This window comes from Hibiscus syriacus, unplaced genomic scaffold (assembly GCF_006381635.1).
Source record: "Hibiscus syriacus cultivar Baekdansim isolate YM2019G1 unplaced genomic scaffold, ASM638163v2 tig00110013_pilon, whole genome shotgun sequence".
In the NCBI taxonomy this organism is placed as follows: domain Eukaryota; kingdom Viridiplantae; phylum Streptophyta; class Magnoliopsida; order Malvales; family Malvaceae; genus Hibiscus; species Hibiscus syriacus.
This window is the reverse complement of record NW_024062563.1, coordinates 525,629-597,717: the sequence shown is the minus strand read 5'-3', so window position 1 is coordinate 597,717 and position 72,089 is coordinate 525,629. Positions and strand designations below refer to the sequence as shown.

At 34.0% G+C, this 72,089-nt stretch overlaps 3 protein-coding genes and 6 pseudogenes across 3 annotated transcripts; 2 read left to right on the top strand and 7 right to left on the bottom strand.

Annotated features, from left to right (window-relative positions):
• Positions 1-11,622: 11,622 nt before the first annotated feature.
• On the bottom strand, positions 11,623-12,629 carry LOC120212376. The gene is made up of 4 exons (XM_039210706.1): positions 12,378-12,629; positions 12,174-12,278; positions 11,933-11,995; positions 11,623-11,844 (listed from the first exon to the last, which is right to left on the bottom strand). Exons 1-4 carry the CDS (start codon positions 12,627-12,629, stop codon positions 11,623-11,625), a joined length of 642 nt encoding a protein of 213 aa, XP_039066637.1.
• A 2,819-nt stretch (positions 12,630-15,448) lies between these two features.
• On the top strand, positions 15,449-16,120 carry LOC120212453 (annotated as a pseudogene).
• A 13,289-nt stretch (positions 16,121-29,409) lies between these two features.
• On the bottom strand, positions 29,410-31,646 carry LOC120212447 (transcription factor bHLH68-like). Its single transcript, XM_039210743.1, has 8 exons — positions 31,307-31,646; positions 30,923-31,226; positions 30,760-30,840; positions 30,473-30,538; positions 30,287-30,352; positions 30,087-30,143; positions 29,964-30,005; positions 29,410-29,720 (listed from the first exon to the last, which is right to left on the bottom strand). Exons 1-8 carry the CDS (start codon positions 31,429-31,431, stop codon positions 29,619-29,621), a joined length of 843 nt encoding a protein of 280 aa, XP_039066674.1. The 5' UTR covers positions 31,432-31,646; the 3' UTR covers positions 29,410-29,618.
• Positions 31,647-40,760: 9,114 nt separating this feature from the next.
• On the bottom strand, positions 40,761-42,998 carry LOC120212448 (annotated as a pseudogene).
• Positions 42,999-43,145: 147 nt separating this feature from the next.
• Positions 43,146-43,974, bottom strand: LOC120212451 (protein THYLAKOID ASSEMBLY 8, chloroplastic-like). Its single transcript, XM_039210744.1, has one exon. It carries the CDS (start codon positions 43,939-43,941, stop codon positions 43,258-43,260), a length of 684 nt encoding a protein of 227 aa, XP_039066675.1. The 5' UTR covers positions 43,942-43,974; the 3' UTR covers positions 43,146-43,257.
• Positions 43,975-46,008: 2,034 nt separating this feature from the next.
• On the top strand, positions 46,009-48,350 carry LOC120212375 (annotated as a pseudogene).
• Positions 48,351-48,604: 254 nt separating this feature from the next.
• LOC120212452 lies at positions 48,605-50,848 on the bottom strand (annotated as a pseudogene).
• A 674-nt stretch (positions 50,849-51,522) lies between these two features.
• LOC120212450 lies at positions 51,523-52,738 on the bottom strand (annotated as a pseudogene).
• Positions 52,739-66,223: 13,485 nt separating this feature from the next.
• On the bottom strand, positions 66,224-68,786 carry LOC120212319 (annotated as a pseudogene).
• Between the last annotated feature and the right edge of the window lie 3,303 nt (positions 68,787-72,089).

Genomic DNA, 72,089 nt, shown 5'->3' with positions numbered 1-72,089 from the left:
CTTAAAATATAAAGGCCATTAAAATATTATGTTAAGCAAAATGTGTTATGCTCTAATAATTTTCAATTTAAAAAAAAAATTAAAAAATTATTATATTTATAAAACCCTATTTTTAAAAATACAAAAATTCCCAAATCCTTAAAAATTTCAAATTCCTAACCCTAACTTCCTTTTTCGGCCAAAACCATCATCATTGATGCCGCCCTTACCATCCCTCTGGTCGAGCATCGTCATTAACGTTAGATACTTAGATGATTCAAAAAAAATTAAACTCTTATTTAAAGAGAGAGACATAATTTGGGTATCTATTTTATAATTAAACCTATTTAAAAAAACAAATAGTTAATGAGTTTTTTGATCTGTTTATTATGCAGGATATAAATGGGAATTGGCATGCCGGAGCCATAGCGACTATAATCGACAGTGTTGGTGCCACCGCCATATACTCCGTCTGTCACAATGTAAAAGTCACCGTCAATTTCAACATTCAATTTCATTCTACTGCTAAGATTCAGGTTCATTTGCTTGCTTCTTTCTTACTTTTCATCATTAAAATTAAGGGTAAACTACATTATTAGCCTTCGATCTATCACCAATTTTCTAATTTAGTCCTAAATTATTTTGTTCTTTTGGATAAAATTATCACTGACGTTATTGAAGGAAGTCTATTTTAAATGATTAGGAACTCTTTAAATTTATTATACAGTAACGTTTGGTTTTGACACCTTTCATTAACAATTTTACTTTAATTTTGAATTAGTGAACAATTTAATTTAAATAATAATTTTGATAGAGATTTACAAATCTTTTGTCTAGCCTAGTAGTTAAACACTACACTTCTTTGAAAGAGTTTTTAGGTTTGAAATCTCTTCCCCTTGATTTTATTTATTCAGACGATAACATATATCATTATCATATTGATAAGATAAAAAGAATATATTGTTAATATTTTAATAATAAATAATTAAAATAAAAATATAACATTAATAATGATACTATGAAAAAAAATAATTCTGGTGTATAACAAACGTTATTAAAACATTAATTCCGGTGTTAATGAATGGTCAATAAAAATGATGCAGGAAGAAGTAGAGATAGAGGCAAAGGCAAACGGAAACAGAGGAAAGCTTTCATCTGTGTTGGTAGAGATTCGAAACAAATCCAACAATGGACGGTTGATTGCAGTTGGTACTCAATGGACGGCTGCTAATGACTATAGATCACCTCAACCTGAAGCTAGGCTTTGAGAATTAAATATGGATTGCATTTGTTCCTTGGGAATAATTTGACCGTCAAATATGTACTAAATCTTTTTTAATGAATAAAGCTTGTACTTTTATTTTAAAGTATAATGATAAAATTATCTCTTAATTTTTGTATAAATAATTATTTTAACTCTTATATTTTAGAGGATATTAATCTTAAACATTTTAAGTTTTTGTCAAAATATTTAACGTTGAAAGGAAATCATTTATTGACTAATAATTAATTAATATTATTAATGTAATAATTTTACATGTGTTTAATTTTAATACAGTATAAATCACGTCACCAAAGTTACGTTGTTTCTCCATCTTTGACTCTGTTCGTACCTCCGCTAAACCAGTCGCGTTGCCTATATTTTCTCTACCGCTGTTATCAGCTCCTTGTGTTTGTCGACTTTCAACTCATAATTGTATAATTGTTATATATTGAAATAATTAATATTGTGCCTAATGGGATAGTTTAACTTCAAATTAATATCATATTACTGTAGAGCAAACGTTATTAAAACATTAATTTTGGTGTTAATAAATAAATAATAAAAATGGTGCAGGAAGAAGTGTAGATAGAGGCAAAGGTAAATGGAAACAAAGGAAAGCTTACATCTGTGCTTGGTACAAGTTCGAAATAAATCCAACGATGGACGGTTGGTTACAGTTGCTACTCAATGGACAGCTGCTAATGACTACAGATCACCTCAACCTGAAGCTAAGGTTTGAGAACTAAATCTAGATTGCATTTTTCCATGGAATAATAACTTTTATAATGTTTCAGAAATTATTAACTTTGATATATATATATTTTTTAAATTATTATATTCTAATAACTTATATATTATATCGTATTTTCACTCCTTTATCGCATAGACAATCATTTCAAATATATTATACACTTATTTTGCTTTAAGAAATTGGAGTAAAATTTCAAACAATATAAGCTCGATACCGAGATCATAAAATGTATCTATATTAGAAGAGAGAGAAAAATATGGCCAAGGTATATGTCACATACCAAAGTCATATGAAACAAGATTGAGTTGGTTAAGTGAAGTTTATGTATAATTTTGATGTAGTGTATCTACCAATAATTAATCTCTCTAACTGTGAATTATTTTGTGTTAAGTGAATGGATAATACAAAAGACGATCAAATACAAGAATCGATCATGAAAGCTAATTAGAATAATTTAGTATTACCAATAGGAGGAAGGTTAAAAATTTAGATAATTAAATCTACAATGATCCATAACAAATGATTTGATAGTTCGATAAATAATGTCATTTATGGATTTAGAAGAATATATAAAGGTTTTATGATAAAAGAATCAAACAAAGGTGAACAAATGAGACCCTTAAAATTAAGAAAGTTTATCAATTTTTAGGGTTTGAAGATTGGCTAAGGAGGGTAAGCTTAAAGCATTTAAAAACTCAAAATCAATTGGCTTGGTTTCTTTGACCGAATGACACGCACTAATATTTTTAAAACAAATGTTCAAAATATTCGAAGGAAGGTTAGGGTTAATGGACACTCCTTCCCCCTTAATAGTCATAATTTTTCCTTTTTTTTTGGCATTTTTTCGAATTTGAAGTTGGATGATAAAAACGGTTTGAAATGATATTTAAAAATATTAAAATCACACATAAAATATTATGAAAAAGTAAAAATGCATGAAATTAAATCTTTATCACTTGAATTAAGTTAGGTTATTAGATATTGCTCTCTTCAAGTATTTTTTAGTGTGTATAGAGCTTTTTTTTATATTATTATTATTATAGCTTCAATACACCTGATACTTTGATACTAATTTTGATACTAATTATCGTAAGAAGTATAACAATCCGATACGATAAAATGAAATAATAATTAAAAAAAGAATAAGTACATTAATTTGTATCAAGGTGTCATGCCACCATCAAAGCATGCAATACCAAATAATTGGCATGTAGCGACAAAACCAAATACAACCAAGAAACATATTCGTAAATTCTTTTCATGGTGATTAAACAAATTGCGGCAAAGGACACTCAACACCTTAGTAGAATCCCATCGCAAAGTTTGTGTACATGAATCAAGAACAAAACAAAACGATTAATAACATGGAAAAATTAAATAATCGAAAGGAGTATAAAAATAAATACACAATTAGAATCGGAACAACCAATTGGAAACGAGTTAAGGATTGCAATTACACAATTTCCTTAAGACAGATTTTCAGTCACTCCTTGGTGCTCAAGATCTTTGGTCGTCCGTCTCCTAGGATACAACAACGAGATGATCAACGCACAATAGCACAACTACCGAGATCACAAACTATTCCTTGTCTTCGTCCATCACAGAAAAAAACTAGAGGAGAGAACTTTTGAATAGTTTTTGAGTTGTTTTTAATTGTTTTTAACCTAGTAGGTTTATATGGTATTTATAGGGATTTCACATTGTGAACAATTGGAAAATTTTGACCTAATGAAGCATTAATGAAATCTAACAATTTCAAAAATTAATGTATTAATTAAATGAACCTTTTAATATTTATCATTTTAATTCCAAAACAGATTTTGAAAAGATATGCTATATTTGAGGAAAATATCTCACATTTGGGTTAAAATATCCGCAAGTTCACAAAGAGTCTGACTGATTCGGACATTAATATTACTGACATCGTGCATGTCTACACATTTACGAACTAACAATTGGTTTCACACTTTCCTCAATAATATTTGGATCAATTTTTCATTCAAGACTCCAAAATTATCGATTTTTCCGACAATTACATTAATCTTTGTCCCTTAAATATTCATTGAGGTGTGATATCCTTATTTTTAGAGATCATGAGTCCTTCGGTAATAGCTTCAAAGCCACAATTCGTAATGTATAAGTGTATATGGTAGAGTAATACTGCAAATGAGGAATAAAAAGTTTTGAGACCCTCTTATGACATTGAATCTAAGCCTAGAATAAGGGTTAATCTAAAAGGAAAACAAAATTTAGAAATAACTATAAAGTCCAATGTGGTCTTTAGATACAAAAAATAATCAAAGAGCATATTAAGTACATAAACTAACTAAGGCATTCATATCCACTTTGGAGATGATTCTATGCTCCAGCACATCGCCATTGTTATGTTGGATTGTGGCGTCGGGCTACAGTGCACGCTACAATTGGCATTGCACTGTAGCTGCGCTACAACTTTTTTTCCTGATTTGAATGTTGAGGATTTTTTCTTCTTCTGATTTTGGTTTTTTTTATTATATATAGAGATAGTGTTGGAGATAGTGCTGAAGATGAATTATTGTTTCATCTTTAGAGTAGAGATAGAGATGTTGTAGAGTAGAGATGAGATGAGGGCTGGAGATGGCCTAAACATGTGAAACATGACAAATGCAGATTTTATCCATAATTATATATAATGATGTAGACATAAACTAATAAATCTCTAACTATTCAATCATCTACTAATTTCTGATTTTTTTAATAAAAAAAAACTCTAGAATAATTTTTTTATTAATCTGGGTAAGTATAAGACAATATATGTTCAAAGATAATTCTTAAACCTTTTGACATTAAAGCTCTAACCCCTTGCATCTATGGTGCTCAAACTCGAGTCCTCAAGGAATATCAACAATTTCTTTACCACAGAGACCATTGGTCCATGCTATAACATCTTATTTTTCAATAGATGTAATACGCTTTTTTTTTGGAAAAATTAATTCAAATCATAAGTAATTTGACGAGTGTTCAGAATCGTTAATCTTTGTTCGTTATTTCTTCGATTTTGTGGAGTTATTGCTGTTGATTTGGTTGTGTTATGCCTATTTTCGTACAGGTCCTTACTTTCCAGAATTAGTGATAAAACAGACGAATTCTGCATTTTTTTTATTATTTGGTCGCGGCTGGAGACATGGGCACGACTCTGGGCATGACGCGGTCTGACGTGGCAGTTTCTAGAAGGTCCAGTCAGCGACGGCTTCTAGAAGACTTCGTCCGCACGCCTTCTGGAAGATTGACGAGCAGAGTTGCAATAGGAGACTAGTTTAAGTTTGAATTTAAATTAAAAACAATTATCTTTTGTATTATTTTATTATTTTCTTTGTTTATCCTTTAGGCTTTGAGAGGCTATAAATACCCACTTGGGGTAAGCCTAAAATGATCATTCAGAATACATTCTTCTTTTCTCTCTAGTTTTTATTAAATCTTTTCTTTTTACTTTTCAAGTTTTGTTTTCATAAGCCGAGAGCTGTCGCGATGATTCAATTCCAACGGGAGAATTGAAACGATCCCTTAATATCTTCGGAATATCTCTCTCAATCTCTGCGCTTATTTTTAACAAATCAAAACAGTTTTCAAAATCAAAGATTGACTTTGGTCAAGAGGTTGACGTGTGGGAGGAAGATTCGGCTTAAAGAAAGCAATTCGACTTCCTGGGAACACACTTGGCGAGATAGCTTCGCCAAGAGGGAATTGAGATCGGAATTGATGGTTATAGAAAAAACAATCCGAGTCGGTCGCCACGAACTTAAACGGTATTTTATCTACGACAATAGATGTTGTTAGAATCAACTACCGAAGCCGGAATCAAAGATTGCCTTGGGTATTCGGTATACAAGATAGAGTCACAAGGATAGCCCTTGTAGACAAAGTAACCGACGTGAATCCCGAAGAGAAAATCTTATTCGATGATCTAAGGAAATTGAGTCAAAGCGAAGCTCGAGGCTATTTTTACAGTATTTATTTACAGTCTTTATTATCTTATTTTTACTTCAATTGTTTTTATTTATTTAATCGCTTTTATTACCTTTCTACCAAAACCCCCCTTTTTATTACTTTTCACGCCTGGCATAAATAAATCAGACAGAAATTTATAATTTTCTAAGTCCCTGTGGATTCGACCCTACTTCTCTACGCTACGAATTTTCGTTTAATTATTATCCGAGAAGAAGGAATTTATTTTGACATCGAAACGACAGTTGTCAAATTGGCGCCGTTGCCGGGGACTTCGCCAAAGTTACTAATTTTTTGTTTGTTTCTGATTTATGACCAGGACTAATCCGGGCACATTAGTGGAGTACAACCCAGAGAACGAAGCTGAAGCTAGGAGACTCCACGCACAGACACTTCTGGCCATGATTTTAAGAGATCTTTGTGAGAATTTTCGAATTTCTCATGAAGAATTTCTTAGTTGGAAAAAACGAATGAAGTTGAAGTGTTTGTCACGAAACCTGTAGTCTGAACCAGGTCGTCGAGCTAATGACGTTAAATAAAGCGCTTCATGGGAGGCAACCCATTGTTTTCAATTTCGTCATATTTTTTTATTTATCTTTACTTTTTGTTTCATTTTTTTTATTCATTCAAGCATGTTTAATTTAATTTTTATTTTTATTTTGCAGGACTCAAATATTTTTATTCAAACTTAAACGACGAGGATTTGCAAGATTATGATTCGAACAGTGCTAATTTCAGAGTTTGTTGAGCAGTAAATAGTCGAACAAAGCAAGAAAACAGGAGAAGCCCAGCTGTGCGCACCGTTCCATTAACGGTGCACGTTAGCAAAACTCATAGAAGGGACCGGCGCACGTTAGCAAAACCTCAATTTTCTCTTTTCCCTTTTTGTTATCTTCCTGCCGCCTATCACCCCAATCCCTTCTCATCCTTTTTTATTTTACTATACCATGGACCCCACCCTATCACCTTTCATCTACCTTTTTCAATTTTCAAAATACTTTATCATTAAAAACAAAACCCCATATTTCATTCCAACTCAAACACCCACCCCCAATGCACGGCAGAGCCAAACTTAACCCAACTCTCTTCATCTCCCCCATCCCCGATCGCTCCCCTCCCAAAGCACGAAACCATCGCCTTCATTCTACTCACCACCGGCGGCATCTACGCCTTGCTAACGTGTTTCATCCCCTCCATCCACGATGGTGCGCATGAGGAACTAACAACACGATGATGCCGAAGCTAGCACCAAACACTCCGACCACATCTTTCGGCGTTCGCACTCACCGCCTCTCACCATCCCGGACCTAGCATTATTCGCACTCACCGTCTCTCTCCTGTTCGATGCATTCGGCGATTTAGCAAATACTTCGGAGGTAAATTTTGATCCTATTTCTATTCAATTATTACTCATCAAGTTTATGTTTTTACAGGGGATTTAGATGTTGGTTCTCCACCAAAGACACCACCTGATGATGTTTCTAGTTCATAGAATCAACCCAGACAAACCACGTTTCTACCCCTGCGCCTCCCACCATGACCGTGGACGACATTAAATCCGGGGAGTACTTTATTCTTTCTCTTGCACTTTAATTTTTCGTTTTGAGGCAAAACGCTTTAAGTGAGGGGGAGTAGAGTGTAGGATTGAATTTCTCTTTGCTTATCTTTTGAATCTAGTGTGTGTTGGTTGAATTGGTCAGAAATTTCATTGATTGTCTTTATCTTGTTGAAAATGTTTGGAATGCTATGCTTGTTTGGGAACACATAATTGTTTAGGTTATGATATTCTTGATAATGGATAAGCATGAATTGTGATAAGTTGGTGTTTTTGTGATATTCCATGACTTCGTTAGTTGAAATATGATTAGCTCAATGCATGAAACAATTTGGTGAGATTTGAGCCTTTACGAGCATATCATTTTCGCTCTCATTTTGTTTGATTGAGTATGTCGAATTTGGCATTGGTATTCTAGAACCTGCATGTTAAATACTGTCGAGATTACACATGAACATGATGCTTAAAGATGATTTGGGCACCTTAGGATTAACCATTCCGTTTCCCCACTAAATAGCCTACCCATGCATATTTTCCCTTAGTTAACCACTTTTGAGCCTATTCCCGCTTCTTTGTGTTCACCATATTCATAAACCCGAGCCTTTTTTATTTTATCCCTCTTTTCTACCTTTTTCAGGGCAAGTGAATAATTTTACCATTGTATTCTCCATCGAAAAAAAATTAGCAGTTCGAAAAGAAAGGAAAAAACTGTTCGAAAAAAAAACAGAAAAAGACGTAAAAAATGGAAAACGAAAACAACAACAAAGAGGAAAAAAATGCATTTCAAAAAGAAATTTGTTGTTTGATATGTTGTCTTTTTATCTTGTTGTGCTTAATGTTTTGATGGAGTTGAGATTATTATTTGTTAGTTCCTTGCCTTGAATATTTATCCCTATGTTTAGCCTTTTCCCCACCTTTACCTAAGCCCCGTTACAACCAATAAAAGACCCTTTGATTTATGCATCTTGTTCTTATTAGTAGTGGAGATTTGATTTACTTGCAGGCCTATGGTAATATCGTGTCAATTCTGACATTGAGCGTTTCTTTACCCCAAACACATTAAGTGATTTGAGTGAATCCCGGTAAGGTGTTGAGTTATGAACATTGAAATTAATGAATGAATGGATATTACAATTGTACTTAACTTGTTCCAATTGGTGATGTTCAATTGATTGATTTCTTGACTTGAATAGTTACTGTGGTCTCTACCTTGCTTCCTTGAATATGAAACTTGACAAAGAATGTTTAATGAAGTTTTTGACTGATTTGGTTAATCATACTTGAGGACAAGTATGAGATAAGTGAGGGGGAATTTGATGAGTGTTCAGAATCATTAATCTTTGTTCGTTATTTCTTCGATTTTGTGGAGTTATTGCTGCTGATTTGGTTGTGTTATGCCTATTTTCGTGTAGGTCCTTACTTTCCAGAATTAGTGATAAAATAGACGAATTCTGCATTTTTTTATTATTTGGTCGCGGCTGGAGACATGGGCACGACTCTGGGCATGACGCGGTCTGACGTGGCAGTTTCTAGAAGGTCCAGTCAGCGGCGGCTTCTAGAAGACTTCGTCCGCACGCCTTCTGGAAGATTGACGAGCAGAGTTGCAATAGGAGACTAGTTTAAGTTTGAATTTAAATTAAAAACAATTATCTTTTGTATTATTTTATTATTTTCTTTGTTTATCCTTTAGGCTTTGAGAGGCTATAAATACCCACTTGGGGTAAGCCTAAAATGATCATTCAGAATACATTCTTCTTTTCTCTCTAGTTTTTATTAAATCTTTTCTTTTTACTTTTCAAGTTTTGTTTTCATAAGCCGAGAGCTGTCGCGATGATTCAATTCCAACGGGAGAATTGAAATGGTCCCTTAATATCTTCGGAATATCTCTCTCAATCTCTGCGCTTATTTTTAACAAATCAAAACAGTTTTCAAAATCAAAGATTGACTTTGGTCAAGAGGTTGTTGCGATTAAAACGTGTGGGAGGAAGATTCGGCTTATAGAAAGCAATTCGACTTCCTGGGAACACACTTGGCGAGATAGCTTCACCAAGAGGGAATTGAGATCGGAATTGATGGTTATAGAAACAACAATCCGAGTCGGTCGCCACGAACTTAAACGGTATTTGATCTACGACAATAGATGTTGTTAGAATCAACTACCGAAGCCGGAATCAAAGATTGCCTTGGGTATTCGGTATACAAGATAGAGTCACAAGGATAGCCCTTGTAGACAAAGTAACCGACGTGAATCCCGAAGAGAAAATCTTATTCGATGATCTAAGGAAATTGAGTCAAAGCGAAGCTCGAGGCTATTTTTACAATATTTATTTATAGTCTTTATTATCTTATTTTTACTTCAATTGTTTTTATTTATTTAATCGCTTTTATTACCTTTCTACCAAAACCCCCCTTTTTATTACTTTTCACGCCTGGCATAAATAAATCAGACAGAAATTTATAATTTTCTAAGTCTCTGTGGATTCGACCCTACTTCTCTACGCTACGAATTTTCCTTTAATTATTATCCGAGAAGAAGGAATTTATTTTGACATCGAAACGACAGTTGTCATAATTTTAAAAAGTGAAAGAAAATGTGCACCAGTAGTAATTCATCAAATTAAATATACATGTGGTTTGGTATTTTAGCTTTTTTTAATAATAAAGTCGGTAGAGGTCAATTATTATGATTGTATATGATATATATACTAATGTTAAAAAAAAGTGACCTACCTAAAGATGCCTTAAATCAACAACATAATGAAAAGATTAAACAAGAAGAAGTTATAACATGAATGGTACACATGGATTGTACCCTAATTGTCAAATCCCTAATTATTGCCAAATTGTAAAGTTTGTTTCAATTGTGTGAAAGACTTCCACGCCAGTGTCTAATGGTATTCATCACGTTATGTTAAAGGGATTTTTTCCTAGAGTATTTAAGCAAATATGTTTGTAGAGTATGTCTTATCAATAATTAAAATTTTTAAATAAATATTACTTTATGATCATCACAAATTATTAAATTATTTTATTGTTAATTATTTTGAATTTTATAATTTAATTTATTAATGGTTGATATTATCAATAATATATTTTTTAGTTAGGACGATTACAAGACAATATATATTTTAAAAAAAAATTAGTCATTGATGTCAAGTGTTTAAACCCATAATCTCTTGAGAAAACAACACTCCTTTTAATTACCGAAATGATTTGATAAGCATTATCAATGATATCTTGTATTGCTTTGCTGGTGGAACTGTAATGAATAATTTGGGACAATGTTATTATTATTATTGTTATTGTTAATATTTGTGGTCTAATAGGTAATAACATATTATGCAATCTATGTGGTGACCAAGAAAATACTTCAGATATATGATAATAAATTATTATTATAAAACATGTGTGGTGATCGAGAATATCTTAAACACGTTATTATTATTATTATTATTATTAGATCTACATGATGTGAAACTATTCAGATACATGATGTTCGATATTCAGATTCAGGAAAAATATTTTTTTTCTAATTTAATTTATGTAGGGAAAGTAAAAACACGTGTATTTTGAATATACTTCATTAATCAATAATTGGAAGTACAATGGTTTATATACAGATTATCTAGGCTTCAAGTAATAACAAACTAACTACCAACTATATAAGAGTAACAAAACTAGTAAACTAACTCTCTACACTCTCCCTCAAGTTGAAGGCTGGAAAATAGTTTTCATCCCCATTTTGAACACCAATTTATCATGATGTTGCACGCCAAGCCCTTTAGTCAACACATCAACCAATTGTTCAGCAAACGCCACATATTCAGTTTGTATCAACCTTTCTCGAATTTTCACCCTAATGAAGTGGCAATCAATTTCAATGTGCTTAGTTCTCTAATGAAAAACCGGATTAGCTGCTATCTGCAATGCTGATTTATTGTCGATGTACAACGTAGCAGGCTGCAGCAAGTTCATCCTAAGCTCTTGCAACACACTTTGCAGTCACTATCTCTGCCGCCGTGACCACCATACTTCTATATTCGGCCTCAGCACACGATCTCGCAACAGTAGACTGTCTTTTTTTTACTTCTAAGAAACTAAAGAATCTCCAAGTCTCACACAGAAACCGGTAACTGACCTTTGGGAGACCAGGCAAGATGCCCAATCCGAATCACAATGGGCAATCAGCTGCATTTTACTCGTACTGCTTAATGAAATACCACGACCATGGTCTTTCTTAAAGTATCTAACAACTCTCATAGCAGCCTCGAGATGTGAACGTTTAGGTTGTTGCATGAATTGACTAAGATACTGAACGGAAAATGTGATATTTGGACGAGTGTGAGTTAAATATAAATAATCTACCAATTAACCTCTGGTAAATAGTTTTGTCAATAACCATATCATCTTCAAGTTGTTGCTTTGTTCTTTCATCATACTCAACAGTGGCAAGATGCAAATTCTACTCCAAAGGTGTTGAAGCCAATTTTGCTCCCTGCATCTTTTATAAGTTCCAAAGTGCTTTGATTTAGCAATATTTCCTCCTCGGTCCGTAGAACTTCAAGACCCAATAAATATCTTAGTTATCCTATGTCTTTCATTCTAAAGTTCTGATTCAAGATTCTTTTCAACTCATTTACCAAATCAAGACAATTCCCAGTTATCAACAAATCATCAACGTAAATCAGCATAATCACCAGCTTGTCACCATGTCGTTTTGAAAAGAGCGAATAATCATTTTTACTCTGTTGATAACCAACAGCAACTAAAGCTTCAGCGAGTTTCATATTCCACTATCGGGACGCTTGTTTCAAACCATAAAGAGACTTTTGTAGTCGACACACCATGTTCTTCCCAGGACTGCAAAAACCGTCTGGCATCTTCATGTAGACTTCTTCAGGAAGGTCACCTTGAAGAAATGCGTTATGTACGTCCGTTTGAAAAATCAAACAATGAAAAATTGCAACAAGAGCGAGAACAAGCCTTAAAGTAACAAGTTTGGCCACTGAAGAAAAAATGTCCACAAAATCAACACCTTCTCGCTGATTATACTCCCTTAGCAAACAATCGTGCTTTGAAGCGCTCAACAGTACCATCACCCTTGAGCTTAACTTTGTACACTCATTTGTAACCAATGGGGACCTTTCCCGGAGGTAATGGAATGACATCCCAAGTTGCATTAGCTTCCAAAGCTGTAATTTCCTCATGTATGCCTTTAACCCAAACAGGATTATTAATGGCCTCAGAATAAGTAGATGGTTCATCAATATGAGAAACAGAAGCAAGAAAAGACTGTGTATGTGAAGCAATATGTTCATATGAAATGGTTTGAGAAATGGGATACAGACCTTGAGCAGCCGAGGATTGATAGAAGCAGAAAAAATCATGTAACCAAGAAGGTGGTTTTGAAACACGAGCAGATTGTCTTACAGAAGCAACAGGAAAAGACTGACTAGCATGACCAAGTTTACTTGTTGAAATCGAAACAGAACTTTAAGGTAATGATGGAACATAAGACTGACGGGATGATGGACTAAGGGATGATGAAGGTTGATCAGAGAGGGAAGAAGACAGGTCAGATGATGATAGAATTAAAAAATCTGAATCAGGAATAACAGGTTGTAAAGGAAAGAAAGAAAAACAATCATCGCGAGCAAAATGAAAAGGAAAAATTGTTTCACGAAACACATCTCAATTAACCAAAAAAAAAAAGTTTTGGTGTCAAGATCAAATAAAACATACCATTTTTGAGTAAGTGAGTAACCAAAGAACACTGAAGGTACAGCTTTTGGTGAAAATGTATCACGATAACTGAGTTTAGTTACATAGGCAAGGCAACCAAAAGTTCGAAGATGAGACATAACTGATTTTTTGTTATAGAGCAACTCAAAAGGAGTTTTTTCACTCAATAACCGAAGAGGGAAAACAATTAATTAAGTAGCAAGTTGTAACAACACCCTCACCCCAGAATTTCACAGGAACCTTAGAATGAAAACGCAGGGCACAAGCCACTTCAAGTAAATGTTTATGCTTTCGTTCAGCCACACTATTTTGTTGCGGTGTGTGAACACAACTACTCTGATGAATTATACCAAGGGACTGAAAAAAGACGAACATTCATTCCGAAAAAAATCTGAACAATTGTCACTTCGAATGATTTGAATAGTAGTGGAGAAGTGAGTTTGAACAAAGGGAAAAAAAGATTTAAGATGGATAATAGCATCATATTTTAATCTCAAGAAGGAACAAAAATCAAATGTAACATGATCCGTCGCGCCAGTATCCAGAATCCAAGAAGAAGGAACAACATGAGAACTAGTGGAAAAAACTCTACATGTTAGGTTCACAGCCGACTCAACAGGTGATGAAGCAATTGGCTTGTGCAAGAACTCAATCAATTGAGCATATTGAGCCTACGTAAACACCAGGGCAGAGGAAGCAGATCCCGACGCAATAGGAACAGACGATGCATCCGAAGCAGAGTTCTCAGTATCAACAAACATGGTAGCTTGAGAATCCTTCTGTTTAGTGAACCGAAATCCATAGGAAAACCAATCAAGCGATAACAACATTCCCGCTTATGCCGAAGAACCTTGCAATTTGAGCAAATGACATTAAACCTTCTTCGATCAGAACCACCAGACACCACTAAAGAATTGGAATATAAAACAGTGGATTTAGAAGGCAAAGGAGCAGAGTAAGAACGTTGAGATTCCTCTTGAACCACCATCGAGTAGGCTTGATTTACCGTAGGCAGTGGATGCATTAGGAGACCTTAACTTTGAACAGCAGCATAAGTATCGTTGAGACCCATCAAAAACTGAAATAGACACTGATGAAGATTTTTATTTATTTATTCTAGTGTTGATTATAGGTAATATATATTCAAAAGAAATTTAATTATTGATAACATATATCTTATAGATATAATTATTCGAATTTGAAATCTATAAGAAAAATAATATACTCCATTTAACCATCGAAATCACTTGATGAGTTCTGCATAATTTATTTGACTGATTAACTGAATTATTTCGAAGTAAAACACTAAAACCCCGCCATTAGAAAGATAATCTAACACTTGATTTCTTTCGTGAGCGTATTTCCAACTACAGAGATCTATAAAGGTGTTCTTCGATACCATAAACGGTGCATAAGGCAACGTGATCGAGGCACGCCTTCGTGGTACCAAGGTCATTCAAGCCGACGTCGATCTTTTACGTTGTAACTTTATCGTTAACGCTGACGTTTGCGTAATCTCTCTTCTCTTCTTCGCGGCTTTTAGGGTTTAATCGTATTTACATAATGAGATCTCTTATGTTTATTATTGTTAAAAAAATCAAATGATTAATAAGTTTTTGATTTGCTTTTAAAAAAATCAAATGAATCCTTATTTCTTTTTAAAAGTTTGAATTAAATTTGATCGTAAATTCTGTACCATAATTTTTTAAAATGAATAAAGCTTGAGTTTTTATTCTTAGCCCTATTTGAGGAGTTAAAAAAATCATTATTAAGTTTTAAATAATGTGAACATAAATACACCATCATATCAAATTTTACATAAAATCAATATTATGTTTTAAATAAATTTATAATATTTTTTGGTAACATAAATTAATTTTTAATATCAAACAAATAAACATGAAAAATTGATATTGTTTGGGACACAATTTTTTAATAATTTTGTATGATTATAAATGCAATTCTTTAAACTTAAATCCTCTGAAAAAGAATAACATTTATTTTTGTCAATAAAACTAGTCCATAAATTTATGAGAAATATAATAAGGACAGAAAAAACGTATTCAAAAGTAATTATATCCAATATTATTAAATGCTGAACTACCAAAATTGCCCAGCTTAAAAAAAATATAAATAGAAGATACCAAATGTGCCATATTGAAAGGGTGTGAGAATGGAGGAACGTGCCATCCTATAGAGAACCCTGAAATGGTTTGAAAATCTATCAAAAGGAAACCTAAGCCACCAGCTAGAGGAACTGACCCTCAAAGGACTCCAGATTGTCGACGCCCACAAGGGTTCTGTACGCTGCAGTTTCGTCGTTCCCGGCCATGCATCAGTAAACACAAATCTCAGTCTCCCTTCACTTCTGTATGTATATATATTTGCTCACTTGAGTAAGATAAACGGTTTAACTTATATTTGTAGGATCGAGATTGGAATTGGCATGTCGGAGCCATGGCGACGTTGATCGACGACGTCGCAGCTGCTGTTATTTATTCCATCGTCCACCATGTCAAAGTCTCCGTGGATTTCAGTATTTCGTTTCATTCGACGGCCAGGATTCAAGTCAGTGTTCTTGTATGATGAAATCTTAAGGTGTTTTGTTTTTTTGTTTGAAGATTGAGTGATTTTGAGTGGCGCGGGAAGAAGGGGAGATAGAGGTGAAGGTGGTGACGGAGAAGGGGAAGCTAGCGCAGCCAGTGGTGGAGATTAGAAGAAAAGGAAACGGTGAGCTTATTGCTTTGGGTAAACAATGGATGGCCACGCATAAAGCTAGTGTTAAGGCATCCGGAGCGAGTAAGCTTTGAAACTTTTTATGGCATTCAAATGGGAAAAATAGATTATTATTTTTTTATTTACAGAGATTCCGTTAGCTTTTGCAATTAAAAAGCTGCAACTAAAACGAGACAAAACTCTTGTAACTTCATTGATAATTAAATAATTGGAATCATATTATTGTCTGCTTCAAGTGTCCTTTAGTGTTCAACAATACGATTGTGTTCTTGATGGCTATGGTTTTGGGTTGAAAATTATAGATTTTAATCCAATGGCTTAAGTATACAAAAGGTGTCCAATCTATGCTCGTTTTTTCAATTTATTGTTTAATGTTTATTTCGTTTCAATTTAGTGTCTAACGTTTTATTTCATTACTCAAAATAGGTTAAGTCATGACGGACCGTTAACCCATTAAAAATGTCACCTGATATATTTTTTAATATTAAAAAATAATATCTAAAAATAAGAAATTATTTCATTCCAGTTTGATGCCTAACATTTCTTTCCCTCTCTTCCCCTTCTCCACCTTTTTTTGAAATGAATTCAAGAACCCTAAATGTACCCACTATTCTTCCACTTCTTTCTTTGTTCTACTCCTTTGATCTTAACTCAACACAATGACGACCCAACACTCAAAACCTTGCACGATTTCTCTTAAATTTCTTCTTCTTTGTCGTCTGGATTTTTTCCAACAAAGCAACTCTCGACCGAAGACTTGAATTTTTCTTTGCTTTCATCGTCCAGAAAAGAAGTTAATCTCAAGTTTAAGTCTATATCGAACCCTCTCTTCTCAAAAGGGTTTGGGGCAAATTCGCTCTGCGTGGGATTGTTGAGATTAAATGAAAAATCTTTGTGAGACTAGCTTGAGCTCTAGAACATGATCTTCCATAGTTTGCGTCAGTAGAGCAAGAGTATCTTAGCTTATATTTGCGGCATAAAGAAGTCATTCTCAGACAAGGTTTCACCATATTTTCTGAGAAAACTCAAGATAGAAAAAGAAAATGAATAATGAGTTAATGAGAGAGAGACAGTCAGGGAGCAGAAGAAATCATTTTTAATGGGTTAACGGTCAAACTTAACGGTCCTTCACGGTTTGACTTATTTTAAGTAACAATTAGGTACTAAACTGAAACGAAATAAACGTTAGACACAAAATTAAAAAATTGACATAAATTGGCACCTTTTGTATACTTAAGACTAATCTAATTTAGCGCTTGTGTGCTCTTATTTTAAAAAAGAGGTAAATGACTCTTATGGTCCTACTAGTTTCCAGAACTGTCCAATTTTACCTAATAATTAGATAAAATAACCTCAGTGACCAAAAATGCCTTATAATATACGATTTTAACCAACATTTTTTGGATTTGCCAAAATGACCAACTAAATCGCAATGCGATCGATAATTCGCAATGCGATCTCCGGTATCACAAATCAGTTTCCAGATTCGCAATGCGATTCTGACTATCGCATTGCGATTTCCCAAATTCGCATTGCGATTTCCCAAATTCGCATTGCGATTTTCCTAATTCGCAATGCGAATACGTAAATCGCAATGCGAATCTGACTATCGCAATGCGATTTACATAGCGCCCGTCGTATTAAAACGTATTTTTTTTTCAAATTCCAAACACGAATATATTAATATCTCGGAACACTGAACCGTCCACAGTATATCCCGTAATTGCAACTCATAACCTAAAACCCTAAATCACAACTCAGTCTCATATCCATCTCTCACTCTCTAAGGCGACATCCGTCCCCATCTCCGACGAAATCAGTCCCCACGACGATAACATTCTCCATCTCCGGCGAAATCATTCACGGTCAGAAATGGAAAATCAACCAAATCAACCACCGAGGGTTAGTTTTTTTAATTATTTTTATTTTGAAATTTTTGCATTATTATTATGTTTTTATATTGAAATTGATGATAAGTTTACTGGTGTTTTCAATAATAGATTAACCATTTCACTTAGATTGCTTATTATATTCATTTGATTGCTGCCAATACTGCTAAACTGTTTAGTCTTTAACCCTGTGAAGTTAGTATTTGTCTTTGTTTTGTCTTTTGGTTGAAGTAATGCAACCCATTCAAGTTTCTTTCAATTTTAGTATTTGAAACCGAGAATGACTATCGCAACGAGTGAATCGCAATGCGAAAATGACTATCGCAATGCGAATTTGACTATCGCAACGAGAGAATCGCAATGCGATTTTCATTTCGCGTTGCGATTCTTGCGTTGCGATAGTCATTTTCGTGTTGCAATTTTCATTTTCGTTTTGCGATTTAAAGTTTCAGAAACTATTCTTCTTCTGCAAATTGAAACTTGAATGAATTGCATTACTTCAACCAAAAAACAAATACTAAATTCACAGTGTTGCAAATTTAAGTTTGAAGAATAAACTACTACTCTTTATGTTTATTGTTCATATCTTCACAGTGTAGTTTTTGGTATATCTAAATTGGTATGTTTATTGTTTTTGCAGAACTTTTATTCGGCTCAATTGACCTTAAGAAATAAAGTAAGCCTGGCCAAAACAATTGCGTCGAAGCTTTCACCTGCACAAAGAAAAATATTTGAGGATACTTGCTTCGAGCCATGGCTGAAAGTACAACATCCGGGTGGAGATGCTATGTTGACCCATCTGTTTCTTCAAACCATGACTAGCGATCTACCAGAGACTATACAACGTCGTGATGAAGAGATATGGTTTGATTTTCCACCGGCTTATACGTGTTTTGGGCGGGAGGAGTTTTGCTTAATCATCGGTCTACGCTTCGGACACGATGATGTAGATCGGTACACTAGACATATTACCCGCCTATCATGGTTTTCCCGGGTTTTTCCTGAGCAGTAAACGGAGAAGTCGAATTTACACGTGGAAGACTTGACGAGATTATTGAATAAGAAAGATGGTTTTACTCGGATGGATGACGTCGATGTTGTCCGAGTATGCCTTCTAATACTTTTGCAAGCCGGCTTTTTAGGTATAGAGGCCCGACAACCTATTCCTAATGATCTAATTAAATTGGTAGATGACCTAAATGCATGGAACCTGTTTCCATGGGGTTCGTATCTATAGAGAGCTATATGGAATAAGTTGTCGTCTGCCTTTAATGATCGGAAAAGTTTGCGTGGCGATGGTTCCAAATACACTTTGTCATGCTTTATTTGGGCCTTTAAGGTAATAATTTTTATATAATGTTTCCAAAATTATAATTAATTCTTTAACAATTACTAATGTTTGTTATTATATTGTTTGTAGATTTGGATATTTGAGGCCTTTCCCGCCATGCAGACATATGCATTAAAAACTTCTAATGATATTCCTAGGGCTATTTCCTGGAAGAGGAAACGGTCCTTGCAGCAATAGGAAGATTTACTACCGTATACTATATAAATAATGTAAGTTAACACAAATACTACCATATGTTTATAAACAAGTTATTACTAGTACACGTTTAACTTTGTTTGAGCTTTTATATTGTTAGGAGGCCAACACTCCATTACAGAGGCTGACACCCACGGAAGCTGAGCTTGCCACTGATTGGTTGCAAGCTAGTAAGCTTTTTTTTTTATGGCACGGATGATGAGCAGTCACCACTTCGAGAGCCATCACCTCAGCCAGAGCCATCACATGATCGACCCGAATATACACCTCCACAACGAGAGTCATCACCTATTTTGTCACATCATCGAGCCTCTTCTCCACCATCACCTCATGATAGGCGATCGGCAAAGATGCCACGACGTTTATCTCCATGTTCTCTACCTTCACCTCCATGGGATGAGTTAGGGGAGTTACGTAATGAGGTCAATGCCTTGCGTGAGGAGGTCGGTACTTTACGCGATGACAATGGTGCATGGCGTGTTGAGGTGTCTACTTTACGTGGTGAGGTAGCAGCTCTACGTGAGATTATAGTATCGTTGTAGAACGAGGTTCATACTCTACGCAACAAGGTAAGTTAAATATTTTTCATATTTAACTTGATGATAAATTTACTCGTAATTTCACTTAGATTGCTTAGTAAATTCATTCGGTTGCTGCCAATACTGTTTAACTGTTTATTCTTTAACCCTGTGAAGTTAGTATTTGTTTTTGGTTGTCTTTTGGTTGAAGTAATGCAATCCATTCAAGTTTCAATTTGCAGAAGAAGAATAGTTTACTATCGTAATGCAAAAATGACTATCGCAACGTGAAAATGACTATCGCAACGAGAGAATCGCAATGTGAAAATGACTATCGCAATGCGAAAATGACTATCGCAATACGAAAATGACTATCGCAACGAAAGAATCGCAATGCGAAATGAAAATCGCATTGCGATTCTCTCGTTGCGATAGTCAAATTCGTATTGCGATAGTCATTTTCGCATTGCGATAGTCATTTTCGCGTTGTGATTTTAAGTTTCAGATTCTATTCTTCTTCTGCAAATTGAAACTTGAATGAATTGCATTACTTCAACCAAAAGACAAATACTAACTTCACAATGTTGAAAATTTAAGTTTCAAGAATAAACTACTACTCTTTATGTTGTCATTGAACCTGCACTAAACCTATATGTTGTCATTTTAAATGTTTATATAAGTGCTTACTTCTGGAATGTTATCTGATGCATTTTGTGAACAAAAATATAATAATGACTTGGGTGAATACCGTGCAAGTTTGAAATATATTTGTCTTTGTTCTCACTGTTTAATATCATGTCTGTTTATTTACTGATTTATGTATTAATTTATTTTTAGCGGCCCGCTAAGGTGGATGCTCTACATCGGGTTTTTCTTGTAAGACAGAGTTCACGCATCAGACGGCGTGCACGTGCCATTACGTCTCCGTTCACCCCAATAGTGCGAAGAATCCGTAAGAAAAAGCCCGACTCACCTGTCATCGTTCAAGAGGCATCCCCTATCGTTCAAGAGGCCCCTATCATCCCTCAAGAGTCCCCTCCCACCGTTCAAGAGGCCACTTTCATCGTTGAAGAGGTCCCTCTCAACATTCTAGAGCCCGATTCATACGGCGTAATATATCGAATTATTGAGAAGCCCCCTCACGTGCCGGACATGATGGATGACTGTTGGCTTTCGTATAAGTTATCGGCCAGTACCATTCCGGCAGATGAAGTGGAGAGGAAACAACTATCGGAAACAATTCTGGATAATACCCTTTGGGCTAAGACCGCAGTTGATTTTTATCTACATGAGCGGAGCCAAGGGTGTTACGCTGACATATACAAACTCAACGATGATATGCATTTGTTGATTGAACGGTCTTGGTGGGGTGTATTATTAAAGGTTGAAGACAACGCCAATTGGGATGGGGGGTAAGTCTTATATTTCTTATATTTCTTATATTTCAGTTTGATTAATTTTTTTTTAAATTTATGTAATTCACTAATATATGTCTTTTTTTTGTAAAACAACATATTGATGCATGGGTGACACGTCTTCTAATTGTAAGGAAAATGAAGAAAAATATTAAAAAAAACGCGATATACAATTATGTCGACGTCTTTTCACGTAGTTCACTTGAAGAATCAACGACAGGAATCATATGTGTTGGCTAATGGGCAAGCTAAACTTTATCCTGCATGGTGGGAGGTCGATAAGGTTAGTATATTTGTTTAAATATTTTAAAGGTGTTCATAAATAAGTGCGCAAGTTGAATTATTACATTTCGATGCAGGTGTTTATCCCTGTTTTGGACCGTACTCATTGGCTTCTCGTCGAGCTTCAGCTCCTATCCCTAAAGACAATAGTATATGACAGCATGATAAATTACATATCATTGTCTGATTTGAGAGATATGATTAAGGGATGGAGCTCTCATTTGGTTAAATTCTTGGATGCAATTGATTATTGGACTAAGTCTGGAAACAAGAAGCCAAAGAAGTTCAATGTTACAGTTATCAGAGATGAGGCCGCGCCATAACAAACGAAGGAAGCCAGAGGGGATTGTGGTCCTCTCGTATGCATGTGCTTGGAGCATTTGACGATAGGAAGTACACATTTTCTACCTCCCACCGATAGAGATAGAGGTGTAGTAGGCTTGTGGTTTCGGTATTTTATGGCTAGAGCGATATATGCGAGACGCTGCCTACCTGCATCCGCGTTATGAAAGTGTCCATAAACAATTTGTAAGTCAAATGCAAGTGTTGTTAAACATATTTACTCTTTTTGGTTTGAAAATGTTTGGTTAAGTAGCTAAAATTCAATAATTTGCTGTTTGTAGGTTTTAGATGTGTAGAAAGTGTTGTTGATTCAATGTTTGGTTTCTGCAGGTTAATCCTGAAGTGAGCTGCGTGAAATGGATGTATGGGTGCAAAAGTTGATTTCATTATTATTTTTTGATTGTTTAATTGATTTGTAAAAGATGATTTGTAAATGTTGATTTGTTTAATTGATGTGTACATAATATTTGTGCTTGTTTAATTGATTGAAATGTAATAGCTGATTTGTTGATTTCAATCTGCATTATGTTGAATGCAAAATAGACTATCGCAACGCGGAAATGACTATCGCAACGAGAGAATCGCAATGCGAAATGAAAACCGCAATGCGAAATGAAAATCGCAATGCGAAATGAAAATAACAATGCGAAATGAAAATCGCAACGAGTGAATCGCAATGCGAAAATGAAAATCGCAATGCGAAACTAATTTCGCGTTGCGATTTTCATTTTCGCATTGCGATTCACTCGTTGCGATTTTCATTTCGCATTGCGATTCTCTCGTTGCGATAGTCATTTCCGCGTTGCGATAGTCAATTCTGCATTGCGATAGTCATTTCCGTGTTGCGATAGTCATATTCGCGTTGCGATTTCCGCATTGCGATAGTCAAATGAATGTCTAATAAGTGATAACAACTGAAAATATCATAGCAATTTTCAAACTCAAGTTACTAATACATGTCTAACTGAAAATGTTAAAAGTTCATACATAATATACACATAATACAACGTTTGCATTTAAAAATCACCTAAGTTAACAGTCCCAAAAGGTGAAGCCGGTTTTGATTGGGATTTTGATGAGGATCCATATTTTGGTAGAGGAAAAGATGATTGTGATGGCACTGGTGATCCACATGTCAACCTTGTATGACCACTTTCTTTGCACCGACTACATGTCGATCTCTTCTTCTCTTCACCCTTAGACGGTATACGATCGTGACTTTTTGGTCGCCCAGGTAGCCTTCTGTCCATGGCTGGTGGCAAAACTGTTTGTAAGTCATCTGGTATGTCCCACTCAGAAGGATGTAGAATAGGGTAGACAATCTCGCCATAAGTCTGTCGATATACTTCTGTAGTGTAGCAATCCATAGCGTATGCGCTTGAATCATCTTGGTTTAGATGAAGAGAAACTTTTATAACATGGCCACACGGATAACCAGATGTTTGCCATTTCATACAACTACACGTCTTTGCATTTAGATCGACAAGCCCATTTAAGTTATTATCCAATACTTCAAACAAAGTGTTTGAACATGGTTCAACTCTCCATGACGTTGACTTCACAACACGTTTCGTTATCTTTTTTTCTGTCCATGGTGTAACACGATGTTCCAATGTTCCTGTAAATTTAAATAAATAATACTTAGTAAAATATATGATAAGTTACGAATTTAAAGAAATAATATCTGCATGGTTTCTTTTCTTGTAGTACCACTGTTGAATAGAGGCTCGAAAAAAACTCCATTAACATAGTAATGGGTAATTTCCGGGAATGACGACTTGTAGCGTTGATTGATTCTACACTATTAGACGTCATGAAACCATATCTTGCTCCAAGTTGATGTACTATTGACCATCTTTCAAACCCGACATCTTCTAGTGTTTGAGCACACTGAGGCAAAACACGTCTTAAACAGTTTATATGCTTATTAAAATCCACTTCCCGATAAGCTTTTACAGCCTTCCAGTATGTCCATTTGTGATTTTTTATGCCAACAGACCTTGATTTTAGATTTCTATACAAATGAACACCACAAAGTCCATGAAAAGCATCTGGGAAACACCTTCTAACAGCGTTGTCAATTGAGTTTGCCCTATCGGATATGATTGTCAGATTGCTAATAAGACCTATGCAATCCCTAAGATACCCCATAAACCATGTCCATGAATCAGAGGTTTCAGATTTGCCAACCCCGTAAGCTATTGGCAGTATCCCATTGTTAGCATCCATGGCTACTGCTAATAAGTTTACTCCAAGGTATCGACCTTTTAAATGTGCTCCGTCAACTATAATAATTGGGCGCATGCAATTAATAAACGAACGAATCTACAAAATCATATACACAAGAAATATAATCATTTAAATGTGAAATGCATGTAACTAACAAAAATGAGTCAACAAAATTATATTGATTTACTAACCGCAGCACCAATGGCGATAAACAACAACTCAAAGCGTCCATCTCTATCTGTTTTGATATGAATTACCGACCCATGATTTTTCAGCTTTAAATTGTTACAATAAGCCGGCAGTTGGGCAAACGATGCTTCTGGCGACCCCCTCAACAATTCCAAGGCATAACATTTGGCTCTCCAAGCTTGAGAATATGAGATACTAATCTTGAACCGAGCATTCATGTCAGTCATAATTTCATGTCCCCGATATACCCTACCATTCAAAAACATTAACTCAGCCAGAAAACCACCCAACACCTTTTTGTTTGCCTGTCTATGGTGAGGAAAAACTTGGGTTCTTGAACATGTATGTTTATCAATAAAAGTCCTAACTTGAAACATTTCGCAATCTTTTTATCCTCTTTGCAATCATACGCCACATACAGTTTTTGTCAATCATACACCTTGTTTCGAAACGATATTTGCTTGATTTGTTAACTTTTAGTTGATAGCCATATTCCACACATTTTGTATACAAAGCTATCTTCAAGTCTTCCTTTGTATCAAAACAATCATCTTTCTTGATACGAATAATTTTTGTGTAACAATCAACTGCTATCTTTACCAACTCTTCTTCCGGTATCTGAAGTAATTCTGGCATATTCCAGTTATACTCCCGTGGCATTTTCTTCGGGGACTTTTCTTTGGGGATTTCTTCTTCTTCTTTTTCTTCTTCAGTGTTATATGAATTACAGAATGGATGTTCAACATGTTCATTTACAGTCGTAACTTCCTCCTCGTTATCATCAACAACATCTTCCTAGGCAACGGCTGTTTCATCATCAAAATTCGGGTATTGACCAATATCAAAATCATTACACGCAGGGTCTGTTTCTTCTTCTGAAAAATCATCAAAATCCGAGTATTGACCAAGATCAAAGTCCGGGTATTGACCAAGATCAAATTTTGAATACTGACTAGTACTCACAATTTTTTCTGTTGGCTCATCATCGTCTAACTGGTCAATACGAAAATCGAAATTTGGTGCTGAAAGTTGATTGGGATTTGGATTAGGGAAAGGCTGTGGGTTTTTGAGATTGTGTTTGGTATTGGAAATGTGGTGAAACAATATTTGCTTGGTGATGAAATTGTGGTGGAACCATTAAATTTTGAGCACTATAAACTGTGGTTGAAAAACTTAGTTGATTACTACCCGCTACTGACCCAACTTCACTACTTCTAGGTTCAACAACATACAATGTAACATCATCACTTGAAACACTAATGTAAGCAATGAATCGATCAACATCTTCATTGTCGGTTAACAAATAAACTTTACCATTTCTCTGATAAGATAGCCTAAATCCACTTAGGGGCTCTAAATTCAAGTTATTTGCAACACGTAACATTAGAGTTTCATAAGTTAACTTTTTTAATGACAGTTTTAGTTGAAGATTCATGGGTAAAGGTATATATTGTAAAACACCATGAACATTCTCCCATGACCCTCCAAAACACAAATCTATCCAAACATGATCAACATTAGATGATTTCATTATTGTAAATTAATTTACTAAACAAAACGAGTTGCGAAACTAAAACCTGTTGCCGGATGGGGAAGGATGTCGTTGGATATAGGAACGGATGTCGCCGGAGAGAGTGATAGATGGAGATTGAATGAGTTGCGATTTAGGGATTTAGGTTATGAGTTGCTGCTGCTGCGTAGTTATATACCCAAAACATTTGTGTTGCGAAATTAAAACTTGTTGCGAATTCAGAAATCGAGTTGCGAATTTGAAATTCAGTATTGCGATAGTCAGAATCTCGTTGCGATTTACAGATTCGCATTGCGATTTACGTAAATCGCATTGCGATTTACGTATTCGCATTGCGAATTAGGAAAATCGCAACGTAAATTTGGGAAATCGCAATGCGATAGTCAGAATCGCGTTGCGAATCTGGAAACTGATTTGCGATACCGGAGATCGCGTTGCGAATTATCGATCGCATTGCGATTTAGTTGGTCATTTTGGCAAATCCAAAAAAAATTGGTTAAAATCGTATATTATAAGGCATTTTTTGTCACTAAGATTATTTTCTCTAATAATTATTAGAGTCGAATCGAATTAGAGATTTTTTTTATCTTAAACCTGACTATGCCTTAACCCTTACTCTTTTACCATGCAATACTTGCAAGTCCAACATGCTTATTTGACCAAACAATTTAAAATTTAAATTAAAAAATTCGAATCATTCATCAAAACGACCTCCATTTATTACAGCATAACTGTGAGAAAAAAATGCAACGCAAGTAAAAATTGTAAATGGCATTTACACATGTACACCTTGATGCAGAAAACATGCCATAGGTTAAAACAAAACATCCCAATTAAACTTAACTCAATTAACCTGAATGTTATTACACTGCCTATAGGTTGCAAGTCAGAAAAAGAAACCATATATTATTCTCGAAAGTAAAATGATAAAAGCAAATAAACCCTTTACCCTCAGTTTCGGAGCAAGAAATAGCTATACATGTAGCCTTTGGTGGTTGCTGACGGACAAGTGATTAGACCCAACAGGGCCGGGGCCGGGGCCGGTCAACTCAAATTTATTTTCGCTTCATCATAACAAAAGCTTTGTATCAAACCCCCAAATTACAATTCCGTCCCCTAAGGTTGATACAGTTAGGGTTGTGACTTATTCGAGTTTGACTCGATCAAAGATCGATCGATATTCAAATTGAATTTATTCGATTTGACTCAAGTTCTTAACGAACCGAAATAACCTATTTGGTACCCGACTCGAAAATATCAAGAGCAACTCAAAAAAAATTAAAAAAATTTAATTTATTAATATATTAACATTTATATGTTGTTTTTTATGAAAAAAATGCAATATAATATTTTCATGTACTTAAAGTTCAGGTTTCAACTCAAATTCTAGCTCGAGTTTGAGCTTCAGTTGAGCTAAGTATGAGAATATTTCGAGTTCAAGTTTTTTCGAGTTTTAGTCGAGGTTCAATTTTTTATTTCGAGTTGAACTTGAAAATTTTAAGCTCACGAGTTTTCGAGTCAAGCTTCAGTTTTTAGTTTCGAGTTCGAATTAAGCTTGATAATTTTAAGATAGCGAGCTTTCGAGTCGAGCTCAACAATACTCAAATTTAGGGATAGGCATGGTCGGGTTTCTGTTCATTCAACCCGAACCAAAAATTATACACCCTCCACTCAACCCGCCCTTTGAGATAAAACTCGATCCTAACCTAACTCAACACAAAATAATATATTTATAAAAAAATATTTTTTTTTGATGACATAGGACCTCCTAAGTCCAGACTGAAGAACCCGACCCTACAAGGCAACCTCCGGAGGGGCTCGAATTTAATTGAAAAAAAATAATATAAAGATGAGTCTTATTGTAAGTATTCTTAAATATATAAAATAAAATTACATTTTTTTTATGTCGGGTATTTTTCACCTAAATTTAAATATGACCAAACATAATCTAAAAAACTTAATTCAACCCTAAACCCGATTAAACCTAATTCGACCCTAAACCCGGTTTAAAAAAACGACCCGATAAGATGAGGTCACGTCGGAATCCATTTGGGTTCAGTGTCCATTCCTACTAAAATTCGAGTCAGTAGTGAGTCGGTGGTGGCGGTGATGTAAGAAACAACGTCAGGCTGACGGAGGCAGGCAGAGGTGGAAAGAGGGTTGGCCCGCTCAGCCCGGTTCATATGGTCACAACGGATTGAGTGCAATCTGAAAAGGTGGCCTAGGATGACCCCCCCAAAGCCATGGGGTCATCTTAGCATATTCGATCGACTGGAAACTGCTGCCGGTTGCTCCTATTTCAAGCATTCCCTTTCCAGTTAGATATGGCTAAGAAACAAATAAGGATCGCTAATGACTACTCATGGAAACTTCCCCTTTCCACCCATAAATAATTCAAGGAAACCAATTTGTACATAATCTGAATGAATTTATCCATATCTCCTAAAACTTTTAAATTTTTATATAATTTAAATCATATTTTCACTCTAGAATTTTATAAATAATCCTTTTTTAAATTTTATACAGTTATCACATAACATAAAGTCTTATTTGTCTCTATGTACAATGTAATATTAATTTATTTTCCCACAAAAATTATTCATGTTATATGGATACGATTTTTTTGAATTAATCACTGGTATCCGATCTATTGACTGACTAATCCAGTTCATGTACTGCAGAGGCGAGAGCGACCCTCCCAACCTAGTTTGCTTCATTCGCAAAAACCAGAATTCAAACATCTGACCTTGCTTAAGGGACCTAATGACTCATCCCACTAGACCACCTGGTTTTTAATAATAAAGTCGGTAGAGGTCAATTATTAGGATTATATGACATATATAGTAATGATAATAACAAAATTGATTTGATCCAGCTAAAGATGCCTTAAATCAAAAACATAATGAAAAGATGAAAAGAAGAGGAAAAAGCTATAACATGAATGGTATACATGGATTGTACTCCCATTGTCAAATGCCTAATTATTGTCAAATTGTAAAGTTTGTTTTAAGTGTGTGAAAGAGTTCCATGCCTTTTCTTTTTCATCATAATCATTGCATTTGCAACATTACTTTTCCCATTCAATGAAAGATTATTGGATGCTTTTCATATTTCAAATCGCAAAAGATTATTGCTTTGGATGAGGATACATGGATAGAGTTCTCTTCATGTAATTTGTAAATAAAGTAGACCCTTAAAAGCACTCTCCTAAAGGAAATTATCATTTAGCAAATTACAAAATTTCTCACAGTAATTAAGTTTTTGGAAAAATAAACTCACTCAAAAATTCTAAAATACTCTTTGATGCTGATATATCTTTTTAATGATGGTTTCGTGTTTAATTGATTTTTTTTTACAAAGGAAAATAGAAGTGAACTTGTTACATAGATGAAGCAATGTCAGAGCAAAGGAGAACTAAAACTACATCATTAATAATAATAATAATAAAGGGGGCAAATAGAAGAAGAATTAATATTAGCTACTTTGGAATGCAACAGCATCATGAGCAATCAGCCTTATGATTTTCAGCAGAGTGACTGCTCATGATGTTATATCATTCCATCCCCTTCCATGGCCCATCAAACCATACTCTAATCTTGATTAGCTACCAAATGGGCAAATACATAACATCTCCTTAAAAGCCGCCGCCGAAAGCCGCGGCGCCCATTAATCGCCACCATAGTCGATTCCAACTTGTTGAGTGCAAGATACAGGAACTAAGAACAGCCCTCTACTCCTCAAGTCCTTTGCCTTTTGCCCTTGCTTCTCCTGTTATTATTATCATTATCAAACGGATAAACAATTTTAGAATTTAAATAAAGTTATAATAATAGCAGTAATGATGATGATGATGATTCATGCTTATGAACACTTTTTCTTAATTTTTTCCTCTTTTTAGATTACTTATGCAGTTCTAAATTATTCTTTTGATAATAATCTATTCACTAAAATTTGTTTTAAACTATTCCTACTTTGCCTTTTGTGAGTTGATTGATCCAATAAAGTTTTTACCTGTTCTTCATCTTCAACAAATGTGGAACTTTCTCCATGAATCTTCAATTATAAAAAATGCCAATTAATTAATTACACATAATTGCATTGGGAAATGGGGTGTATGTATATATGGGTACTTACAGATTGTTGGTTTCTCATATTTGGAGTTGCAGAACCCAAGTAAGGGGAGCTGAGAGCCTGCATTTTTTTTATGACTTCCATAACTAAAGATGTGTATATATATATATATGCATGCTTGCTTTTCTTCACACTGATTTCTATAGAGAGCATGCAGAGAATATAAAAAAAAAATAAACATGGCGATGTTGAAGAAACGTCACCTCAATTTGACCCTGAAGGAATCTTATATGTCCAATAGCTTCTAACAACACAGATGCTGTGTCAGTCTGCAAAAAAAAAAAAACCTCAAATCATCTTCCTCAGGTACCCTTTAAATCTTTAATGTTAAAAGCCAATAATCTTATACTAGGCTGATGAAGAAGGTTTAAGGGAATATTTGAGTTTACCTTTCCATATGGGGAAATTAACTGGTGGAGGGCTGTTATTCTATCACCTAGCTTCTCCTTTCTCACCTGGATTTATATTATACCATACAAAATACACTGATTAATGTTGTTTATTATTTGAATTCATTATTTGGCAAAATGGGTCTGAAAAAGAATAAGACATGGTCGAAAACAGACAACCAAGAACGACATATATATGCCATTAACGTTGTTACGCAGACAACACAGAAAAGAACAAGGACCCAGAACTAAAAGAGAAAGCGAGAAAGATACTGTGTGTTTTATACTTTTAAAGGCGGTTGGCTTGAAGACGACTGAACCCTAGCCTTCTTCCACGCCCCACCTGTGCTGCTGCCTTTGCTATTACACTGCCAAAACACAGAGATGAAAGAATACAGCTTTAAGATTATATATATATTTGATTAATGCATTGAAAATGATCAATTTTACCTCAGAAGTATTAGACTTGGATCCATCAGCCGCCGCCGCCGTGTTGTTATAAGAGAAGTCCAGCATATTGCTGCTTGAACTGGTTATACAAGACCTGGGGCTTGGGGAAGAAGAAACTGCCATGATTTGAGACCAAGCGGCTGCTGCAAGCGGCGGCGGCGGCGGCGTAGGTGGTTGGAATTGTTCATTGGCATGATGACCGTAAAAGTTGCTATGTTGAGTAATAACCTCTTGCTTTACTTCAACAACGGGCTGAAAATGACTAGGACCGCCGTACCTTTCTTCTTCACCGGTGAATCCACCACTACCAACCACAAAAACCCCATGACTAACAAAAGCATATAATACAGAAAAAACGAGTTAAGAGATTAAAACAAAGCTCACAGGAGTAGCTGGCTCCATGACTGAGGAAGCTCTTGGTTGTCAGGTAAAGAAGGAGATCCAACAACATATTGAGGGAAGATAGATGGTGGTGGAGGCAAATGCATGCTAGGGTTTCCTGCCATCATTTGTTAACAAAAATCATTGAAAAAAATACACTCTACTTCAATTTCATGTGACTTATCCTTCAAAACAAGAAAAATCAAGATCTTTCTCTCTTCACTATGCTGAGTTTCCTTGTTTATTGTACACAACCAAACCGGCCTTCGTTGAAAAAAAAGCTTTGTCAACAGTCCCCTCGGCTCTTTTGTTTGCTTTCTCAGATGAGGGTTGAGGCGCCTTTGCTCCTTTTTCCATTCATTCTTTCATTTGTTTAGTATTCCTTTTTATTCTTTGCTTTTGCTTTATTATAAAGTGGGGGTGTAGGTAAAAAAGGTAGTGGACAGTATTTTCAGTCCTTAAACTATTGAGGCATCTACCACCTTATTTCCTTGATTTGGGGTGCCCTCTACCTTGGGATTGTTTTGATTTTTTGGGGTCTTTTAGTCCTAGGGTTAGGGTATATAATGATGGGTTTCCTATTTTGTTAAAATAATAATTGCAATATGAGTCATGACAACATGGAAATTGGTGCTTAAATATCAATATTTGTATTTATGTGATAAATGATCTATATTGGCAAAAAATTAAGATACTATTGTGAATAGAAATAATTTCCCATATAATGTCATGTTAATATTATTATTTTTAAATAAGGAAAAGTGAACGATACACTGGACAAGACGAATGAAAGATTGGATGTCTTTGTAAAGATTCATGGATAATTAGGTGTATTTTAATTAGTTTGTGGGCATGCATACATCCTGAGCGAGTTATCGAATGATCCATACATCTCTCCAAAATATCTAAGTAGTCCAGACGTCTTTCTTAAAGTACTGTAATAATCATCCTTTAAAAAATAATTTTTTCAATCTCTTATATGAGATAAATAAATTTAAATTTAAATTTAAAGAATATAAAATTATAAAATTTCATAAGATGTAAAACTAAATTATCAATAAAATATTTAATTTAATACTATAATACTCTAACACTCACTTAACTTTAAACCTAAACATCCACCTTTTCCTTACCTAGGTTTCATACCTTGCTAATAGTTATTGGTTTCTAATCATTATGCAATTATTAGTTCAATTCACCATACAAATCAAAGCTTTTAATATATGCATACATACTTTTATATAGGGAGAATCTAAGTACTCCAAACATCCTTAGAAGGATAATCATAATAAAATTATCAAAGTAAACATTATTGGAGGAAATTTTGGAACAGTCAAACCAATTGCTGCACTAGTTTTATCTTATTTTATTTTCTGGCATAGCTAGGTTGCACTTTATACACATGCTTCCAAGAAGAAAGTGGGGCTATTGGTATTTATTAAATATCAATTTAATCAACACATTTCCAACATTTGACCATTTAGTCCTCACATGATTGACTATCTCATCTTCGCCAACTCTATTTAGTTTATTTATTTGATAAGTGCAAATTAGCCAAGTGATTATGAGTCCAATTTATATGAAAATAAATATCACTTACATCATTAATTTAGACCATAAGCATCTTTAAAATAGTTGAAAGGATAATATTTTTATTCAGTTTATTTAATTTAACGTGGAAACAAAGAAATATACGTAAATGTATATGCAATTGACCATTTTTGAGAATTTTAGTGAAACAACATTTGCAATGCCTTGGACTGGGTTTTTTTTGGCCCAATACCCCAATCGGGTTAATTATTTAGGGTATTGGGCCTCCAACAACTTTATTTTTGAAACTATTATTTTTAAATTGACCCTGAGAAGTGGGTCTTATGTAGGCTATTATTTTATTTTTATTAGTAGGACTCGTCACCTCGGCGTGACGAGTCTATTAAAAAATATTTTTTTAATTACGAAAATAAAATAAAAATAAAACTATAAATTAAAAAAATTAGATGGAACTCGTCACGTCGAATTCAAAAAACTAGTCGTTGGTCAACGGATATATGGCCAATGGTCACTTGGAACTCGTCACCTCGAGATGACGAGTTCGACCGGATTTTTCTCCCAACTAGTCGTTTATAGACGTTGGATGCAAGGCTATAAATATGGGTTTGGGTTTTTTATTTTACCAAACCTTGAATCTGAAATAAGTAAAAAACCATACATTCTATCAAAATCTCAAAAAATGGCAACCAGAGAATATATGTTGCACTTGGATAACGTTAATGTTTCGTCGATCGTAAGCCGACCGAATGATGAATAGAATGTTCGGAAGCGCGAGATGACATACGGAGAGCCGCATCAGCTGATTGTGATATATCTACAGTAATCCGGTCTATTTTCGGCCATATTTGTGTGTGGCTTCAAGTTACCCGTCGTTGATCTAGGCTCTGGTTAAATGTTGACGGCCCAAGACCCACACGTTCCACTTCCCGAGTGGTGAAGCGACAATTAATTTGGAAGATGTTACTTACCAAGTCGGTGTTCCTGTGAATGAAGCCCTCGTGGTGTAGTAGAACCTTTACGACCCCGCATCGTTGGTCTACCAAGTTTTGGGAAAATGGCCACCATCCGACATCATCGAGGGCTTTCGAGTACGGATAACATGGTTGGAATCGAAATTCCAAGTAACAGCCGAGTCTATAGAGGAGGAGGTTATTTTTGCGTCCCGCACATATATTCTCCAACTGATCGGAGAGGTATTATTACCGGATAAATTCAGTAATTTGGTGTACACTCAATATCTGCTATATTTTTGAAGACTTCATTGTGTGCCGTAATACTAGTTGGGACTCGACGATTTTGGCCTTTATGTATTGGGAGCTTTGGAAGGTTGTAATTATCCAGTCGGGTCGAAAAGTCGATGTCGCAGGCTATCTAATATTGCTACAGTCATGGGTTTGGTACCAATTCTCGTTTTTAACGCCAATTACAACAACCCCGATCGAGTTTCCTCTGGTTGCAAGGTAATTATTTGTTTTTTTAACTTCATAAATTTAATTATTTTTTATTTTTTATAATATTTTTTATTTTTAAAAAATTTTAGATGGCGTCATAAAATATTCGAGACGAAGTTGACATGTATCACTGCACTAGATATACGGATGAGGATCAACATCGTCGGTCGATATGCGGTATGACATACGATTTTTTTATTTTTTTTATTTTTGAATCTTTTTAACTTTATATATAATAAATTTGATTGTTAACTCTTATAGTTCTCTTGGCTTCTATAAGTTGACGAGGAGATCAATCAGTTATTGCTTATGGGATTTTTGAGGGGTCTCACTTATGGTGTGTAGTGACGCCGTTATTGCATTATGCGATTGTTAAGTGGCACGCTGCTAATAGAGTGATGTGACAGTTGCGTGGCATCAACCAATTCCTATGTTGATGGTTGATATGAACACGCTCCATAGAATTGATACGCGTGGGAAACATACCAAAAATTGGTCGGTGAAACACGCTTACTACATCTAGCAATGGAATCAGCATGAACAATCGCTCCCCTCGCGTCTCGACATTACATCGTTGGACCTAGATTTCGACTATTTTCCATGTCTCTGAAATTATGAAGCAAATGAGAAACCATATCTCACGACACCGGAAGAGAGGGGAGAATTGGAATATCATAAGGCCACATGCGCCAAGTCCAAGTCTAAGAATAAAGCGTCGTCGTCGTCATCTTCTGCTTCAGTATCAGCAGCTTAAGAGTACTACTATGCATCTCGGGCTAGTTTCAGTTTCTATCCTCTATTTCATACTTCAGCCGAGACTCGATCGAATTAGGTTGGAGGTTCATGGGATGCACCGTAATTTACTCAAGCATCTTCGACAGAAAATACGATTGTGGGTGAGTGGGACCATATCCTATATGGTCAATAAAGTATAAGCCAAATCGAAGCAGTTACGGCAAAGATGACTTCGAATGTTATAAATCCATCACCGTATTTCAAAGGTGGATCGAGTGTGTTAAGTACACCTTCTCGGCAAGAAGATGATGACAACGACGGTGATCAAGGCCTACGATCCCGGAGTACTCGACGAGCCCCGCGGCATTATCATTCCACTACTCCGCAACATCGTCAAAAACTTAGGAAATATAAATAATATTTATTTTTTAAATTATTTAATTACTTTGTATTTTTAAATATATATATAAAAATTCATTTTTCTAATTTTAATTTTTTTTTAATTTTATCTGATCGAACTGGTCACCTCGAGGTGATGAGTTCCAAATGGTCGTTGGCCATATATCCGTTGACCAATGACTAGTTTTTTAATTTGAAGGAACTCATCACATCTATTTTTTTAATTTATATTTTTTTATCTTTATTTTATTTTCGTAATTAAAAAATATTTTTAATGAACTCGTCACGCCGAGGTGACGAGTCCTATTAATAATAATAAAATAATAGCACTTCTCCGGGTCAATTTAAAAATAATATCTTAGGTGACGAGTTTCGTGTGAACTCCAAAATAAAGTTGTTGGAGGCCCAATACCCAAAATAATTAACTCGCTTACGATATTGGGACAAAAAAACCCTGTACATAATCAAGAAGGCTCATTTCAAACCAAATTATTAAAAAAATATATAAAACTTAATTCGATTGATTCAATTAACATAAAAATAGGGTAAATTATGCATTTAGTGCATAAACTATCAGTTTTGATCTATTTTAGTACCTAAACTTTCAAAAAAAATCAAAATCATACCTAACGTTAGTTTTTGTTTCATTTTAGCACCCCGGCGTTAAAAACATAACAGACGGGATGACGACGTATAGCTCTAGTGGACGGACGATGATCCAAATGGTGGATCACAAGAGAATGACGAGTCAACCAACATAGTCCAGTTTCAGGCCGAAATCATGTTTAAGGGGTCGAAAAGGTGCGAGGTGGAAAATTTGGGCTTCATTGAGTGAGGGATGCGACGGTTGACGACTATAGACATGGCGGACGGCGAGCCCGATCGTTAAGTTTTTAATAGCGGGGACTAAAATGAAACAAAAATTAAACATTATGTATGATTTTTAAAAAATTAGAATTTTATGTACTAAAACATATCAAAATGAATAATTTAGATGCTAAACGTATAATTTATCCTAAACTTCGGTATTAAGCACAGGAAACTGATACAAACAACTGTCTAACAATAAAACGAATGTCTCGAAAAAAAAACCAAACCTAAACAAAAGGAAATTGAAAACCTAGAAACCTCTCTGAAAAAGAAAAAACTAGTTCAGCCAACCAAACGATGATCATCTCCCGGAGGAGAAAGGTCAACGGCTGGTATTAAAATATAGTTGTAACATATAACAAACATATCTAACATGAAAAGAAAAAAGAAAAACCAAACTCAGCTGAATGCGGTTGAATTGTTAAACCGACGGTCTAAATATAATGTTCTTAAACCAGTTGATAAAGCTTGTAAGGCTTAAACTGCCCGATAAATCGATTAAAGTGTGTAATTAGTGAGCAGGGTTGAATGACGATGATAGGCAAGTGGCATGGAGAGAAGCTGGGTATTTTTGTAGCAAAGAAAGCCAGAGTTTCCCCAGTAATTCTCAGTAATGTAATAATGTATGGTCTTTTGCCTTTACTCCCATGCTTGATCACTTTTCAATGCCGTTAACGTACGACCAGTTAGCAGCATTGCAGATGTGTACACAATATTATAGACCCCCAAAAAAAGCACATAAAAACAAGGAATTAATGGTCAAAAAGTGATGATAAACCTATGATCCTTTGAATCTTAAGCTAAGCTTTGCCTACCTGGCTACGATGATTATGTTTGTCCACATTGATAAATGGATTGGACCGCCTACTATTTCTACATTATTTTTATTATTATTATCATCATCATCTAAGAATTTTGGTATCCGATAATTATAAAAAATCTGATTATATTTGAAGTCGAATAGTACTTAAATTCTTAAATAAATTTTTTTGTACCCAGAAAATTTCTTAAATAAGATTTAATTGTTTTTTTTTCATATTTTTTATTTACATGATTCGAATTTAAAATCTTACTTTAAAATCATGAAATTCCTTACAACCCAACATGTATCAAAAGTCTTCCTGTTCAATTCATGGTAGCTAGCTTATCTGAAAAAACATGACATGTATTGTTTCTTTTTTCAATTTTAAGAATATAAAGTCTCCATAATTGTGTCTTTTGATTTGGTTTTCGGATTAAAATCTATAATTATTGACACATATTAATAATATATATTAATATCATAAATTATGATTTAAATTAAGTGATCAATTATGTTATAAAGTCATAAGGTATTGGAAGTGTCTTAGAAATAAAAGTATAGATACTATTAAAGTTGTATTTATAATTCAATGAAGGACATAGTTATAAGTATAAACAATAACTAATTCTTAAATCAGCTATATAAATGGGTTATAATCCTCGACAAATAGATAATCTCGTATTTACTTTTATCCGGTCAGAGAGTTTATACTTAAGGGAACAAGAAAAATTTAAGGATTTTAACATATCAACTAATTTAGATACGCTTCCACATCTAATATTTTATTCTTGATGATTTGACATGATTAGATCTTTAGTTGTTTGTGTTCTTAATTTTATATCAATTATGTTTTCGTTCTAACACTCCACCCTTAATTAAGTAGTGCATAAAATGTTGTTTTGTGAGTGATAATGTAAATGAAATGATGGAAATGTTATATACAAAACTGTGATGGGCTTGAATTATGAGCAGAAGCAGAGTCGATATTTGTTGAATCAAAAGTCAATAATTGACCCAAAGAAATTCCAAGCTTGGGGTAGATAATGGAGGTCTCTGCCTACTATGAAGTTAGATGGGAGCAAAGTGTTGGGTGAAGAAGAGAAATGGTCGTAGAGGCGGGGGGGCTGTTATGCTTGTGAACCCTTTACCTTTAGGCTCAATGCCTGGCAGCTGCTGCCTTTTCCGTGAAGCTAACTCTATCCTCTACAAGGACCTACCCTCTTCATCTTTTTTACTTACCATATATAATTGATTTTATATTATTATTATTATATGTTTGAATTTTTCCTGTCAAAGCTGGCCATCTTACTCTTCCATAAATCTATTTATTTTTAACATAATATCAACTATGACGTGGATATAGGAACGAATCCATGATCTTTTATTAAGAAGTATCAAGGAAAAGGTGAATTTATAAATTTTAAGAGGTGAAAATAAATTATTAATTGAAAATAAAAAAAATTAAAATATATATTATTATAAAAAATTTAAAAAAACTATTGCGCCAACTCATCTCCTATTTAATCTATCTCTGCATGAACATATATTTGTAATGAAAATGAAAATAATATAAATATATAATATAATACCCCAACACAGTACAACATATTTAAACACATTATCCATTTTTTTAATCCGTAAAAATCTCATCAATTTTTACTTTTAATACTTATTTACATTCATCAAATGTTTTAAATTAATATTTAATTAAAATTAAATAATTTTACATAATATAATTAGATCCTTTGCAATATATATATGGATTAAGATCCGTTTACACTTAGTATAAAATTTTTAGTTTTACATTCTTTTAAGATCGTTGAATGAGAAAAAAATCAAAAACTGAAATCAACAGTAAGAAATAAGAAGATATTCGATGAAAAAAATATAAGAATTTTAGTATTTGATTTCCCCTTAGCCAACGATCTTAACTCTTCTCTCTATCGATATATATATATATGGAAAAATAGAGGAAAAATCATATTCCAGCTTGAAGAGAGAGTCATTTGATTTACTTGAACAAAGATTCATAACAATAATATGGAATGAAAGGAAAAACAAGCCTCTGAAGAATCTCCCTTCCTCTAGCTGAAAAAGATAATTTCGTTATTAATCTTACAGTTGACAAAAGAATCATTAATCTCCCCCACCCACTGAATTAGGCTACAGTTTTATTTTTTAAAATAGTTTGTATGCCACATTGAGCGTTTCTGTTATACAGGTTTCTAAAAGGTATACAGCGCTCTTATCCACTTTTTTTTTTCTTTTCCTATGAAAGCTACTGACTGAGGGGTTTATGCTCAACAACACTGCCGTGCTGCTGCATCGCCACGACGGGCTCGCAGCATCTGGAATACCAGAATGAGGGAAACGCGGCACATCGTGTTCTAAGGCAGTAGTAGCAATACCTGTGAATATCAAACTGCATCCAATTATAAGCAAGCGATATAAGAAAATTGTTCTTAAAACACCGGAGCTGATCAAAATTCAAATGCATTTCATGGAAACTGCTGTCAAGAGTAGTATTCAAATGATGTACCAAGATTCACAGTGGCAACATGAACATGTCAGTGTTTGAAGCTCCGAATCATAAAGCGCATTTAAAGCCAATTTGTTCATAACTTCCTACAATACGGGGCCTCATTTCTTTTCAAAATTAGGTCCCATAAAGTGGCAGGCTATGAAAAATCGACACAAAGTTCAAATGTTCATGGCATCACCGTGATATAGCAGACGAAAAACTAGAAGGTTATGAGAGGGGTAGGAGGGAATTTATTTCACCTACCGATGCTGGCATGGGAGAGCGAGATAAGGGAGTGTTGGACTTGCCCGACAAATGGGACAAATAGAGTCATCCTCTTTAGAGCTTGAAGATTTGTCCTTTGAGAAAGGGTGAAGAAAACTTTTAACAGTTGATGTGTTAAGAAAAGGGAGAAGCAGCAACAGCATCTCCTGCATAATAGCCATGTAAATATAAGTACTAAAGTACATTCACTACAGAAGAAAATAAAAGTCACTTGGTAATCCATGTCAATCCAACCAGTCACAAATAGATGGTAAAAGCTCGATCTTAGCCAAAATGCTGGGAAGGTACAACATGTTAAAAAAAAAAAACTTCTATGCTAATTAGCAACATTGACATGGAAAGGGCAAAAGAAGGATCGCATCACGTGCCATTGCTGAGGTAGTCCCAAAATAGTAAACAATTGGGTTACTCTCCCGTTTTTTCTTTTTACACAGGCTATTATCCTATAAGATAAAGGCATTGAAGTTTAAAAGCTTCATGAGAAAATTACATGCTTTCGGCATCTCCCTAACCAAATTTGCTAAGTTAATAATAAAAGGTTGACTTTATTATTCTAAGTTAAATGGAGACATGCTAGACACATTAGCATACTTGTGAAGTTTTTAAACCCGGCTGTCGGGACAAAGGTTTCAGTCTAAAAAGATATTTTCCGGTTTTCCTTATTAGAACTCTGTAGATATTCATTTACTTGGAATAGTATCTCCCATCTCTTCCTAGTAATTTTTGTCAATTTCTCCACAATATGCACCTCACTTGATATCTTTTACTGCCTACAGACAAATATTAATGTCCATCTTAAAGTTTATGTACAAATCTACAAATTGAGCATTTGAATATACAAGGATTGAGATGCAGGCTTTAACAAGGAAAGATTACCGAGAATTCATTCCAAACTAACTGGCGATTCATGTACTCAAAACTAACAGCTCGATTCATAACAGGGATTACATAGACAAGCCTCACTCTTAATGCACTTTCAATAAGGTTTCTATACCTTCATTAAAACAAGAGGTGGAAATGGAATTAGATCAACCCTGCCAAAAGGCAATCAGAGAAGACCAAGGTTTACGAACCAGCTGAAAGTTCCCTAACCGTCAAGCTTTCATGCATAACTGAATAAGGTAATATATATCAAAACAAAAAACGGATGAAAAGATCAGTTTCACACAGTGAAGATGACAAACGGAAAACTTGGGAATAGCAAATTAAATTACTGTGCTTGCTAAAAGTGCTTCAACTCTCTGATGAGTTTATTTTCCTACACTATTAATGTGATTCAAATAATATGAGCTTCAACATCTATAAGGCTACCTCTTACGAGAAACAACCCTTCAAGGCCTACCTTCCAGTGAAAAGAAACACGAGTAGGTTCCCAAATGATGCAGCCTTGTAAAGCCCTTCTATGCGTTGCATCAAACCCCAAACTCGCTGTGCTAATGGCCTCTGAAGAAAAGAAAATTCAGTGTTGACTCTAAACAGAGTCCAAATTCTTCCTAGAGGAAGAACACAAAGAAAAAATGACACTTAAATCAGCAACTGCTCAGAATCACCCCATCTGCGGAAAGCAGAGAATGACTGTTACGTTCCCAAATGTACTGACCACCCACTGCAGCAATGAAATACAACATCTTCTGAGCAGCAATTAACCCAGCCCTTCCAGACCTGTTCTTACTGCAGAAGGACAACTCGGTTATCAATCCATACGATTTATACGTAGACAAAGTGGGTTACTAACAATGCTTATACAAGAGCAAGACTCTGCTAGCTCAAAAAACATAACATAAAAATTTTCAAAGATCTATGTATTTCATCTACATGATAACAAGTAAAAAATAACAAAGAATTGAAAGCCAACTCTTATCTTATGTAGTAGAATACAAAAGAGAAGTCCAGACCTTCTTACCATTTCGTCGTAATGCCACAGCACGTTCATCTCTATACCTCAGATTCATAAGTGCAATTCCTGGAGTTGGCTTATCTACCCAAATTGAAAACCTCCAAATGAGGAACTCAAGGAAAGCATCGAGTTCTGGTTCATACTGAAATAACATTCCTAACTAACCCTCAACAAAAAAGAGAAACAAGATCAGACAACTGCAAAGTGCAATTTCATTCTCTATACACCATGAAATATGAATGCATTCAATAGCCAAAAAACCTTCACCAAGGAAAACTTAACCAGCTGTTCTTTCAACATGGCTGACATCTCAATATCCAATCTAGCAGCATCAAATTGATTAACTCTAGATATTGATATCGGTAAAGCGGGATGCTGCAGTAATTTACCAAAAGATGTTAATAAGATAACTAACAAAAGCTCAAATAACAGCAAAATGGAGCAACCATGAAAAATTCCCAGCTTGCAATTGGATATTGATCTTAGTCTATACGCCAATGAACATAAAGACTAAAAATTTACCATTAAAGCCTTCCATATATATAACTAGAGAACTAAAAGTTCATATTCTTTTCATCATGATAATGCAATTCCATTCAGCTTTAGAAATTTTGTTTCTTGATACCCAAAAACCATTCCCCTTACCTAAAAGGAAAATAAAAAGTTACCCAGAAATTTTCCAGATACCATTTCAGTAAAAACAAGTTCCCCGTGGATTTTAAAGGGAAATTAGGGTGCCCTAAACATAATATTTGCAGAATGGTTTTAGGAAATCATCATTTAATCAAACAGATGAAAGCAGAATAAGAAAAGGGGAATATCTTCTTTTGTTGAACTTTCAACTAAATTAACAAAAAAAAATTACCTGGTGGGAAAGAGAAACAGAGTGCCAGTGAGGAAGCAGCCTTTGGTGAGAAGTAATCCAAGCATCTTCTTGTGGTGGTGGTGCAGCTGGGAATGGATTGCTTCTGACACTCATCGTTAGATGAGATTATAAACTGGATTTCTTTCAATTTTTGCAATTTGATTCGATGAGATTTATCATTAATGTGTTGCTGGAATCTTGAAGATGTTGTCCCCCCCCCCCAAACACCTTTTCTGGGTTTCTTCCCTGTCTCGGAAACTGCAGGTAAAATGCCTTGAGAGGTGGCCTTCAGTCGCACCTTGCTTGTTGACTTGATACACACCTTAAAATCAAAAGTTACACTGGGCATAATATTAAAATACTCAAATTTGGCAAAATAGTTGTTTAGTTTTTTTTTTCTTAATATTTTGATCTCATCCTTTTATTTAAGATAAAAATTATTTTATGAATGAAAAAGTTAAAGACAAAAAAGAACGAAATAATAATTTTATAGCTCACCCTAAGTTTATACCATATGATAAATATGAATTAATATGGTAAAATAAAAAAATACAAGACAAATACAAAAGTTATCAAATCTAATAAATTCTAGTTTTGTCCAAATTGACCCTAGGTAACTCACTAAATTCCCTCTCAACCTCCAAAGCCAAATCCACTTCCCCAAACCTTCTCAACCCTTTACTCAAAACTTTGACCACATACTCCCCAACTTTTCTCCTGGACCCGATCCCATTTTCCTTCATCAGCCCACAAATCCTGACCGTTGATTCCTTCCTTCCAGCCCCTATCACACCCTTGATCAGCCTCACAAGGGCCTTCTCGTCATCACACTCGATAATCCCCAGCTCCTCGATCAACATATCAATCTCCTCCATGAGCTGGTTCCTGGCCAGCGCGGCGACGACGTCGGCATACAAAGCCAAGTCGGGAGGCGGGTATTCTGATCGGACGGCGGAGAAGACATGGAGGGCGAGGGTGCATTGATCTTGCCTTAGGAGCTCACGTAGGGCGGCGATGAGGTCGGATTTGATGAGGCGGGAGAGGGAAGGGAGAGGAGTGAGTGTTGTTGCCGTCGATGAGGAGTTGCGATGGGCGCGTTTGAGAACTTGAATGGCTTGGATGGCTTCGATGCTTAAGATACGGCCTTTGACGAGAGGTCCACGTTTGTCGCGTGGCCCGCAGCGTATCGGAGTGAAGCTCTTGTGAGCGGGGAGTGGGTGGAGAGAAGGGATTGAAGTACTGAACCGGAGAGAGGAAGCCATGAAATTGGAGAAGATTTTGCTGTAAGCAAAAATGAAAAAAAAAATGGATAAAAGAGTTTTAGATTCAGTCTCTCTTCTACGATGCCGTTTTGAGTTCAATGAAACGATGTCGTATTTGCAGCAGTGGCAGCCTCTTTTGAATTCAGCGATGTTCGGTGCGCTTGGTAAACAGAATATAAGATTATCAAGAAATAGGATTACTGAAAATATTATATTTTGTATTTAGATGATTTAGTAAGATTGTAAGATTACCGTGTTTGGTTAAAGGAATAAAAAAAATATTAGAATGTATATTTAACTAAATTATTCTTATTATATATTTATTTTTTTAACAAGTTACAAAATATTTATATATATTTTTTTAAAAATTTAAATTCATAAAATTTATATAATTTTTTTTTACAAAATTTAAAATATAAAAAGGTTTAATGAAAGGGTAAAATATTATTTTAACTCTTAAACTTCATATAAAATTTAATTATAATTTTTTTTTATAAATCTAAAATAGTTTAAGGATAAATTTGTAATTTAACCTTCGTATAATTTTTATTATTCAATGACATAATAAAATATTTTCAAAAAAAAATTTTAAGGACATTTTAGTCCAAACGCCGTAATCCAACAATACCCAGTAAAGGGAGGTAATGACATTCCCGATAATATACCCCAAAATCCACTATTGATAATGTAAGATTATCGGAATGACATTCCCGGTTAATCAAACGGAGAATGTGTTTTCATTCCATGGGAATCTCACATTCCCCCACCAACACACCTTAAAGTAAGCTACCTATCTAGTCATCCGTACCAATAGTTGTTGGCATCATTGGCGAATCTATATAAAATTTAGATTGTTTTATTAATTATGTGTATCATAGAATTTATTTAAAGAGTAATTATTATTAATATTTAAATTAAATAATATATTTAATTTACAACGATCAAAATAAATTTATATTACAATTCAAACTTAAATATATATTATTTAATTAAAATATACACAAGTATAATTATTTTTAATATTTAAAATTAAAAAATATAATACCTTTTTAAATTGATTTATTAAAAAAATAATTATTCTACTAATATTCAAATTAAAATTTATCTTTTAATTTATAATAGTCAAAAGGACTATAAATTTAATATAAATATTAAATTCATCAATTAAATTCACCATTTTCCCAACAAAAAAAAATGCCCTATAAGCCTAACTGCAGAGAATTGAAGGGGAAAAAACCCGCATGCATCTCAACTCTAGAAATACCAGCTCCCTAGTAAATCAAAATCCCTCTAATTAGGCTAAATCTCTGGGATTCTCTTTGTTTATGATTTACTTCTTACAAACAAATATATTATAGATTCAAACTTTAAAGCACCTTTTAGTGTCTGCTTGAATCTAATTAAGCTAAACCAATGTTCGTACTTTCACCCATTGATTGAAGGATTTACTTGCATGCAACCAATAATTGAATTCTATACATTGTGTAGAGAAAATGAAATCAAAGCACATGGTTCATGAACTATAATAATAAAATCTTGTAGGCTTGAGGGTTGTATGTCCTCTGAGAGGGAAAAAACCCAGCAAAAATCTGAAGAGCCTGCCAAATTTTTCCTGTTTGTTGTTTGGTAAAGATAGCACCTTTAATGTCTTGATTCACTTCTTTTCCATGAAATTCAAGCTCTTCCCATGGCCTAACCAGACAGTTTTCTTCACCTTAGTCTTCTTCATTTTGATTGTTGTTAAGACTTACAGTTCTTCGAGTGTTTCAAACTCTGATGTCTACACCTTTGGAAAGAAGCTTTGGGAAGATATCTTCTTCCTCCTCTTCAGTTGTGTCCGTCGAAGAAAAAACCAGAAAAACAACCTATAATACTTGTCTCAATCTCAAAGAAACTGAGCTGAGGCTTGGCTTACCAGGTTCTCACTCTCCTGAAAGAAAAGTCTGTCTTTTTGGCAAACATTTACAAAGAAATGATAAAAGTAATGGTTTTGCTGCTACCCCTTTCAAGAACTTGGCGTTTGGAGCTAAAAGGGGTTTTCTCATGCCATTGATGGCCCAATGATAAATGGGTTTCTCCATGAATGGTAAATATGATGTTGAGTTGCCTAAAGGTGCTGCCATTAATGAGTTGACCGGTGTTTCTGTTAAAGGATGTTCAAAGATAAATAATATTTTTATTTATCGATTTTATTGAATAAATGCATTGCCGCTATTATTTTCAGTTATATATATATATATATATGTGTTTAATATAAACTAGAAGATAATAAAGTCTATGTAATGACATAATTGTTATTATTAAAAAGATCCCTAGTCAAATATTATTATGGGCATGAACAATAATAATACGCTTAAGACTAACATGTTATTGATTGATTATTATGAGTTGTCATTGACATAGAAATGTCAGAATTGATACATGATTATATGTTAGAGAACAATGTATTAGATTGACCCACCATGATATCTTGGATTATTATGTGAGAGTCATAACATTGCTCATGGTGATAACTAATGTATGATCCTCAGACTTGAGATCAATTATCCCAACATATTGTTGTATGTTTTGATGCAGTTAAACAAGCTCCGTAACTGGTTGCTCTATAAAGACTGTTATTGAATATATCTCAATATATGTAGTGGGTGTGTATGATTAAGATAGGATTTGTCCTTCCTACATAATAAGAAATATATCACAGGCTACTTGATTGAGTGAGACTAGAAACGCATGGCCATGCTCGAATAAGTTTATATGAGATATCACAAACTATTCGTTAATTAAAATTTACTCTAGATATCAAGAAACAATAGATGGACTATACAAGTGTGACTATTCCAAGACTTGTGCCTATTCTAGATATAAAAGACATAAGGATGTAATACATAAAAGAGTTAATTACCAAGATGATATGTCGAATCATATTTTCTTGTAACTTAGGTAACAATGATATATTGCTAGATGTCATTCATTGTATGAAATTTTAGAAATGTTCTAATAATTATTACTAACGTTACAATAACCTACAGGGTCGCACTCTATGATTGAAATGAGCAAAAATGTACAATTTGTTGTACGTTACTAAAATATATCTAAAATTAAGATATGTATATTTGATATACATATGAATTTAATTATCCCGAATATATTAAGTAAACATTAAAATAATGTAATTTATATTATAACTCTTTTAATTGATATATATATATATAATTCAGAATAATTAAATAAATGTTTTAAGTAAACATTAAAGATTGTAATTCTAATTATAAATCTTTGATGCATATTTAAGTTGAATTAATTAAATAATATTTTATTTATTAATTCAAAACAACTTTAAAAACCCTAAGATGTTAAGGTAATGGATATAAAAGGGTGTGTTAGGTCTAACAGCTGTTTTTGCAACACACACAAACCCTTCAGTCGTTTTCTCTCAAAACAGTTTTGGGGAAAACAAATATTGCTCTCAATCGGGTGAACTGAGTAGAGACCGAGAAGTGATTTCGTGGAGGCTTTCGATTCGAATCGATCTACACCATCAGTATTCACTGCTGTTCTTGTTTTTTTTCAAGGAACCCACAGTAAGTATTCGCATCATTTCCTTCCGATTTCGGTTTTTCGTACTTGGATCGTTGGTGAGACCGTCGAATTTTATTTTCGCTGCGCCATGGGATGCGCCGACGGTCCTAACAGTTCCTCCTGGAAATGACCATGCTAGTGCTCCAGCTGCAAAGTATGTTAATCTTTTTCTTCATTTTTGGGTGTTACTTTTCAACTAACGGAGCATGATTTCTGAAACAGGGCACTGGTGGTAGGATGGCCACCTGTTAGATCATTCAGGAAGAATAAAATGGCCTCTAATTCAGCAAAGAACAACGACGAGGCCGCCAGCGGCTGCGGTTACTACGTAAAGGTGAGCATGGATGTAGCACCATACCTGAGAAAGATGGACCTCAAGACCTGCAAAAGCTACATGGAACTCTCTTCAGCTTTGGAAAAGATATTCAGCTGTTTCACCATATCTGAATATGCGGTCACATATGAAGACAATGAGGGTGATTGGGTGCTGGTCGGCGATGTTCCATGGCAGTACATGTTGCTCGAACCCACGTCTTTTTATATGTTACAACTGTAATTATGTCAACCGAGTAATTTCATGTGTTTGTTACTCAGGATGTTCTCAATTCATGTAGGAGACTAAGGATTATGAAAGGTTACAGCTCCAAGGACCATGGAGGAATGCAGGAACCAGAGTAAGGAACAACACCAATCTTCAAAGCCCCTAATTTCTATAGATATTTGTTGCGAGATATCTTACGTTTAATGTATTTAGTGTTTTTTAACATAAAAGTAAATGAAGAAGCATATTATTAGACAAACTAAAAATATTTTAAATTGTCAATCTATGGCTAAAGTTTGGGTCACAATTGCAGGGAATGAGATTCTTGTTTGAGAGAAAAAGCCACATAAATTCAAACTTTGCTCTCATTAGGACAAATTAACATTGTTCTCTCATCAGTAAATTACATTGGAAAGATCTTAGGGTATGATCCTAAAAGATTTGGACACAACACTTCAAAAAAATTAGCAAGAAAATTCTCATAACTTGCTATGAGAAATGAAGATATTGGCACATGTTGCATCTACTGAAGTGAATCAGATTTGATCCAGGAGACTTTCAAGATTCGGGTTTGGAAATTTGCAGATATACCATCTGTGTATCCATTAAATTCAGATCTCTCTAGCCTATCTAAAACCGATCCGCTGAAACAAGCGATACCAGCCATCTTCAACAATAGGACGTGGTGCACGGCCAGGATCATATCGAGTTTGGTGGGTGAGAGATGGACCAGCTGTTGGTGGTAGCTCCCAGTAAACATCAAGAATCGATTCGACAAACCTGCTGTTTTGAAAATGTTCGCCATAAGAGATTATGGTCTTACTGTGGTTAAAATTATCCCGCATCTCCCCTCTACCACCCCACCAAGCTTCATGTGGCCCACAAAGTTCATTTACATCCACAGCCTTCTCCCAGAATTTCTTTCTTTTCGATCGAATCCTGGCTTCATCACTGTCCCTAAAGCAGCTATGGCCACCACCTGAATAAATAAAGCTCATAATCAGGTACAGAACAAAAACGATTTCCGAAAGCAAAGATTCAAAGACATCGGAAAATGGAGCAGCATGTGAATGGAAGTCAAGGATTTAAATTACAGACAAAATGAAAGAAGATAGAAGTAGACATGGTCAAAAGCATAGCAAAAGAGAAGACACCCATAAACTAAGGAATTAAAGGAATAAAGTGTGTGGAAGGAGCAACAACCTCTTATATAGAACTGGTCACAAATCTGCCTCAATGAGTAATGATCTCCAGTCCCGGTATCATAATTGTCTTCGAAACAAGAAGAAAGCCAGCTTTCAACGCCTGCTTAAGCCTGTAAAACGAAATCACAACCCAACAGAATAAGCACAACAACTCGAAAGTCAAAACTATTAAAGATAGAAACCAAGGCATTAAGTAAACTCAATCAGCTCAAGCAAAACCTTTTCAGCAATGTATAGATGCATTAAGTACCTTTTCAGTTCATTTTGATGGTCATCAAAGAAGACAAGAACTCGGCTGAAATCTGAAATTCCACGAACCTTTAGCACCTCCTCCCAATTAACGCTTCCAAAATACAGTCTTTTCCAGCAAAGTATGTGCAATTTTCGTCAACATAAGCAGGCCCCTTTTTCAAGTACTTCTCAGGATGTCGTGGTGTGACCCAGATAACTGGTGTGTCGGGCATTGCTTGCCGCAGCACCCAAGTGGAATGTCCCTTGAACGCACCACTTTCAATCATTATATCTGGTTTTAGCCACCGAGCAATGAACCAAAGCCCAAAGCTGTGGTCAAAACCCATCCCATACATATTGTTTTTGATTGGCCGTGTTTCATATATTGGTACAAACTCCTCCAGGCCACTGATTAAATCTTTGGATGTCCATTCAACAGTTTTACCATGTTTCGATCTGCCTTTTGACAAGGATACAAATTAATGGGTGCAAACCATGAGAGCTAAGAATTAAGAATCTAACATGAAATCGGGTCTTTAGCATGAAATAAAATAGTTAAATAAAAAACCAAATCAAGATTGACCTTAAAAGAAAAAAAATCCTTTAACAACATAAAAAGCTTCCACAAAACAAGCAAACAAGGATAACCAAGATTGAAAATTTTAGAGATGAAATGTTGATAAAAGTAAGCAAATGGCACATTTAGCATGAAATAAATAGTTAAATAAAAAACCAAATCAGATTGACCTTAAAAGAAAAAATCCTTTAACAACAAAAAGCTTCCACAAAACAAGCAAACAAGGATAACCAAGATTGAAATTTTAGAGATGAATGTTGATAAAGTAAGCAAATGGCACATCTTTATACAGTCGGATGAATGTTTCATCAAGAAGTCAAATACACTTAAGAGATATTTGCATGGAAAATTAATCGAGAAGCTTAAGGTTTTAGAAAAAGACCTAATCTTCATGTTTAAGCCTCTAATAAATGCATTAATGATAAGATTTGATAGTAGGATCAGAATGTTATCTAAAAAGAATTATCTTTATATAATTAATAATGCATCAATAACAAAAGATTTAGTAGAATGAAAATGTTCAGCTATACAATTACAGTCGAGAGGAATTTCTGAACATATTAATGAACACCAAGGAAAAATGGAAAAAGCAATGCGACCCTACCGCATTCACTAATGCAAAATGACAACATAGAAACAATAAAGAAAGTTCACAGATCCGATCCAAAACCCATAATTACATCGAAGTAAAGCAAAACTTACACCAAGGAACGCCAAGGGATCCGAAATCGGAGTCAACCCCATCGAAACCGAGGAGACTGACCGAGAGATCGGGTCATAAGACGAGACGCAAAGTTAGGAGCGAGAGAGCAGCAAAGAGAAAAGCGCGAGAACGGTGAAGAGAAGGCAGAGGCAGGGGGATTTGACGAGTCCGACGCGGAAATGTAATGGGCAATAGATAGAGGTAGGCTTCTTGGTTTTGGACTCGTCATCGAGAAAGGTGGGGGATCCGGGGATGGGAGATACGGCGGCGACGGAGGAGAGGGAAAATCGAGGTCGGAGTGGGGCTGAGAGCGGCTAGTACTGTGGCTACCTTCGGTGGATTTTCACCCTTTCTTCTTCTTGAAATATGCAGCATAGATTATCACGATGTTAATGGGCCGATACAACAATTTTTATACGTAGAAATGTAATTCAACTCTTCATAAATTATTCGTATAAAATTTTATTATTAAATTAAAATAAAGTATATGATTAAATTGTATTTTCAATTAATATATAATCGAACATAAAAAAGTATTAGATTCATTTGTATTATAAAATTTTATTTGAAAGCTTATTTACAACTCATTTATAAGTTTGAGTTTCTTTTTTTTTACTTTTTATATTTCTTAAAAGATGTTAGTGAAGTTATGGACTGCACCGAATATATGAGAATTTTAGAGTTTAAACCGTGAACATATAAATGATATTTGATGAATGTTGTATATAAATTCGCGAACGTTAATGAACCAATGCATACAAAACACACATTATCATCTCTTTCATAAATTTAGCTATCAGTGGACATCTTGTGCAGTCATTGCAGACACAAAAATGGTGCTGCTTAAGGGTCTCCTCAGAAGGCAAATTTTGTCGTAAGTCCATTCATGCTTTCCACTCGGGCAGTTGTTGAATCACCAGCTGCATTGTTTATGTCCATATCATTTTAATGCCACATTTCACAAAAATAAAAGCCTGAGAAAGATTACAAACCATGCCCCTTGAATCTGGTTTACCAACAGTTGTTTGGCACGCAAGTCTCCAGCTTTTTGGTTTCTGCAATAACTCATCATCAACATATTATCCGCATTCACTAGAGTCCCGATAACATAGTTCGATACGATGAGTTACCCTCTTCATCTTTTCCTTCTCTTTCTCTGTTCGAGGGCTGAGCAGCTCCATTCCTTCCACAACCTTACAACAGAAGAAAAATTTTAGAGGAAAAAAAAAAACTCGATTCGAACCATATTGTGACGATTCCGATTCAAAGCATATTGTTTGGTGGTAGCATTCACCTCAACCATACAAGTTCCAGTCCCTCCTGCACAGTTGAGCAGAGGTCTACCCTGAAAAATCAGCACCAACCCTCAAAATCATTTTCTTCAACAATGGAATTTACATAAACACAGATTGTGCAAATCAGTAATGAACTTACATATGGTCCATACAACTCAATGTTATTATCCAGCATTATATCCCTAAGTTTCTGCCCACCACATGCCCTACGAAAATGTACATCCGGGTACCATCTGGCAGCAAAACAGACTAAACAAGAACCACACAAAAAAAGCAAAATTTCCCATAAATTTTGCAAATCCATATTGAGATTTACATGCACTAAGCACTTTGAACTCACATGAACAAATGCAAAGTCAACAGGTGGTTCGTTTGGCTCTTTTTCCTCCTCCGTGGCCGCAGATTCGCTTCCGGGGACGGTGCTAATGGCTCGGATTTTGCATCTAGAGAAGCCGAGGTGGGCTAGGGTCGTGCCGAGGTGCGGTTGAAGTTGAATTTACGATGAACAGAGATGTGGCTAAGCCATGAATGCTAAGGTGGAGAGTGGACATTTTCAGATATTTGTCAAGATAATATAAAGGTCTTTCTTCTGTTAGTTCTAGTATTGGATATAGGCAATGTAGCAATGAATTTGATGTGTCATGCATGGCTTTTTGTTTTGTGTTATGTGTAGGCATGGTGTGTGTGGTTCTTTTCTATCTTATCCAAGATCTAATGTGGGGCGAAGGTTATCATGGGCTCTATTTTAGGCTCAATAAATGAAAGCCCGATTTGAACAAATGTCATAGATTAGAATTTAGGGTAAACTACATATTAGTCATCAATTTATTCTGCAATTCCCTTTTAGTCACCCAATTTTTTAAAATTATATCTAACGTTATATTTTGATTATGTTTCGTTCAACTGCCATTAAAAATTAAACAGAACTATTGACGTGATAATTTTTTCAATGATGATGTGGTATTACTTATGGTGACACATCAACATCACCCTTAATTTTTAACGGTGGTGATCAAAACAGAATCAAAAAATAATGTTAATTATGATTTGAAAAAAAAATTGAGTGACAAACAAACCACGAATAGGTGGGTGGGTAAATGTAGGTTAATCAAGAATTTTCTTTGTCTCATTTGAGAGTACTATCTTAATCTTTTGAAAAAGTTCCAGGTACGAACAAATGTTTACAGTGTGTGTGTGCATTGTTAATCGATTAATAAAATTCTAAACAAATATTATTTTAAGTTAGACTCTAATAATTTAGATAACACTGTTATTCGAATAATGGATCAAATAATAATGATGTTATTTTAGGTTAGGGTCTCCCAATCTTACCAGATATAGTGGGTGGGAGAAAATAATTTACAAGCAATCTAAAAAGAACAGAGTTAGACATTGTATAAGCTAATTCTTGTACCATTAGCATTTCTTAAAATGGTTCCATAAGCTGATTTCTAGTACAATTTTCATGTTATTAGCTAGTGGTGGAATCCCTTGAAACATCAAGTTTAAAAGAGTTGTTCTAATACATGGAGAAGGTTTTGGAGCTTGGTGTTAGTATAAAACCTTTGCTAGGTTGGAGGAAGTGGGCCTTTTAACTACTGCATTGGATCTCACCGGTTCCGGTATCGATCGACGATATGAACACTGTCACTATATTAGCTTAAGGAAAGCTTAAGTTATCTTAAAATCAAAAGATGATGAAATTAGAAGAGATTAAAGATTGTGAGTTTTTGAATGAAATCTTAGAATAAAGTTCATATCTAGAATTGGAAGTTAAATTTGACTTGTCATCAATATAGTTAAGACAAACAAAGTGTTAAAAGAGGAATTTAATCATGTTGCAAAGTTGGTATAATCTTGAATTTCATGAGGAATATAGGATTTGAGGTTTAAGATGATATATATGGTTTAAGTATGTGTACTGGAGTTAAGAATATAAAGGGGATGAAAGATGAAGGATTTAAGCCAAAATGGATAAGTTTTCGGGTTCAAAGTGAATTCTGGGCAGAGTGCATCGATACACGTTTATCGTGTACCGATGCACATGAGTAAATCCCAGAAATTGTTCAAGGTGTATCGATGCACATGAAGTGTATCGATGCACTCCTTTAAAATAAAAACATTGAATGCCATCAGTGTATCGATGCACAAGTAATGCATCGATGCACCCCCCTTAAATACAACATCGAATGGAATTTATGCACCGATGCATAGATAGTGCATCGATGCACCGTCAAGGGATGCATCGATACATGGTGTAGTGCATCGATACATACTTTCATTAAGAGATGAAATTAGCCTTTCTTTTAGCCTAAGAAGTGATAGTTAATTAGTATACTGATAAGTATCAATGTATTACTATGTAGATATATAAGGAAAGCTTGTTCCGAAACAATCGAAGGATTATGATTGATTCAAAGTAAACAAGGCTAAGGTGAGTGCATTTTAGTGAAGTATGAATGGAAACAAGACTCACGATGAGTCTATTTTCTATGGTAGATGCATGAATCATGAGTATGATCATGAGTGTAAGATGAGTATATATTATTTGTGATTATATGTATTACATGATTTGTATGTGTGCATGACTATAATGGTAAACGAACCTATAGGATAAGACTATAGAACTATGATATATGAATTATAAAATGAAGAACTGTAGAATCCCTATGAGAAGGATTAGGAGGTATATGGAACTGAATCAAATAAATAGATCTAGTATGTAAATATTGTGAGATAAGTGATATAAGTCATATGTTATTGTAAAGGTTTATAAATCATGTAAATTGGTAAAAGGGAAATGAGAAAATAAGTAGCAATTACCTATAAGACTCAAATAAGATTATTTGAATATGTAGCGTAAACTATATATATATATATATATAGGTAAATTAGATATTATATGATTTAAGTATGAAATGAACATAAGATATAGTCAGATGAAATTATTATGTAATATGAGTATATGAATATGTCAGATAAGTAATATAGGAAGGTCGATGTTAAATGAACTATGATCTAAAACTGTTAGGTTTTTTATGATATGAAGTATAGTATCAAAATACTTAAAATCATGTGAGGATGTTATAGAAATCAGAAATAAAAATATATGACATTAATGTGTCAATTATAGGAAAAGGAGTACATGAGGTTGTAATAAATTTTAGAAATTGGGATAATGAAATTATATGAATAAGTGAAAGAGAAAAATAAGTTAAACGACATTGACCTAAACTATATTATGAATTAGTGGTATAAGAATATGATAAAATATACAATAAGAATCGATGTGTTAAATGATAAATATGAACTTATTAGAATAAGATAAGATATGCGATTATGAGTATTGAATATATCTATGTGATATGACTATGTGATTATATGAAAAGAATACAATTATGTAATAAACTCTGTAATATGTGAATCATATGAATATGTTCTACGCGTAAGTGAACCATGTGTTTATATGTATATGTGATATGTGATTTATATGAATGAGCTATGTGAAGAACTATGAGAATATGTATATGTGAATGTATGATACATAAATATGCCCATGTTGTGTAACATGAGAGCTGGAGGTATAGTCATGCCAATAGTCAAGGGTCTACGCGTCCTTCGAGACATATATGTATTCTTTGGAATATGTGAGGAATTTTGAGACACATACTTTCCTTGGTATGTATATGGTTCTTAAGGAATTTTCTACGTCCTTAGGGACAAACTTATATGGCACTTCGGTGCATTTCTACGCGGCATTACGGTGCAATTCTACGTAGCACTTCGGTATTTATACGAGCTGTGGTGACAACATTAGTGCACAACCTCATAACTCAATATCTATAGTTCTCACAGTGTACATGGGAATCAAGAGATAATAACAAATACACTATATGTGATATGTATGTTTGGTAATGTTAAGTGTGTTACAACAATCTTATGATGATACGATTATTAATTGGTATAGTTATATGATGCGTATGCATGGTGAGTAAAAGGTAATATGATTAAGAAATCAATGATAAGTATAAGAATTATAATAAATATAAAGAATTGATATGCATATTTGTAGTTATGTTTGATACATAATGCATTCCATAGTTTATGAAGTCTATATGAAGTATGCATAATAGCAATTAGATATGGTATGTTATAGTAAATTTAATTATGCCTCACTAAGCATAGACTTAGCGTGTGATTGTTTCACACGTAGGTTAAAGAAGCGAGAAGAGAAGCGAAGAAGAGCAAGACAGGTAACATCTCCCTTACAAATTTCAGATCAGAAAATAGATGATTTAAATGTGTTTGGTTAATGTGAATATAGTTACATGTTCTAATTGATTGAGTTGAATATGCTCTGATCGATTTTGATTATTTTGGGTCAATTTATGTAAATAAACCGCTTTTTTTAATGAAAGTTTTAAATTTTCTTTGAATATTGTCAAGAGTCAAAGTTTGAAAAGTCAATGTGACACCTCAGACGTATTTGGGTCGGGTACGGGTTGGGGTATTATATTTAATGGTATCAGAGCTAAGGTTTAGCCGATTCTAGGCTTAAACCGAAGTTAAATGAGTTTTAAAAATGTGTACATGCCAACATAAAGTGAAAATTTCTGATCTGATAGTGTAAGGAGTGTTGTCTTGCTAATAGAATTAGATTGCTAAGTTATAATAGAAGTATGATTGATAATTCCGAAATAAAGAAAGGTGATATTCCTGATTGTTATAGCTATATCTGCCCTGGTCAGGCAGGATGAGGAGTGGACACATCAGGAAATGCCTCGTAAGCTCAAATGATGATTTCAGGAATTTGAAATCATATCAGAATAGTGATATAAGGTATTCATTGTTTTGAATTGGAAAAGTGATATGTATTTTGTGGATAAGATAGAATATGGTGAACAAGTGTCACCATAAGAGCGTTAAAGATCAAGTGAGGTGGTTATCATTTGTAGAAGATTTTAAGAATAAGTGCATCAGTGATATGTTTATAAATGAATGAAATTGGAGTTATGGATTTGAACAAAGGGGTAGTATTGAGTATAAGCAAGAGTGTGAATATGATAAGGGTTGGTACTTTAGAAGAAAGTTAGCGTTGGCTAACAAGATTACATGATGAAAATTGTGTGATTATATGAATATATATAGTGAAGGAAATAATGATTCTTATGTTGAGGGAAAGTAAGGTAGTATGAAAAAAGACATGACGTTATAGGATATTTTGATTTATGGAAAGTAATGAAATAAGGAAAGAAAGTATAGAGTTACAACATTAGATATGATAAGAGTTATAAGAAGTATCGATTATAAGTTTGATATAGAAATGAGAAAAATACGTAAAGTAATATGAAAAGATCATGTGTATTGAAGTACAAACAAGGATTAAGAAATGGAAAGGTCGGATGTATATGATTGGTTAATTAGGGCTTGTGAAATATATAGATTGAATGATTTGGTAAGTATTCTGAGTATGTAAAAGAAGATAAGGATTTTGTATAAGAACAAGAATTTGGGCAATTCATATGGATTATAAGAGTTACGAAGATGCATGAAGATCGATAATCAGATAAGTATAAGCGATATGAAAGAGTATGAGAGTCTGAAAAAAGATATGATATATGTTACAAGGAGGTTTGATTTGTGAATGAGTAAAGGGATAAGGAAATTAAATGAAAAGGAAATTAAAGGGGTAAGTATGATAAAGGTATATATATAGAAGTGTAGATGATAGTTCGATGTAGAATACGACAAGTGTGCAAGGAGATGTGAGAAATTGTTTGTTATATAAAGTACGTTTAATCAAATTTGAAGATTTAAAGTTTGGTATTGTTATAAGTAATTTGAGGATATGAAGAAATAGATTGATTAATGATATGGAGTGATGAAATAGAGGTTATTGATTATATGATAAGTGACAGTGGACGAATATAAGGGAAAAGGTAGTTGAAGAACTAAAAGAATGAAAGAGCAAGTAATGGAGACAACATCAGAACATTAGAAGATATGTTATTATCATGTGTGCAATGAAATTTGAGGACGAATTTTCTTAAAGGATGGGAGATTTGTAACATCCCAATCTATGAGTTAGTGATTAAATTAAAATTTCAGAACTTGGTGACTATAGTAGAAGAATGGAATAGTTCAATGATTCATTTAGAATATTACCTGAAAGAGGTGAGTATTATTATGAAGTGAAGGGAAAAAGGGTCTTTTGTAAGGGAAATAATTAAATTAAAGAAGTTATATTAACCGCGTGGAAGGGAAGAGAAATCTATAAGCTTTGAGAGTTCTCTTTCTCTTATTCTTCCTTCATGCGTGGGAACCCAAACAAAGGTGAGTTTCTGGTTAGTTAGTTTCTTGTTAATTTAGATTGGTTTATGATTATTAGATGATAACTAATTAAGGAAAGCTTAAGTTATCTTAAAATCAAAAGATGATGGAATTAGAAGAGATTAAGATTGTGAGTTTTTTAATGAATCTTGGAATAAAGTTCATATCTAGAATTGGAAGTTAAATTTGACTTGTCATCAATCTACTTAAGACAACAAAGTGTTAAAAGTGGAATTTAATCATGTTGCAAATATAATTCTTGAATTTCATGAGGAAGATAGGATTTTGAGGTTTAAGATGAAATAAATAAGATATATTGGTTTAAGTATGTGTACTAGAGTTAAGAATATAAAGGGGATGAAGATGAAGGATTTAAGCCAAAATGGATAAGTTTTCGGGTTCAAGATGAATTCTGGGCAGAGTGCATCGATATACGTTCATCGTGTACCGATGCATCATGAGTAAATCCCAGAAATTGTTCAAGGTGTATCGATGCACATAAGTGTATCGATGCACCCCCTTAATACAAACATCGAATGGAATTTATGCATCGATGCATAGATAGTGCATCGATGCACCCGTCAAGGGATGCATCGATACATGGTGTAGTGCATCGATACATACTTTCATTAAGAGATGAAATTAGCCTTTCTTTTAGCCTAAGAAGTGATAGTTAATTAGTATACCGATAGTATCAATGTATTACTATGTAGATATAGAAGGAAAGCTTGTTCTGAAACAATCGAATGATTAGGATTGATTCAAAGTAAACAAGGCTAAGATGAGTGCATTTAGTGAAGTATGATGAATGGAAAGACTCGCAATGAGTCTATTTCTATGGTAGTATGCAGGAAATCATGAGCATGATCATGAGTGTAAGATGAGTATATGTGTTATTTGTGATTATGTATTACATGATTTGTGTGCATGACTATATAATGTAAAGAACTATATAAGCACTATAGAAACTATGATATATGAATTATAAAATGAAGAACTATAGAATCCCTATGAGAAGGATTATAGGAGGTATATGGAACTGAATCAAATAAATAGAATAATCTAGTATGTAAATATTGTGAGATAAGTGATATAAGTCATATGTTATTGTAAAGGTTAGTGTTATAAATCATGTAAATTGGTAAAAGGGAAATGGGATAATAAGTAGCAATTACCTATAAGACTCAAAAAGATTATTTGAATGTAGTGTAACTATATATATATATATATATATATATGGGTAAATTAGATATTATATGATTAAGCACGAAATGAAATAAGATATAGTCAGATGAAATTATTATGTAATATGAGTATATGAATATGTCAGATAAGTAATATAGGAAGGTCGATATGTTAAATGAAACTATGATCTAAAACTATTAGGTTTTATATGATATGAAGTATAGTATTAAAATACTTAAAATCATGTGAGTATGTTATAGAAATCAGAAATAAAATTATATGACATTAATGTGTCAATTATAGGAAAAGAGTACGAGGTTGTAATAAATTTTAGAAATTGGGATAATGAAATTATATGAATAAGTGAAAGAGAAAATAAGTTAAGCGATTGACCTAAACTATATTATGAATTATTGGTATAAGAATATATAAAATATGCAATAAGAATCGATGTGTTAATGATAAATATGAACTTATTAAACAAAAGATAAGATACAATTATGAGTATTGAATACGTATCTATGCGATATGACTATGTGATTATATGAAAAAAATACAATTATATGTGATAAGCTCTGTGATATGTGAATCATATGAATATGTTCTACGGTAGTGACCATGTCTTTATATGTATATGTATATGTGATTATATACAATGAGCTATGTGAAAGAACTATGAGAATATATGTATATGTGAATGTATGATAACAAATATTAATGCCCATGTTGTGTGACTTAAGAGCTAGAGGTATAGTTGCATGTCAAGAGTCGAGGGTCTACGCGGTCTTCGGGACATATGTATTCTTTGAATATGTGCGAGGTCTTTTGAGACACATACTTGATCCTTGGTATATGTATATGGTTCTTAAGGAATTTTCTACGCGGTCCTTAGGGACAAACTTATATGGCACTTCGGTGTATTTCTACGCGGCATACGGTGTAATTCTACGTGGCACTTCAGTGCATTTATACGAGTGGTGACATAATTAGTGCACAACCTCAATAGACTCACATATCTATAGTTCTCACAGTGTACATGGCTAATAAGAGATAATAACAAATACACTATATGTATGTATTTTGGTAATGTTAAGTGTGTACAGCAATCTCATGATGATACGATTGTTAAATGGTATAGTTATATATGATGTGTATGCATGGTGAGTAAAAAGTAATATGACTAAGAAATCAATGATAAGGATAAGAATTATAATAAAATAAAGAATTGATATGCATATTTTGTAGTTATGTTTGATACATAATGCATTCCATAGTTTATTAAGTCTACATGAAGTATGCATAATAGCAATTAGATATGTATGTTATAGTAAATTTAATTATGCCTCACTAAGTCAGACTTAGCGTGTGATTGTTTCACACGTAGGTTAAAGAAGCGAGAAGAGAAGCGAAGAAGAGCAAGACAGTCAGCATCTCCCGTACAAAATTTAGATCAGAAAATAGATGATTTAAATGTGTTGGTTAATGTGAATATAGTTGGCATGTACTAATTGATTGAGTTGAATATGCTCTGATCGATTTTGATTATTTTGGGTCAATTTATGTAAATAAGCCTTTTATTTAATAAAGTTTTAAATTTTCTTTGAATTGTCAAGAGTCAAAGTTTGAAAAGTCAATGTGACACCTCAAACTCGTATTCGGGTCGGGTAGGGTGGGGGTGTTACACAGTATACTCCTTAACTATCAGATCAGAAATTTCCATTATGTTTGGCATGTACATATTTTAAAAACTCTTTTACTTTCAGTTTAAGCCTATAATCGATAAACCTTAGCTCTGATACCATTAAATGTACCCCAACCGTATCTGACCCAGATTGAGTCCGAGATGTCACATTGACTTTTCAAAGCATTTTCCTTTACAAACTGATTAAAATTTAAATTCACATTTTAAGAAAATGAATATTTTACATTAATTAAATAATTGGTTTACAAAATATCAGAGCATATTCAACACAATTAATTACATGTCAACTATATTCCAATAAACAAATATATCTAATCATCTCTTTAATTTCTGATCTGAAATTGTAAGGGAGATTTGACCTGTCTTGCTCTTCTTCGATTCTCTTCTCGCTTTCTGGAACCTACGTGTGAAACACTCACACGCTAAGTCTATGACTTAGTGAGGATAATAAAGCATATATTGTAAACTTAATCACTTAAAAATACAAACATTTTATATGCTCATATCATACCACTCATATATATTACATATAACAAAATACATACATACACATATATACTTATCTTATCAATAAACTTATCATATTTCTTATTACTACTAACATCATTATCATATCATATCATATATATAACCTTATCATTAATCCCTTTAGCATTAAACTTATACTTATTTATGCACAACATATAACACATTTTGCAAAAGCAAATACATCACACAAGATATATTTTTGTTATCTCTTTTACTAGCCCATGTATATCATGAGAACTAAAGATATGTGAGTACATTGAGGTGTGCACATATGCTGTCACCACAGCTCGTATAAGTCCCACTGAGTGGCATGTGAAAAATATCCCAATGACCTATGCATATGTCCCGAATGACCACTATCCATATGTTCCGAAGAACATAGGTAGCTGTATATGTCCCGAAGGACATAGGTAATCCTGTCCATATGTCCCGAAGTACATAGGTACCCTCGACTCTTTACATGCCAACTATACCTCTAGCTCTCCTTTCACATAACATGGGCATATCTTTCATATTTTCCCATATTCATATAAACATATGATCACTTTCACGTATCACATACTTTCTCTTCATATATCTCATAGCTTGTGACATGTAAGAACCTTACTTATTTTCATATGATTTCATTCATATATCACTATACTTATACTCATAGGGTTCACTATCATTGAACTTAGTTCACTTTTCCATATTATCACACATGTATAAATCTTCCTTATATCTTTATATGATTTTGGTATCATCATTTATACTCTAGTCTCTTCATATATTGTTATTATTTTATAGTCTAATCTTATTAACTCGTCTCACTTCTCATTTAGTCATATAATTCTATTATGTTGATTCTTATAATTGATCACATATATGTAACATGTATGGTCACCTATCATATGTTCATACAACTCCTTATGTCCCTATCATATAACTTATTTCATATTCTTATATAATCATATAAATCTTTTGTACTATTTCAGATGACTTATCACACTAACATATATTTGTACATATATCAGGTAACATACATAACATGTCAACACATATATTCATGTACACATATAAATCATAACAAATACATTCTTCTATTTATGAATTCATGCATTTTACTATCGAAATAGACTTGTCGCAAGTCTTATTTCCATTAAACATCATATACTAATATTCACTGCCTCACTAGTCAATATAGTCAATATCGTTCTCTTATCTTTTCTTCAATGCCCAATACTAGTCGACTGATCTGGACTTGCTTTCGATTGATATCTACAAAATCATACATTATACATATCAGTATTCCGCTTGGCGAACTCAAATCTTTCATTTCTTAAACTAAAAGAAATATTATTTCCATTTCCTTTATAAGTGTATCAGTACACACTATAGTGTATCGGTACATTCCTTAACGTGTGTATCGATACACTACCTATGTATAGATACACAAATTACATTCGAAAGTTTTCTTTTTCAAGGGGGTATCGATACACTCCTTAATGTATCGGTACACTTTGAACGTCTTCCCAGATTTTACTCTTGATGTATCGATACCTGTTGAATGTGTATCGATACACATTGCCCATATTTTACTCAAAGCTACTTAATTCTCACTTAACCTTCTTTTAACCCTTGAGACTTAACTATACTTATACAAATCAACTTATTTCACTTTAGCTCATTATAACATCCCATATCCCACAAACATGCTTGGATTCAAAAATTAAAACGAGAAATCAATATGTTCCAAATTTTTATATCATTCCGAATTTCTTAGTTTAGCTGGTGACAAGTCAATTTTCACTTCAAAACTTATTTACTAACCCAATCTCAATAATTCCTTTAAAAACTCTTTTCCTTCAATCTCACATAACTTAATCCTCTTTAACTTTTAAACAATCTTAAGCTTTCCTATCATCCCAAGAATCAAAACCAACTTAAAACGAAATAATTAACCAACTTGAGATTAAAGGTTCCAGATCTCTTTTCTTTTCCCTCATTCCCACGTGATTTTCCTTTATAAAGGGAAAAAAAAATATTTCTTATCAAATGACCATTATACCTTTATTACTTTTAAACTTTACTATTAAATCTTCACAAACTATTTCCCAATTAAGTCCCTGAACTTTTAAATCTTTCAAATTAGATCTCAAAATTTCAAAACTTCATTTTAGTCACTAACCATTATTTGGGATGTTACGGGTAAAATCGTAAAAATTAAAATAGTGATGAATCACTAATTTAATTTCGGAATAAATGTCAATTTAATTGTTGTAATTTATTTGATATAGTGGATGAACCTGGCCCAAATCTGTCCAGGTTCGTCCACAAAATAGTTGTTGAGACAAATTTTAAATCATCAAAGCAATTGTTGAAATTAATCTCCGAAAATAAAGATGTTGTCTGATGTAATTAAGATTCGAACCTTATTCAAAGTTGTCCAAGTTCAATCTTTAGAAAATCAAATTAGTATTAACAGCGGCACAGGTTTAAGGAAACTCTTTGTATTTTCTCTAAAAATATAAGCCATGATTACAAAGCCAACTGAACAACTGTGGCAGCATGTGTGTGAAAGAGTTATTTTACCAAATCAACAAAAGATAGTAGAGTGATCCTTTAAATACCCTTCCTAAAAGATTTACCTCTTAATGTGGGATATAACCAACAAGAATTACTTTTTACTTTAGTCTGCTTATGGTTAAGAAATTCATGAGGCAATTAGATTGCATGTACAATGTACTATGATGTACGTCAGGACTCGACATATCGTACTCTGTGATGACATCTATCAGGTTTAATAACGAATGTTATGTTACACCAAACATATAGATGTATAAAATATGATTGATCACATTTATGAAAGTGAGAAGCTTGAGAATCACTTGATTCTTTGCTATATTCACAGAATCATATTATTCAACACTATGTTTGGTTCCTTTTCCAGGATGTTTCTTTGGCCATGGTACCCGTGAGACTCACTCCACTCGGTTCGATCATGGAGAAACTGTCGTTGTCCCCGAAAGTACGGAATGGCCGGCGGTTCTACGTTTAGACATTAGACGATCGCTCTTTCATCGGAATGCAAAAAGAACTGTAAGAAAGAATCTACCAGGAGTTTTCAAGACTAAAGGAGTGATCACAGTCCATTCTTCTCAAAGTCACGGTATTATTCTCTTTTTTCTTTACAGTAAGGGAATAGACTGTTATACTCTTTTCATTTGCTTTTTCTTCAAGCAGAGTCCTGTAGGATCTCAGCTTCATCAATCAATTATGATGTACACAGAAACATATATGAGATTTTATGTTAGGATGACAAAAATAAATTACCTAATTGTTTTTTACATCATTGGTAGGAAATATGAATTTAAGTTTTACATATGAATCGATTGTTTCCAAGTTTCAAACCATTCATGGTGAAAACGATACAAAAAATATTTAGACCGTTAAACCTATTGATTCTTGATTTAATTAGTTCGATTTTGATAACACTAATTATTGTATAAAATGATTGGTTAAGATAGTTAGATTCATAAAAGATGATGATCAGTTAAGGTATTTTTATTATTCATTTTATTTCCATGAGATGTTTTCTAAAAATATTGTTCTTGAAATCATATTTTTTATATTATAACTTTCATGTTTTCAAACCAATACTTGTATTACAAATAAAGTAAAAATTGATGTTTCATGGAGTAAAGTTAAAGAAACAACAACGGCTACTAAAGTTATCCTTGCCCTCAAGTTTCAGATTCATATCTTTCCCCTTAATGCAAAAGATAAACGGCCTTTAGTACCTATAGAAACGCTTTAATACCAAATCTTTCGTTATTGGCATGTTTTCTTCAACACAGCAATGGCGGTGTTTTCCAAAGGAGATAAAGTCGAAGTGTCAATCAAAGAAGGATTCTTGGGTTCATACTAGGAAGCCATGGTGTTATCTCCATTGAACAACAATGCTCTTTACAAAGTGCAGTACAAGAACCTGGTGGAAGAAGAAGATCAGACTCAGCCATTGGTCGAGATAGTTTCATCGACCAGGTTCGACCTATGCCACCCCCAACACCCCAAAAGGGTGGATGCTTTTGACATGATGGGTGGGTCGGGACTACCAGCGGAAAACAAGGGTCGAAGTATTGGGTATTTTTGAAAACAAAGGATGAGCTTACCCCGTTTCTCAGTTAAGGAATCATCTCGAATGGCACAATGGAAAAATGGGTTTCTTGCACCAAAGTTTCTTTTGAAGATGTATGTATTTAGGGTTTCGTTTATTTTCTGTTCTGTTCAGACGAGCATGTATAATTCGACAGAACGTGCAGTGATTGCCTGTTCATGGCTTTTTTTTTACATGTATATATGTACAGTAGAACTAAAACTGCATCACTTTCATTGTAAGAGAAATTGCTCTTTCAAGTGGGATCATATTGAAACTCTTTAGTTTATTAAAAATATATTCCACGGAATACGGTCACACACTCCGCGAAACATAATGAACCCTAAAGAAATAGCTCAAGGCAGGGGGTGGAGATGATTCTAGTATCCGAACAAGTACTCCATGACTTTGTTCCCCAATGATCTTGTAGGGTTTGCCAAAGGCCCTCCTGACTGTCGTGCATTGGCATTGCTGTTTAGAAGATGGTATACACGAGGTGGTTGGAAGTTGTTCGGCTCTGATGTTCTACTTGATGTTGAGGATAAAGTCATAAAACCCTGATTATTCATCTTTCATTTAAAGTTCCCGTTGCATCGGATCCACCGGCTTCACACCAACGATTAGTACTCCATTTATTTGCATTCCGTTCTTGCCGAGTGCCCTCTGAGCATCGGATCGTTTCTGCACAATGGAAAGCAGTCATTGCCATGTATCGGTTTTAACATCAAAAATACGATTTCATCACGAACTAAATATACCATACATCTCCTTTTATTTCAGCTAATCCATAGGAGTCAGATTTCACATACAAAACTGCAAATATCTCAGTAAAGGTACACAAAAGAAACCAGTTCTTGGCCTCAAAATGGATAGCACAAGACAAGATGTCAATATAACCCACAGTTTAGAAGCCAAACTGAACATATGGATCCGATCGAAAGATCACAGCTCATCCTCGACAAACATTTGACCAAGTCCCGGTTTCACAAGGAAAAATTAAGTTACTATGTAATGGTTACGAAACAGAAATCTAATTTTGAACTATTTTCTTCAGTAACAACATTTTATCAACTATTTTATCAAGTTCGGCTTCAGAAAAAGAATGCATTAAACATTTAGCTTAGAATTAGAATCCTTTGAAAAGTAAATGTACCTTGAAATTGGTTTTCCTTACAATAAAGAAAACATCAAGAACTTGCCAAAAAGAATCAAAAGAGAGACAACCAGTGCACAGAATACTCATCAGTCATCACAGAAGAACATTACAGATATCAGTGATATCACTAATACATATCACACAAAACATTACAGATATTACAAAAGAACATTAGTGGATAGGAATAGGATCAGGGAGAGAGAGTCACCGAGTAAAGAATGTGCATCCAGTTAGCATCCCTTGGACCAGGAACATGTCTCAATATTACACCACACTTCTCAAATTCTCGCAAACTAAATTTGTATCAGCGGGAGAAAATCTGGAAAGGAAGCAAATAGTGAAGTATAGGTCTTGCATACAACATATAACAGCAAATTAGACCATGAGACTTGAACCTAACATTTAGGTTCCACCCTCTAATTAACTAAAACAAACATGGATAGATATTCATAACCACCAAGAAGGAAAATGTAAATGCTGAATTACTAGAAGGTTAGATTGTAGTTAGTGTATCAGACAAAATATACAAAGGTAAAATTTTGGCAAACATTAGACGAAACAAATTAGTAATTATCTAAAACGTGTAAGCATATTACGTTCAAAATAATGTATTAACCTGATAACAGGTAAATTTTGGAGAATCGAATGAGGATAAATGGAACTGCAGATAAATGACAGAAATAATAAAAGCAGATGTTACTCCCAGAAAAATGAGGCCACATTACAGATAAAACACAACAGATTGCAAGAAGACAGCAAGACCATATATCAACAAGTAGACCATGAAAGCATGGAGCATACCCAAATACAGTAACCCAATCTTCCCCATCCAGATTTCCAGCAGGTACTGAATTTTCTGTATCTCTGGCCTGGCAACTTGCTTCAGAGGCGGAAGTGTGATCATAGCACCAGGAGCCATGCCCCAGCGGGAGAGCTCTTCCCTTGTCATCCTGCCCACTGCCATTTGTCTCGGGTGACCACCAACTCGAACTCGCTGCACTCTGCTGCCCATTAAGTATAGCAAATGTACTATGCCCCTGACTTGCTCTTTGCAGGAGTAGAGAAGTCGTGTCCAGAGCTTTGGACCTGGTTTCTTGGATCCGACTTGATTTCAGGAGAAATAGGATAATCCAATCCCCCAGATTCAGGTGAAAAATCTGCACGGTCCTCCAAGGTGTACATAGGAGGAGGTGGAAGATCCGAGCCACCACGATTCTCACCGTAAAGCCGAAACTGCTGCTGCTTGACCTGGACTTAAGAATTTCCCTCTCCGGGCAGAGACTGGTGATGCCAAGTCTTGGAAAAATAACGATTGTCTCCCCAATTTCGGAGTTCTATTAACTACAGTGCTCATTTCTTGGCTTATTAAAGATTCCTACATATAATTATAGATCATGCCATTAGCTTTACCTAGCCTACACACCATTAAATTACAACAAGCTAAAAAAAACCACCAATTTTAAGATTATCAACAGAGTTGCTAACAACAAATAATAATTTTAATAGTTTACAGCTCCACCCATATATGTATATGCATGATCAAACAAATTACCAGAACATCAATACCTTAACCTTCTCTACTTTAGTTTCACACAAACCATTATCGCAGTTCAATCCCCTGGACAAACCATCCATTGACGTTATAAATATATAAACAGAATTAAACAAGCTAAATAGAGAGAAAGAACCTTCGAGTTGAGCTCCGTTTGGGCTTTCCCTCCAAATTGAAAAGCTGGAGAACGGAGCTTTTCTCAACGACCGTGAAGAAATTAAAACGATTTTAATTGTTTAGAAACCCTAAACTTCAGATCAAAAATTCCAAACTCGTGTTCTGATTACGATTGATTCTGCTTAAATCACACAAAAAGCCTTCATTTTCCCACTGTTTTCGCATTGGAATCAAATTATGAAAATTCTAATATATCTATAAAATAAGAATGGATCAATAGAAGCTACTTTTGCATTATGTTTGTGCTTTGAGTAATTAGTGATTAATTTAATTATAATTTGAAATTAAGTTAATCTTTGGTTGCATACCTCAACAATATGTTTCCTTTGAGCTAAGCAACCAATTCTGGCTCATGCTTATTAGTGATCTTAATTAAATCTAGTTAAGTTATATGACGCCGGACAGAATAGCGATTATCCTGTAGGCTAGTTCCAACAGATGATTCACAGGAGAAAATTCACCTAAAAACCAGAGAAAAAGTCTCTAGGTTTAATAATATAAAATCAAACAATCCGAAAATCAGTCCACAAGCTGGACTGTTATAGCCAAAAATCGTCTTTATCCAAATTTTTCCAAAAATAACAAAATCTCGGAAATTACTCTAAATTGAAATTCGAAATAAATTAAGCAATATGCAAAAAATCCGGCCCAAATCGGATTTAAAATGACTTTCTGGCTGACAAGCGAAATATTACCATAAATAATAAAAATAAATAAAACTAGTGATTCGGATGGGAAAACGGCAGAACTTGAGGTCGAAAAAGTCACATGGAGTTATGCTCGATCAGGACAGCGTGCGCGTCGAAAGGGGTTTTCCAAATTGGAGTCTTATATGCGATTCCGACACCCTTAGCCAAAGTTATGGTCAAAAGACTGAAACACACTCAAAACGCCCAATGAGTAACATATCACACTCAACTCCCACCTTTGTGTTGATCTGTCAACTCATGGTATCTCAACGCCATCAATGTGCAATCTGACAGCTCAACATCATCGTCTCGGATATCCTATATCATTATACCAAAATATCTCCTTATCCTAAATTTAAAAGTCCCTAAAACTATTAAAATCTATTATAATTAATACAAGTGGGATGGTATTTAAGATAATTAATGGATTGATAACAGCAGATTAATGAATCGATCGTAGTTTTTCTCCCGATACAGATAGAGTATCACATTTCAACAACAATAATTACAGATATGATTTTGATAAGGATAGAAATTATGAAAGAGTACTCGTCAAGTCGAATCGAGTAAAAAATTTTGAATTAGTCAAATTGACGAGTCTTTTTTGATTCAAACGTTAGTTGAAATTTTTTCGAGTTGAAACGAGTTTATGAAATTCAATTCAATTGCTCAAATTTCTCTTTAAATTTAATTGTTATTTTTCATAAAATTATGGTACATGTTGGTTTCAATTTAAATGACTTTTTAACAATAAATAAATACATATATTTCTTCATTATTTTCACATGTATAAGTAAGATTTAATATTGTTTAATAAATCATATAGCATTTGGAATTATAAAATATATTTAAACATTATTTTTAAATAATATATTTATTAGAATAAATATTAATGGGAGTATAAAGAAGTCAACATAATTGATGGGAAGAAAAATTTATAAAATATCAATAAAAGATTAAATTGAATAAAATATGACTATAGTGCAAAAAGAATACATTTATTGTTAAAAATAGAAATCGAAGTTACACATGAATTATATAGTTAGTCGAGTATGAGGTTTAAATTAGGTCAAAAACTTAAAATAGAGGAATAATTGAAGAAATAAGAAAATCATGCAAAGTACAACAACAACAACAACAACAACAAACCCTTCCCATATGTATGGGGTAAGGGGGAGGTAGGGTAGTAGGCTACCCCCAACGCCAGGTTGAGATTAGCTTCCGTGGAAGACCTCCGGCAGTCAGAAAATTAAAAATTTAGATAAATGCAATGCATGTATAAATAAATACATAAATACATAGCTAAACAGTATTCATATGCAGTCATTAAAATCATGTGCGTCTGTAACGGGAATTAATCCCTGCATAATAATCCCTGCGAAAGAATCTCTGCATATAGACAGAAACATAAGATCCGGCTAAATTAAAATCATGCAAGTAGAATGACTAAATTAAAAGAAAAAGAAATTAATATTCTAAAAGAGGAATAAGTCAAAAAAATTGTAGTTGACGAGTAAGTCAAAAAATCGAGTAACTGGAGTTGACGAGTCGTATTTATAACTTAAAATTTTTTCGAGTTGAATTTAAGAAATTTGAGTCGAGTTATTCGAGTTTATATGCTAATTTTATTATAATTGTTTGTATTATATGGTAAGGATTTGTTCCAATTTTTCAACTCTCTCTTCTATAAAAGAGATATATATATATATATATATATATATATTATTTTCACGTTATAATTAAGGATGACAATTTCACTTGCATCTGACGGGTTCCAGCCCGATTGGGTCAAATTTTTTTAACGAGTTCAGGTCGGGTCGAGTAGAGGGTGAAAAAACTCCGACTCGACCCGACTTAAGGATAATAATATAATTTCTTTAAATTTTTATCATTATTTTAATTAAATCTTTAATTTATACTGGGCCGGGTCGATCCAGATTATACACTAAAAATTGGGTCGGGTCGATTTGACCAAAAATCCAACCCTAACCCCCTATTGTCAGCACTAATTACAATGTTATTTAATATAGAAAAATATAAATTTATAAAATATTCAAATTTATATGTTTCTTATTTTGAGTATAAAATTGATGACGGTATAAAATTCAAACAATTGATGGGAATAAAAATTTATAAATAATTACAGTCAAATATCAAATTGAGTAAATGTAATGTTAAGGGTTTTACTAAAATAATATATTTTAGTAAAAAAAAATAAGAATTGAAGTTACATAGGTATTCTATAGTGGTGAAGACATCAAATTCGTCCTTAGATATTTTATATAATATATTTGTTTATTGCAAAAATATTATATAATATATTATATATATGTTCATTATTACGTTACATTTTACAGGTGACCTAATGGCCCGGTGGCCCAGCACCCAAACCTAAACAACAGTGACCCAAACAGAACTGATCCAACTAGGGTTTTGGGAACCCTAGCTTCACACACTCCATCAGCGCCGCAGCCTCTTCAACGTAGCTTAACCAGCAACCCGAAACTGCCGCCGGTTCCCTCGCCTCACGCAACAGCTTCCTCACGTTTCAAATGACGTGACT

Excerpts from the sequence above, each read along its gene's own strand:
- LOC120212447 (XM_039210743.1), bottom strand. The coding sequence starts at position 31,431 with ATGATGGCAGGAAACCCTAGCATGCATTTGCCTCCACCACCATCTATC. Across the intron at positions 30,841-30,922 it reads CCAAGTCTAATACTTCTGAG|TGTAATAGCAAAGGCAGCAG; the intron begins GTAAAATTGATC and ends GTGTTTTGGCAG. Across the intron at positions 29,721-29,963 it reads TTGTTGAAGATGAAGAACAG|GAGAAGCAAGGGCAAAAGGC; the intron begins GTAAAAACTTTA and ends TAATAATAACAG.
- LOC120212451 (XM_039210744.1), bottom strand. The coding sequence starts at position 43,941 with ATGGCTTCCTCTCTCCGGTTCAGTACTTCAATCCCTTCTCTCCACCCA.
- LOC120212376 (XM_039210706.1), bottom strand. The coding sequence starts at position 12,629 with ATGGTACTGTTGAGCGCTTCAAAGCACGATTGTTTGCTAAGGGAGTAT. Across the intron at positions 12,279-12,377 it reads GCAGTCCTGGGAAGAACATG|AGTAAAAATGATTATTCGCT; the intron begins GTGTGTCGACTA and ends GGTTATCAACAG. Across the intron at positions 11,845-11,932 it reads AACAACTTGAAGATGATATG|TATCTTAGTCAATTCATGCA; the intron begins GTTATTGACAAA and ends TTTTCCGTTCAG.